The 71831-nt window shown below is 46.1% G+C and overlaps 3 protein-coding genes and 3 pseudogenes across 3 annotated transcripts; 4 read left to right on the forward strand and 2 right to left on the reverse strand.

The window, feature by feature from the left end:
• The first annotated feature begins 7017 nt into the window (after positions 1–7017).
• Positions 7018–7914, forward strand: LOC135974512 (olfactory receptor 14A16-like). The gene has a single exon (XM_065562942.1). It carries the CDS (start codon positions 7018–7020, stop codon positions 7912–7914), a length of 897 nt encoding a protein of 298 aa, XP_065419014.1.
• A 5952-nt stretch (positions 7915–13866) lies between these two features.
• LOC135974513 (olfactory receptor 14A16-like) lies at positions 13867–21856 on the forward strand. The gene is made up of 2 exons (XM_065562943.1): positions 13867–13931; positions 20929–21856. Exons 1-2 carry the CDS (start codon positions 13867–13869, stop codon positions 21854–21856), a joined length of 993 nt encoding a protein of 330 aa, XP_065419015.1.
• A 4711-nt stretch (positions 21857–26567) lies between these two features.
• LOC135974514 (olfactory receptor 14L1-like) lies at positions 26568–27103 on the reverse strand (annotated as a pseudogene).
• Positions 27104–42415: 15312 nt separating this feature from the next.
• On the reverse strand, positions 42416–43336 carry LOC135974600 (olfactory receptor 14A16-like). Its single transcript, XM_065563019.1, has one exon. The coding sequence runs from the start codon at positions 43334–43336 to the stop codon at positions 42416–42418; it is 921 nt and encodes a 306-aa protein (XP_065419091.1).
• A 5931-nt stretch (positions 43337–49267) lies between these two features.
• On the forward strand, positions 49268–56113 carry LOC112061131 (olfactory receptor 14C36-like; annotated as a pseudogene).
• A 13779-nt stretch (positions 56114–69892) lies between these two features.
• Positions 69893–70813, forward strand: LOC135974599 (olfactory receptor 14A16-like; annotated as a pseudogene).
• Positions 70814–71831: the final 1018 nt, after the last annotated feature.

Raw genomic sequence — 71831 nt, forward strand, 5'->3', positions numbered from 1 at the left:
AGAGGAGTTTTGGGGGCAGTGAGAGGAGGGGTGATTATGGAGAGCAGGATAAATGAGGAGGTGGGATAGGAGACAGGTTGGGGGTTAGGAGATTGGGAGAGGTAGGGCACTGGGAAGGGGAACATGAGGGTGAGTGACAGCAGCCTGGGGGAATATTGGGGACAGGGGCACCTGAAAGCCCCACATTCCCCTCCCATGTATGTGCCAATATCTGGAGGTTTCCAATCCATCTATGGGGGTCCAACACTACCTGATCCCCTCACGTGATCTTGAGGGATTTGTCCTTGTCCTTCTGGGGGGCTTAACCTGTCTCCCTTAACACTTTTTCATGTGTGCCAGGTCCAGGGAAGTGTGGCCTCTTGGTGTGTGAAGCTGAGAAGAGTCAGATGGAAAGGGTGCACCAACAACACTGTGAAGACCCGGCTGACCCTGGGGTGACTGGTACGAGTGATACAGTTCACACCTCTCGGAGCTATTGATTCTGGCTGCACCATCTCCTGGAACGGTATTCACTCAGCTCAGAAGAGCTAATTAAGATTAACAGGCCACTTCTCTGAGCATCCAATGTGGCAGATGGATGCATCCGACTTTGTGCTGCACTTATGGAGAGGTTCTGGGGGTCGATGTGAGGGGAACCCAGACAGGCACAGAATAGAGTTCCTGTCCAGAAAAACGTGGTGGTTCTGAAAAGAGCCTTTTGCTTCTCTTGTCCTCCATATCCATTGCTATCTACAGCTGACACAAGGACCACTTACTCCTACTAACATTTTTCTTTCTCTTCAAACAGCTAGAAAATTAAATAGCCAAAAACTTCACTGAAACAGAGTTAAGGTCTTCCAGTGAGAGCTCGTGCCCATCCAGAAGGTCCCGTTTAGCAAAACTCAAGCTTCAGAAAACCATGACATATAGAATTAAGGTAAGATAAGGTAATGGAAATGCCCACATAACCTTAACTCTGCCCCCTTTGGGCGATGCCCCACAACACCCGTAACACCCACACTCAGGCTCTGCCTTGTCACTGCAATGGACAGGCGCTACCTGCGCTTGCCCTATGCTCGAACACTGTGTCTGAACTATCACTGGGCAACCTTAACTCTGTGTTAAAAACGCAAAATCCTTTGGGTTTTTTTTTTGCCATTTATAGTTAGATCGATCAATCGATTCTTATCTGATTTACACTGGTGTAAACCTAGAGTAACTCCACTGACTTCAGTGAATTTAGTCTGGATTATTACCACTGTAAACAAAGCATTTTGTATAAAAAAGATTGGACATCATCTTCCCATTGAGGCAATAATGTCATCATTTGATTATATCAGTAAGGAAACACAGAATGAAACCATGGTGAAGGGAGAAATCTGAAAATTTAATTTTTGATGAATAACCTCCATCCAGTTAGTTTCTTCAGGGCACCTTTGATCTCCTTGTTCCTGGTGCTGTAGATGAGGAAGGCACCATGGAAGAAAGCACACCTACCACAAGATCCAGACCTGATGGAGAGAGGGAAGTGGGCTTCACGTAAGCAATAACAGCAGTGCAAAATAACAAGGAGACCACAGTGAGGTGAGAAAGGTAGGTGGAGAAGGCTATATGCCAACCCTGCTCAGAGTGGATTCTCAGCACTATTTTGAAGATCTGAACATATGACACGAATATAAAACCAAAGCAGCTTAACCCTAAGAATAGGTTAAAGGAAAGAACCACAGTTTCACCAAGGTACAGGTCAGAGCAGGCCAGCTTCAGTATTTGGGGGATTTCACAGTAGAACTGACCCACCATGTTTCCCCCACAGAAGGTTATTGCAAACGTGTTCCCAGTGTGCAGAACAGAAAGAAGAATTCCAGTGATCCAGGCACTGGATGCCATTTGGACACAAGCTCTCCTGTTCATTGTCATCTCACAGTGCAGTGGTTGGCAGATGGCGACGTATGAGTAATAGGCCACGATGGTGAGAATAGCAAAGTCAACCGCAGTGAAGAAGATGAAGAGAAAGACTTGGGTAACACATCCAGCATAAGAAATTGACATGGTGTTTAACAGGGAGTTTGCAACGGACTTGGGAACAGTGAGGGAGATAGATCCAAGGTCTAAGACAGACAGATTTATCAGGAAGAAGTACATGGGGGTGTGAAGGTGATGGTCAAGCAGTGCAAGGACGATAAGAAGGAGATTCCCTGTCAGGGATACCAGGTAAATCCCTAGAAACAGCACAAAGTGTAAAATACGGAGCCACCGAACATCAGAGAATCCCATTATATATATTTGACATGGTTGTGTGAGGTACCATTCAAACAGTATTTTAAATAAATTTTCTTCTATTGTGCTACAGACTGAGGTTGCTGGTCCTCTTTTCAAGTCAAATCACATTCCTCTGCTTTTCACAGTTCCTCATAGGTCAGGTTTTCTAAACCTTTGATCATTTTTGTTGGTCTCTTCTGAACTCTTTCCAATCTGTCCACATCTTTCTTAAAGTGTGGCACCCAGAACCAGACACAGTACTCCAGCTGAGACCTCACCAGTGCCAAGTAGAGTGGGACAATTACCTTCCGTGTCTTACATACAACATTCTTTTTAATACACTCCAAATGGTATTAACCTTTTTCGCAACTACATCACATTGTTTACTCATATTCAATTTGTGAACCATTCTAGCCCCGAGATCCTTTTCAGCAATGCCACCACCTAGCGAGTGATTCCCCATTTTGTAGTTGAACATTTGATTTTTCCTTGGTAAGAGAAGAACTTTGCACTTGTCTTTAATGAATTCCCTCTTGCTGATTTTAGACCAATTCTCCAATTTGTCAAGGTCATTTCGAATTCTGATCCTGTCCTCAAAAGTGTTTGCAATCCTTCCCAGCTTGGTGTCATCTGTAAGTTTTATAAGCATATTATCTCCTCCGTTATCCAAGTCGTTAATAAAAATATTGAATAATAGCCTTAAAAATGCCACCAGAAAAGTGTTGCAGGTTTTGATCGTAAAACTATGAGTGGAGCTTTTCACCTAGGGGCCTGGAATGAACAATTCCCGTTAAAACTAATTGGAATTTTGGTGGCCAAATATCTATAGGCAACCTTGAAAATCCAATCACTGGTTATTTTGGCCCCTCCATGAACACAAAATAGCCTACATCACCATGAGAGAGGTTGAGTTGTGTTACCCTGAGGTGTTGCCTAATTCAGCTAAAATCTCCCGGAATTAATTTGAATAAAACTTGTCAAAAGCAGAAGAGAGGATCAGAATCCTCCTACACCATTATTTAAAGAATTTTTTTTTAATTCATAGACATTTAGAATCTTTTTTAAAAAATCTACCATTTTGTCAATTTTTGGAAAAATGTTGTTCCTATTTTTGGTGGAGATCAAATTAGATTAACAGATTCCATGGCCAGAAGGGACCATAGTGACTGTCTAATCTGACCTCCTGTATAACCCAGCCCACAGAACATCCCCAAAATAATACCTAGAGCAGATCCTTTAGTAAAACATCCAATCTTGATTTGAAAATTGTCAGTGATGGAATCTACAAAATAAGTAATTAATAATAAACTAAGCGAGATATTCAAAGAGGATTAATGGAGCTGGGCACTCCTGTCCTGTCAAAAGACAATGGCATTTAGACACACAAATCCAGTATATTCCTTTGAATATTTCAGCCTATCTGGATAATGAGAGCATGCAGTTACTTTGGAGTAGATAAAACTCTATGAGGGATAGAAACTCACCTTCCTCACACCATAGACCATTCACAAGCTGATGATGAGACTCCGCCATGGGCAGGTAATTCAAGAACTGTCCTCTAAGGGGCCTCTTAAACTTTCCTCTGAATCAGGTGGTACTGGCCACTATCAGGGACAGAATACTGGACTGGATAGTCAAAACCTCTTACCTAGTTAGACAATTCCTATGACAAGCAGATGCTGTCAAATAAAATTGCAATGAATGTTGCACTCACATCAACTCACATGCATTTAATTTACTTTTAATTACTCATTATTAAAGCTGGTCAAAAATGAAAATTATATTTTTATGGGAAATGTCATTGTTTTGTAACATCCCATAATATTGCTTTTGGATGGGGGGTGGGCAAAAAAATGAAACTGGAGTCTGAAAAGTGTTTGTTTTTCAATAAACTTCTCTAGTAAAAATGCCACTATATGGTAAATATTTTCTAGTTTTGGGAAAAGATTTCTGATATTGAAAACTTTCCCCCCCAAACCTGAAAAAATATACAAAAATGTTTTCCGTTTCCAGGTTTTCATAAAACCAAAAACGACTTCCCCCCACCATCACCACTCATTATGAATTATCCTCCAAGTAACTATTATGCCCATTGGACAGATGACAAACTGAGGAATGGAGCAGTGAAGAGACTGAACAAAGTCAGGGGAATAGTTGGGATCAAATCTCAGGACACCTTGACCCTTAGCTTTTTAATAATTAATTTATTATCTGATAGTTGCACCTGATATGAGAAGCCCTTTATATTATGTAAGACACAGTCTCCGCTCCAAAGAGCTTACAGTAGAAAGACAGGCAAAGGGTGGGAGGGGAAAGACCCTGCTGCCTTGTTTTAATTATGATTATTTTAGTTTCTGAAAGCTCTCCAGGGAACTAGAGGACAAGAAAATTAATTCTTGCCTTTGGGCCCTTGAGGGCTCCAGTGAGTGAGTCCGACAAACCCGTAGGAAACAGACATGGATAAATCATCTTCCTGCAGCCCCAACATTTTTGACACACAGCTCATCTGCAGAGAGCACAGATCTCACTGTATTTGCAGCAGCTCAGCTTCAGTATGAGGGGGGAACAGCCTCTCATAATACAGTGATAGGGCATTAGATAGAGAGATAGATCGATAGAGCGGTGTGCATGGGGCAGAGAGAGAGGGGTAACCAATTGCAGTCTGTAGATGGAGGAGAAAAGACATCTCAGTCTGGGAGGATTCCACACACACCGGCACCGTAAGTTTGCTCTTGCTATGAAATATATTTGTGAGTTACAGAGTGGCATTTTAAGGAAGAAATTGTAAGTGCCAATAGATTTTTTTTTTCATATTTATACTCTTACCTCAATTTGGGCAAGGGAAACGGAGGCAGTCCAAAGCATTTACCTTAGGAAAGAGGGGGCAGAATATTCGTGCCTCAGTTTCCTTCTATTGGGAGTGGGGGAATTAATCAATTTGACACACATAGTTTTTAGAATGGATCGAGGGTTTACATTAAAATTGTCCAAAAATTCTGACAATCACTATCAGCTCGTTGTTGCTTTTCTCTCTGTATACATTAGTTTCTTGTTATTTCTGTTTATCTGTCTGTTTATACTTTTCTCTCTATATTAGTTTGTTTATACTTCTCTATCTACCTGTTAGTTTGGGTTCGTTCTGTTTTTCTCTCTCACTCTCTGTATCTTTTCTTACTTGTGTCTCTTTGTTAGTTTGTTGTTAGATCTATCAAACTATCTATCTATCTATCTAGCATCAGTTTGTGTCTAGTTCTCAGATTATTGTTTCATCTGTCTATTAGATTGCTGCAAAGGTAGTTGAGTCAAGTGGGTTAGCAGTAGTGGGGACAAGGAGCCTGGATTCAATCCCCAGCTCTGGAAACGGAGTGGGGTGAAGTGGGTAAGAGTAGCAAGGAATGACAGCCAGGACTCCTGAGTTTTATATGCGGCTCTGGGAGGAAATTCAGTCCAGTGTGTAGAGGAGCCAGAACTGGGGGGTTCTATTTCTGTCTCTCATAAAGACTGTGGGACTGGCACCCCTCATTACTTAAAGCTGAGTGGTTAGGGCTCTCGTCTGGCCAGTGACAAACTCAGACTCCCTCTGACTGATGAAGAGAAGGGATTTGAATTCCCAATTTACAGGAGGGTTCCTGAGCCGCTATGCTATGGGCTGTTCTGAAATGAGACTGTCTCAGTCTCTCCTTTTGAAGCTGCTCCACTTTGTATCAATAATTAAATAGTCATTGGATCAGGGACCAGAACTTGGCTCTACCAGACACCAGGTGAGTGCTCCAAGTACCATGCTGGAGAATCACTCTCACTTGCGTTCACTGGCCCAATGACTCTCCATTGTCACTCGCAGCAATCATTCCTGATGGCAATGGAGAGTCACTGGGATAGGGGCTGAGATGCAGTCTAATGTACACGCTAGAGGAGGAAACTATGAGTCATGACACCTCACTTTGTTCCCAGCTGTGGGAGGGAGTTGAGTCCAGTGAGTAAAGCCAGAACTCTTGGCCTGTATTTCCAGCTCCGGGAGAGGTGTTGGATTTAGTTGGTTAGAGCAGGGAGCGAAATGGGAGTCAGCACTCCTGGGATCCCTTATAAGCTCTGGGAGGGAGTTTAGTTGAGTGGTTAGAGAAGCAGGAGGGGAGCTGGAATATCTGTCTCTTACAGCGAGCATGGAAATCTGTCTAGAAGAAGGGACAGGGCATCAGGACTGCTGAGCTCTATTCATGATTAGAGTTTACCGCGTAATTATGGTTGAGGTTTGGTCACCTCCATGCGAGATACTGCTCCCATTTAGGGCAGTATAAATGGGGAGTAATTCCATGGCATGCTGTGAAATTACCCCACATTCGCAGCAATGCCCCTAACAGCAGAATGTGGCCAGCCAGACACCCGATTCCCCTCAGTAAACTGAGGATAGTAACATTTATACAACATTATACAGAGTTCGCCCACCTTTGGGTGGCAGAGATATACAAATACCTCAAAAGCAATTATTCCTAATTCTCCTCTCCATCACCCTGGTGTAAATTAGTAGTCACTGCACTGGAGTCCATTGAGCTGATTCTACTTTCTCTCACCCCAGTGTAAATCAGGAGTAACTCCATTGGAGTCAGTGGGACTGTTTTCCCCATCCTCATTCCCATATTACATCAATCTTCACAAGCTAAGCGTCTGACTCAAGGAAATTCAGGTGGTTTTCACAAAAGGAGAGTTATTTTACTGATCTAATCCTGGCCCTTGCTCTTGTCCCTCCCTCTGCAACCATCACACGATATCCTGAGAAAGAAAATGTCCAACCGAACCACCGTGACCGAGTTCCTTCTGCTGGGATTCTCTGATGTTCGGGAGCTGCAGATTTGGCACTTTGCGGGGTTTCTAGTGATTTACTTGGCAGCCCTGGTGGGGAATCTTCTTATCTTCATGGCCATCGCCTTCGACCACCACCTTCACAACCCCATGTACTTCTTCCTGATGAATCTGTCCATCCTAGACCTTGCCTCCATCTCTGTTTCCATCCCCAAATCCATGGCCAACTCCCTCATGAACACCAGGTCCATTTCCTATGCTGGATGTGTTGCCCAAGTCTTTTTCTTCCTCTTCTTCGTGACAGCAGATTTTTCCCTTCTCATTGTCATGGCGTATGACCAATATGTTGCCATCTGCCAACCACTGCACTATGACACAATGATGAACAGCAGAGCTTGTGTCCAAATGGCAGCTGGTGCCTGGATCAGTGGAATTCTCCACTCTGTACTACACACCGGGAACACGTTTGCATTGACCTTCTTTGGAGACAACATGGTGGATCAGTTCTTCTGTGAAATCCCCCAGCTGCTGAAGCTCACCTGCTCTGACTCCTATCTGAGTGAAGTTAGGGTTCTTGCATTTAGTGTGTGTTTAGTCTTAGGCTGCTTTGTTTTTATGATTGTGTCATATGTTCAGCTCTTCAAATCAGTGCTCAGAATCCCCTCTGAGCAGGGACGACATAAAGCCTTCTCCACCTGCCTTCCTCACCTCACTGTGGTCTCCTTGTTTGTTTTCACTGGGTCCTTTGACTACCTAAAACCCACCTCCAGCTCCCCATCTGCTCTGGATCTTGTGGTGGCAGTTCTCTATTCCCTATTGCCACCAATCGTGAATCCAATTATCTACAGCATGAGGAAAAAGAGATCAAAGCTGCCCTGAGGAGACTGACTGGGTGTAGGTAATTCACCAAGAATTAATTTTCTGTTTTTCTCTAATTAAAGTGTGCTTATGTAGTATCTTTAGCTATTCATTAAAGTTATTTTCATAACCACACAGATTGCACACAAACACGTCTGATTTTGACCTAGTTGCACCAATGCAAATCTAGATTAACTCCGCTGATGTCACTGCCGCTGGTGTGATTTACACCAGTAGAAAATCTGGTCCAGTTGTGGAGTAAATGGGTGTAAATTGTGTGCATGAGAGCAATCAGACTTTAATTCTGTGCCAAAACAATACACATTACACTGCTTGGCCACTAGCGCCTGTTCCATGGCCACTGAAAAGAATGATGGGAATTGTCTTGCATGTGTGTATAAATCAGGGAGTTGCTTAATTTGGAACCAGAGGAGTCAGACTGGTGTAAGTCTGGGGTAGGTGAGAAGACATTTGGGGTAAATCCTCAACACATCAGTGTAGTTCCATTGACTTTGGTGGCACAAAATCTAATTGCAGCATCTGTGGAGCTGACCCACTGCCTCCAGTGGAGCTGTATATCCATTGCCACCGGCTGGGGACTGGGCCCATTGTCTTATAAACCACCATTCATGGCCTAACCACTAGGAGGGGGAGAAGAGACCAGACTGTGTTAGCTCACATGTACATTCGGGCGTGTGGGAGATGGAGAGACTGGCTAGAAATTACAGGGAAGTTTCTAACCACCAGCGGGGCAAGGTTCTGGAGCAGCCACACAATAGAAGTTCTGGGGGTCCAATGACTGAATTAATTGAAGATAGAGCTGGACACATGTCTGAGTGGGATTGTATGATGGGGTTGCTTGTGATGGTCGGGGGTAGGGCTCATCAGCCCTGGGGCTCAGTTGTGGCCTATGTCTCATGTTCCCAAAAGCTCATGCTTCAGGGTCTCCTCTGGCCACTGGCAGGGATCAGGAAGTGATTCCTCCCCACCCCACCCAGTGTATTCTGGGAGCATTTTTTAAATCTCTGAAGCATCGGGGCGGCCCTAGCTGGAGATGGGCCATTGGGTGGGATGTGGCAGGATCTGAGGTGGCACCAAGCCAGTCTCTCTCTCAGGTGCGTGCCTGGCTGGTTCTTGCCCACATGTTCATGATCTAACTGATCACCATCTGGGAGTCAGGTAGGAATTTCTCCCCCGTTCAGATTGGCAGGGACCTTAGGAGGGTTTCGCTTTCATCTCCAGAGTGTAGTGCAGGTCACTTGCCAGGATTTTCTGGGTGTATCACAATCATTTCCCTCCCTTTGCGGGGACCACAGGCACTGGTGCACCTCAGTCTCTCCTATTCTCTGCCGGTGGCACAGAACTGTCTAGTCTCCTGAGGGCTGTGACATTTTGGTCTAATTTCAGTTGTTGGGTTTGGTGTTGGAGTACAGGAGATCCGACTGGGTGTTCTGGTCGTTCCTTCTGGCCTTGAACTCAATGACTCTGTGTCTTTATGGATGTGCAGGGACGGAGGAGAGGAGAAAGGGCCAGACAGAGAATAAACACTAGTAGAGTCCATGGCATTGCATTAGTACAACTGTCTGTGAGGCCCTGTCCTCCTGGCTGAAGGAGGTGACTCCAGTTCAGATGGAGCCCTTGACCTGTGTAGCTGTGCAGTGTCACTCTATAAACACCACCCATGGGCAGTGTTTGTTATGAGGCCCCTCTGTGCCGCACCTGAGGATCGGAGCCTGTTCCAGTGGCTGTCAGACAGCCTGGTTTTTCAGCTCAAGCTGTAAAAGCTCGTACTTTGGGCCTTAGATGTCTCTGTTTGAGTCCCCCAGGTGCCAGCCTAGATTAGATGGTGACCCTCGCATACACGCAAGTGGCCTGAGAACTTCAGGGGACCTTATTCCTGCACTAATCAGAGGCTGATGTTGCCTACCAAGCTACTGCAGAACAGCAGTGGGAGTGAGACCTAAGGGGGGAGGGGCTCCCTAGCAAGAAGAGGGGCAGGTTTATTCCCGGATCATCTCTGACATGCCCATTCCTAGTCCCTCTGTACCCTGCAGACCAAAATACATGACATGGGCAGGGGTGTGTGTGTTACTCTCAGCTCAGGTTGTTAGAGCTGGTCAAAGTAACTTGTCATTGGGAAATGGTTTCCTCAACATGTTCATGACAGATGCTGCTATGTCTTTAGCTGAGTTAAACAATCTGCCAAAGGCTTGGAAAAATGTTACCCATTTCTGCCCTCAATTAGGTTGGCTACTGATGCATTGCTAGAATACCGGACATTCTTGTATTTGTGGGAAAGCTGTGGCCACACCCCGGCCTGCGTGGCCCTGCAGCCAGTGTGACCTTGATTGAGTCCCTCATCCATGATAGTGAATAAAAACATGACTGCAGACAATGCACAAAAGAAGAGGATTATCTGGCTTAAAACCAAATAAATAGCCAGCTACCTCGACCCACCATGCTCACCTCTCCCGAACACCTTCTGCACGGCTTCCTAGATACCTCCTCTGCCAGGAATATGTTCCAACAAACTGGATCTCCTGCATTATGTCCCAGAGGCACTGGTGGCGGGCATATTGTCTAACAGGGAATATTGTGGCTCCCTTCTGGAGTAGGGCCTAATGGAGTTAAAGGAGTCCTTGGGAACTTGCGTTTAACTCCTCAGGACTTTTAGAAAATCCCATCTCTGCTCTTAGAATAACCTCCTGTCTTCTCCCTAGACATGATGTCTCTGGGTTAGGTGTCAGACACACGGCCCTGGGCACGTGAACTTGCTTTATAGGTGAAAAGAAGGATTTAGTTCTTCGGGGCTCTCAGTTAAGGACCAAACTATAATTCTAAAGCCTGTTTTCAGTCTCTTTTTAAAGGTCTCTAGGGTATTTGGACCCTAGGTCCCATCAATAGAAATTTTTGTGGAATATTCATAGTAATTAAATCCAGAAAAGACCATTATATCACCCAGTCTGAGCCGTCTGACCTCCTATAGATCAAAGGGTATTTTCCCCTATCTTGAGCCCAATAAGTTATGTTTGACGAATGCATGTTCCAGAAGGGCATTCAGTCTCCATCTAAAGACATCAAGAGATGGAGAATCCACGACTAGCCTTGGTAAAAGCTACCAAGGTGAATTGGACGTGCAGTCCCGATTGAAGGGAATTTTCAAAGCTAATTAGGTAATTTGATAGATTTGAAGTTCTGAGCCCTATTGTATTTGTTGTCCCAGCATATGGTTTAGCATATGGCACAAGGGATTTTGCTGCTCTTTGATCATTTCCTCAATGGTAGTTGCCGTACTGGGAAGAGAAAAGAAGGCTGAGTGGGGACCTGATAACAGTCTTCAAATATGTTATGGGCAGTTATAAAGAGGATGGTGATCTATTATCCTCCATGTCCATTGAAGATAGGACAAGAAGTAATGGGCTGCATCTGCAGCAAGGGAGATTTAGGTTACAGATTAAGAAAAGTTTTCTAACTCTAAGGACAGTTAAACTCTGAAACAGGCTGCCAAGGCAGGTTGTGGAAGCCCCATCACCGGAGGTTTTTAAGAACAGGTTGGACAAGCACCTGTCAGGGCTGGTCCAGTGTTCCTAGGTCCTGCCTCAGCTTCTCGAGGTCCTTTTCAGCCCCACATTTTTATGGTTCTGTGATTCTTTAACATACCTACAAAAGACAGGAGTTCACTTTTTTCTATTAGTTGAGCTGGCGCCAGCCGTGGAATTAGCAGAGATATGGGCATGTTCTTCAAAGGGGTGGGCTATTTTTTCCAGGAATTTAAGATGGGATTTCAAAGAGCCAGGCACCCGATTCCCCTTGGCTTTCCGTCCCTCCCAGCCCGGCATTTCTGTGATTCTATGATCTCTGGTGGATTTCAAAGATCATGAGTCAATGGACCCACAGCTGCACACCAGGGTATCATTGCCCAGTATAGATACCTGCACTTCATCACCTAAGGCCTGGTTTTCAAAGGTGTTTAGGTGCCCGGTAGGCTTTTGTAAAGCATCTAGGTTTCCAAAACTCATTGATTTCAATGGGATTTAGATGCCTAGTTGCTTTTGAAAAACACATTGGTGCCTGGATCCATAAACAGACCCAGGCGTGGTGACCTGCAGTGCGGCAGCACCTAATTTTAGGCACCAAGGAAATCACTGGGAGAAAAATGAGCCCCCAAGCTGCCTATACGACAAATAGGGTGAGACAGCCAGCCACAAAACCCAGTATGCTCTTAGGGGAGGCGCCTGAGCTAGCCGATGGGAGATGCTGAGGAGAGGAGTGTATGCTAGCTCAGACAGATGACTAAGTCCAGTCAGGGAGGCCTCTGTATCTGCTAGAGAACCTCAAACCAGGGGAAGATAGGCACATGGTCCATCTGGGGCCTGATCTGGTTGTATCCACTACTTGATGACATCAAATGGATCCTCCCATCTAATCAAACATACCTCACCCTACCTAAACACCATTCACCAAAAACATCCGCAACATAGAAACTAATGAACCAACCAACCAACCAACAAAATACTGTACATCCTCACTATAATGAATCCCTGGGGATCAAAGCCATTTGTTCGTTAAAGCCAGGGGGTCATTACAGCAAAAGAGCCCTGCTGACGGGGGCAGAGGCTGACATTTTGAACCCCATGGCCATAGTGGAGGCTGACAGCTCTTCTGGCCCTGAGTTGCTAGTGGGGGCAGAGAGCTACTCTGGCCTTGAGGCCGGAGCAGGTGCAGAATTTTTACTCCCCACCCTGAAAAAAGGAGAAGAGCCAGAGACCCCATGTGTAACTTTGATATGGTAACTGATTATATGTGGAAAGTGCTCTGATACCATAGCGATGGATGACAGTAAAAAAGCCTCAGATGGATCAACAGATCAAAGATAGAGGGGTATGTATGGAGATGGATGGATAGCTAGACATGATAAGTTCATGGAGCATAGGTCCATCAATGGCTATTAACCAAGAGGGTCAGGTATGCAACCCTGTGCTCTGGGTGTCCCTAATCCTCTGACTGCCAGATGCTAGAATTGGACAACACATGAGGGGTCACTCAATAATTGTCCTGTTCTGTTCATTCTGTCTGAATCATCTGATATTGGCCACTGTGTGAAGACAGGGTATTTATATAGGTGTAAATTTATAGTAACTCCATTGACCTGAGTGCAGTTTTTCTAGATATTTACCAGTGTAAATACCTCAGTGTGCATAACGGATTGCACGTTATGTTCTCATGGAGACAATAATGTCAAGAGTTGATTATGTTTATAAAGAAACACAGACTGAGACGATGGTCGTGGGAGAAAGATGGCCATCTTATTTTTTTGGAGAATAGCCTTGACTCAATCATTTTCCACAGGGCAGCTTCCATATACTTTTTCCTCGTGCTATAAATGATTGGATTCATCATGGGAGGCACAACAGAATAAAAAGAGTCACCATGAGATCCAGACCTGAGATTGAGCTGGAGGTGGGTGTAATATAGGCAAATCTAGCAGTGCAAACAAACACGGAGACCACAATGATGTGAGGGAGGCAGTTGGAGAAGGCTTTACGCTGGCCCCGCTCAGAGGGGATTCTCAGCACTTTTTTGAAGATCAGAACATAAGACACAATTATAAAAACAAAGTAGCTTAAGGCAAAGTACACACTAAAGGCAATAGTTCCAGTTTCACTGAGATATGAGTTATAGCAAGCAAGTTTGAGGAGCTGGGGGATTTCACAGAAGAACTGCTCCATCTCATTGTCTCCACAGAAGATTATTGCAAATGTGTTCCCAGTGTGCAGTGCAGAGTTGAGAACCCCACTGATCGAGATACTGACTGCCATTTGGTCACAAGCTCTCATGTTCATCATTGACTTGTAGTGCAGTGGTTGGCACATGGCGATGTACCGTTAGTACGCCATGATGGTCAGTAAGCGAAGCTCAGCTGTAGTGAAGAAAAGGAAGAGAAAGACTTGGGCGATGCATCCGTAATACGAAATGGCCCTGGTGCTGATGAGGGAATTGGCCATGGACTTTGGGATGATGATGGAGATGGAGCTAAGGTCTAGAACGGACAGATTCATTAGGAAGAAATACATGAGTGTGTGAAGATGGTGGTCGAGGGTATGGCTGTGATTATGAGAAATTTCCTGTCAAGGCAGCAAGGTAAAGCACTAGAAACACCATGAAATGAAAATTCTGCAGCTCCCGAATGTCAGAGAATTCCAGGAGAAGGAACTCAGTCACAGTTATTTGGTTGGACATATTCTTCCTCAGTACATCATGTGATGGCTGTGGAGGGAAGTACAAGGGCAATGGCCAGGGTTCAGCTGCAGTCACTATAGACCTTGCTGGAGCCCTAGGCATAACTAACAGTATGAACCAAAGACTGCAAACCAAACTAGGCCTGACCTTGGCAGAATAGTAACCCGCCAGGTATTGACTAACCAAGTAAGCACATTCCTGATTGGAGAGGATGGTACAAGAACACCCAGAGTTCTCAAATAACTTTGTAAACAAATTCCCAAGAGGTGATACAGGAGCACACCGACCCCTCGAAAAATAAGGAGGGGAGGACAGGATAATGGGTGAGGAAGTTTTTTTTGACCCAGCAGGTACAAGGTGTAGGGCTGGTAAGTAACAATGTCTGGAGTGTAATATGTAATTTGAATCTATGAATGTATAAAAGTCATGGTGGGGGCATCTTTGTATCGGCCGAGGGCACAGGATCCTATTTTGTTGACTGAGCCTTTACCTTGTCATGGGCATACATGTGTTAGTGCCCCTGTGACCTGTTGAACAGGGCGCTAGTACCGTGCTTTGCTGACAATAAACCTGGCTGAGCACCTTTGCCACTGAACTGAGCCTGTGATCTCTCTTTATGAACAACATTGACATCTGCTGAATCTGCCAGCATTATTGCACACCAAATATGGTGCTAGAGTAGGAGGTCTGGGTTGTGGTCCTCTTGATCTCCTCCAAGTCCACCTGTCCTCCATATCAGGATAGATAGGCAAAACTCACAGTGGAGGAAATTCTGATCTCAAGATGAATCCAAAGACTTCATCTTTACTCTGGTGCTACTCAGATCCATGTCTGACCCAACCAGAGTCTTGCTTGATTAAATACTGATAAGTAACTCAAAATTTGGCTCCTAAATAGGCTTGTTCAGCAATTTATAACCATAGATCAATACATCAGCTGCAGATATTCCAAACCCAATTGTCTTCTGTGACGTACCTTAGAGAAAGGCAAAAATGCTACCCAGAAATAAGGACCTGGAGCCAATACAAGGTATGAATATTCCTATCATTCACAACATGCATCTGACCCCAAAACATCTCTACGGTGGTAAGAAAAATAAGCCACCACACTGCTTTGGCTTCACTCTAAGAGAAGGCAGGCCCTGTGCAGATGTTGCAAAGCTGCTACTTTTCCACCAAAGATAGGTAATAATAATATTGGGTGTGTTCCGAGGGCAATATAAATAAAAACTCTCATGTAGGAGAAATGAAAGCATCCCTAAACATTCCTCAAATGTCACAGTGATGGATATAATTCAGACCTCTGTCCATTTTGCTGAATATGTAATTGTTGTGTTAATTTTTCCATAACCAACCTCCCATATTGTTTTGAAGCATTCCTCCATGGTTGGACTATATTTCTTTTCCCATTGAGGGGTTACTAATAGCTGAGCAGTTACTAGCAGATCAGAGGTTAATTTTTCATTTCCTTTTGTGTGACCATTTCCACCAGGAAGCCCCCAGAGGATCACCAAAAGGTTATTAGATAATAAATATCCATAATTGGGTCATTTTGCTACAGATTGCTTCCAATACTCTCTAATGACGGGACATGCCCAATGCATCAAATCTCCTCCTTCACCACAATTATTCTAATATTTATCCCCATTTAGTCTGTATATATATATATATTTTAACCTGGCTGTGTGAGGTACCATTGAAACAGTATTTTTAATAAAAAACTCTTGTATTATGCTACAGACTGAGGTTGCTGGTCCTCTTTTCCAGATCAAACCCCATTCCTCAGCATTCCTGTTTTTTTAACTGTTCCTCATAGGTAAGGTTATCTAAACCTTTGATTATTTTTGTTGGTCTCCTGTGAACTGTCTCCAATCTGTCCACATCTACCTTAAGGTGTGGCACCCGAAGCCGGAAACAATACTCCAGCTGAGGCCTCACCAGTGCCAAGTAGAGCGGGACAATTACATCCCGTGTCTTACATACGACACTCTTTTTAATACACCCCAAATGATATCAACCTTTTTTGCAACTACATCACATTGTTGACTCATATTCAATTTGTGATCCACTCTAGCCCCGAGATCCTTTTCAGCAATGCCACCACCTAGCTAGTGATTCCCCAGTTTGTAGTTGTACATTTGATTTTTCCTTGGTAAGAGAAGAACTTTGCACTTATCTTTATTGAATTTCCTCTTGTTGATTTTAGACCAATTCTCCAATTTGTCAAGGTCATTTTGAATTCTCATCCTGTCCTCCAAAGTGTTTGCAACCCCTCCCAGCTTGGTGTCATCTGCAAGTTTTATAAGCATATTCTCTCCTCCATTATACAAGCCATTAATAAAAATATTGAATAATGGCCTTAAAAATACTACCAGAAAAGAGTTGCAGGTTTTGATCATAAAACTATGCGTGGAGATTTTCACCTAGGGGACTGGGATGCCCAATTCCCATTAAAATTAATTGGAATTTTGGTGGCCAAATATCTATGGGCAATCTTGAAAATCCCATCACTGATCATGTTGGCCCCACCATGAACACAAAATATCCTACATCACCAAGAGAGAGGTGGTGTTGTATTACTCTGAGGTGTTGCCTATTTCAGCATTCTACCATTTTGTGAGGTTTTTGGAGAAACTTTATTCCCAATTTTGGGGGAGTTCAAATTCGATTTACAGAGTCCAAGGCCAGAAGGGACCATAGTGACTGTCTAGTCTGACCTCCTGTATAACCCAGCCCAGAGAACATCCCCAAGATAATACCTAGAGAAGATCCTTTAGAAAAACATCCAATCCTGATTTGAAAGTTGTCAATGATGGAATCTACAAAATAATCAATTAATAACAAACTAAGCGAGATATTCAAAGTGGATTAATGGAGCTGGGCACTGTATGAAACTCACATTCCTCACGCCATAGAGCATTCACTAGCTGATGATGATGAGACTCCGCCATGGGCAGGTTATTTGAGAATTGTCCTCTATAGGGCCTCTTAGACTTTCCTCTGAATCAGGTGGTACTGGCCACTGTCAGGGACAGAATACAGGACTGGATGATCCATATGTCTTACCCAGTTAGACAGTTCCTATGACAAGCAGAATATTGCACCCAGGTCAACTCAAATGCATTTAATTTAGTTTAATTACTCATTATTAAAGCTGGTCAACAATAAAAAATATATTTTTGTGGGAAATGTCATTTTTTTGTTTTCATAGAAACATCCCATAATATTGCTTTTGGATGAGGGGTGGGCAAAAAAATAAAACTTGACCCTGAAAAGTGTTTGGTTTTCAATAACCTTCTCTAGTAAAAATGCAAGTTTATGGTAAATATTTTCTAGATTTGAAAAAAGATTTCTGATATTAAAAACTTTTCCCCAAAAATTACTCTGAAATGTTGCCTAATTCAGCTAAAATCTTACAGAATTAATTTTAATAGATCTGGTCGAAAACCGGGGGAGAGGATCAGAATCCTCTTACTCCCTTAAAACATGTCAAACTTTCTTTAAATAATTCATAGAAATTGAGATTTTTTTTAAATCAACCATTTTGTAAGGTTTTTAGAGAATTTTTTCTCCAATTTTGGTGGAGTTGGAATTAGATTAATAGATTCCAAGGCCAGAAGGGGCCATAGTGACGGTCTAGTCTGGCTTCCTGTATAACCCAGCCCAGAGAACATCCCCTAGAGCAGATCCTTTAGAAAAACATCCAATCTTGATTTGAAAGTTGTCAGTGATGGAATCTACAAAATAAGTAATTAATAATAAACTAAGTGAGACATTCAAAGGGGATTAATGGAGCTGGGTACTCCTCTCCTGTTGAAAGCCAATGGGATTTAGACACACAAATCCAGTAGGTTCCTTTGAATATTCCAGTTTATCTGGATAATGAGAGCATACAGTTACTTTGTAATAGATAAAACAATATGAATGGTAGAAACTCACCTTCCTCACGCCATAGACCATTCACTAGCTGATGATGATGAGACTCCACCAAGGGCAGGTTATTCGAGAATTGTCCTCTATAGCACCTTGTAGACTTTCCTCTGAATCAGGTGGTACTGGCCACTGTCAGGGACAGAATACTGGACTGGATGGTCCAAATGTCTGACCCAGTTAGACAGTTCCTATGATAAGCAGATGTTGTCAAATAAAATTGCGGTGAATGTTGCACCCACATCAACTCATGTGCATTTAATTTAGTTTTAATTACTCAGTATTAAAACTGGTCAAAAATGAAAATTATATTTTTGTGGGAAATGTCATTGTTTTGTTTTCATACAAACATACTATAATATTGATTTTGGATGGGGGGTGGGCAAAAAAATGAAACTGGAAACTGAAAAGTGTTTGGATTTCAATAACTTTCTCTAGTACCATGCCACTTTATCATAAATATGTTCTAGTTTTGGGAAAAGATTTCTGATTTTGAAAACTTTTCCACAATAACCTGAATAAATATACAAAAAAGTTTTCCATCTCCAGGTTTTTATAAAAACAGAACCAAAAACAGCTTCCCCCCACGAACAAACAAAAACCTATAGAAAAATGAGTTCTAAATATTTTTTTTCCACACCAAAATTATTTTCAAGAACAAGCAATTTTTCTTAAAAAAGCTGTTTTGACAGGAAGATATTTTTGAGCATCTCCACTAATTATGAATTATCCTCCAAGTTGTAATTATTACCGCTTGAAGTGGAACCAGAGCTGTACCGGTACCGCAGGTGAGGGTGCCGGGCGTCTGCCCGCCACCCGCTGACTCTGGGCTGCCTCCCTTTGGAGGGACCTTTTGCTGGACCCGCGGGCGAACGCTCTCACATCAAAGGGGGCAGGTTCTGTGTGCTCTGGATTGCAGGGGCATTCCCTGCCGGCGGGCCCCCGGCGCGCTCTGTATATTGCTTTGTGTCACCTTAGGAAAGAGGGAGCAGAATATTCGTGCCTCAGTTTCATTCTATTGGGAGTGGGGGAATTGATCAAATTGACACACGTATATTTGAGAATGGATGGAGGGTTTACATTAAAATTGTCCAAAAATTGTAACAAACACTATTGACTTGTTGTTGCTTTTCTCTCTGTATACATTAGTTTCTTGTTATTTCTGTCTATCTGTCTGTTTATACTTTTCTCTCTATATTAGTTTGTTTATAATTTTCTATATACCTGTTAGTTTGGGTTCATTCTGTTTTTCTCTCTCACTCTCTGTATCTTTTCTTACTTGTGTCTCTGTTAGTTTGTTGTTAGATCTATCAAACTATCTATCTATCTATCTAGCATCAGTTTGTGTCTAGTTCTCAGTTTATTGTTTCATTTGTCTATTAGATTGCTGCAAAGGTAGTTGAGTCAAGTGGGTTAGCAGTAGTGAGGACGAGGACCCTGGATTCAATCCCCAGCTCTGGAAAGGGAGTGGGGTCAAGAGGGTAAGAGTAGCAAGGACTGAGAGCCAGAACTCCTGAGATTTAAATGTGGCTCTGGGAGGAAATTCAGCCCAGTGTGTAGAGGAGCCAGAACTGGGGGGTTCTATTTCTGTCTCTCATAAAGACTGTGGGACTGGCACCCCTCATAACTTAAAGCTGAGTGGTTAGGGCACTCGTATGGCCTGTGACAAACTCAGATTTAATCCCTCCCTCTGACTGATGAAGAGAAGGGATTTGAATTCCCAATTTACAGGAGGGTGCCTGAGCCGCTAGGCTATGGGCTGTTCTGAAATGAGACTGTCTCAGTCTCGCCTGTTGAAGCTGCTCCACTTTGTATCAATAATTAAATAGTCATTGGGGCAGGGACTTGAACTTGGCTCTACCAGACAGCAAGTACCACGCTGGAGAATCACTCTCACTTGCGTTCGCTGTCCCAATGACTCTCCATTGTCACTCGCAGCAATCATTCCTGTTGGCAATGGAGAGTCACTGGGACAGAGGCTGAGGGCAGTCTAATGTACATGCTAGAGGAGGGAACTATGAGTCATGACACCTCACTTTGTTCCCAGCTCTGGGAGGGAGCTGAGTCCAGTGAGTAAAGCCAGAACTCTTGGCCTGTATTTCCAGCTCCGGGAGGGGTGTTGGATTTAGTGGGTTAGAGCAGGGAGCGAAATGGGAGTCAGCACTCCTGGTTTCTCTTCCAAGCTCTGGGAGGGAGTTTAGCTGAGTGGATAGAGAAGCAGGAGGGGAGCCGGAACATTTGTCTCTTGCAATGAGGGTGGAAATTCAGCTAGAAGGGGGGCGAGACATCAGGACTCCTGAACTGTATTCCTAACTCGAGTTTAATGTATAATTATGCCTCGGTTTGGTCACCTCCATGCAAAATGCTGCTCCCATTTAGAGCAGTATAAATGGGGAATAATTCCATGGCATGCAGTGAAATTACCCCACATTCACAGCAGTGCACCACACACCAAAATCAGGCCAGCCGGACACCTGATTCCCCTCGGTAAACTGAGGATAGTAACATTTATACAATGTTATACAGAGTTCGCCCACCTCTGGGTGACAGAGATATACAAATACTTCAAAAGCAATTATTCCTAATTCTTCTCTCCATCACCCAGGTGTAAATTAGGAGTAACTGCACTGAATTCCATTGAGCTGAGTCTACTTTCTCTCACCACGGTGTAAATCAGGAGTAAAGCCACTGGAGTCAATGAGACTGTTTTCTCGCTCCTCATTCCCATATTATACCAATCTTCACAAGCTAAGGGTCTGACTCAAGGAAATTCAGGTGGTTTTCACAAAAGGAGAGTTCTTTTACTGATCTAATCCTCGCCCTTGCTCTTGTCCCTCCCTCTGCAACCATCATATGATGTCCTGAGAAAGAAAATATCCAACCGAACCACCGTGACCGAATTCCTTCTCCTGGGATTCTCTGATGTTCGGGAGCTGCAGATTTGGCACTTTGTGGGGTTTCTAGTGATATACTTGGCAGCCCTGGTGGGGAATCTTCTTATCTTCATGGCCATTGCCTTCGACCACCACCTTCACACCCCCATGTACTTCTTCCTGATGAATCTGTCCATCCTAGACCTTGGCTCCATCTCTGTCACTGTCCCCAAATCCATGGCCAACTCCCTCATGAACACCAGGTCCATTTCCTATGCTGGATGTGTTGCCCAAGTCTTTTTCCTCACCTTCTTCGTGACAGCAGATTTTTCCCTTCTCATTGTCATGGCGTATGACCGATATGTTGCCATCTGCCAACCACTGCACTATGACACAATGATGAACAGCAGAGCTTGTGTCCAAATGGCAGCTGGTGCCTGGATCAGTGGGATTCTCAACTCTGTACTACACACCGGGAACACATTTGCATTGACCTTCTGTGGAGGCAATATGGTGGATCAGTTCTTCTGTGAAATCCCCCATCTACTCAAGCTCACGTGCTCTGACTCCTACCTGAGTGAAGTTAGGGTTCTTGCATTTAGTGTGTGTTTAGTCTTATGCTGCTTTGTTTTTATGATTGTATCATATGTTCAGCTCTTTAAATCAGTGCTCAGAATTCCCTCTGAGCAGGGACGACATAAAGCCTTCTCCACCTGCCTTGCTCACCTCACTGTGGTCTCCTTGTTTGTTTGCACTGTGGCCTTTGCCTACCTGAAACCCACCTCCAGCTCCCCATCTGCTCTGGATCTTGTGGCAGCTGTTCTTTATTCCGTATTGCCACCAATCGTGAATCCAATTATCTACAGCATAAGGAACAAAGAGATCAAAGCTGCCCTGAGGAGACTGACTGGGTGTAGGTAATTCATCAAGAATTAATTTTCTGTCTTTCTCTAATTAAAGTTTGCTTATGTAGTATCTTTAGCTATTCATTAATGTCAGTTATTTTCATAACCACACAGATTGCACACAAACACGTCTGATTTTGACCTAGTTGTACCAATGCAAATCTAGATTAACTCCGTTGATGTTACTGCCGCTGGTTTGATTTACACCAGTAGAAAATCTGGTTCAGTTGTGGAGTAAATGGGTGTAAATTGTGTGCATGAGAGGAATCAGACTTTCATTCTGTGCCAAAACAATACCCGTTACACTGCTTGGCCACTAGCGCCTGTTCCATGGCCACTGAAAAGAATGATGGGAGTTTTCTTGCTTGTGTGTCTAAGTCAGGGAGTGGCTTCATTGGAACCACAGGAGTCAGACTGGTGTAAGAATGGGGTAGGTGAGAAGACATTTGGGGTAGATCCTCAACACATCAGTGTAGTTCCATTGACTTTGGTGGCACAAAATCAAATTGCAGCATCTGTGGAGCTGACCTACTGCCTCCAATGGAGCTGTATATCCATTGCCACCGGCTGGGGACTGGGCCCATTGTCTTATAAACCACCATTCATGGCCTAACCACTAGGCGTGGGACAAGAGGCCAGACTGTGTTAGCTCACATGTACATTCGGGCATGTGGGAGATGGAGAGACTGGCTAGAAATTACAGGGACGTTTCTAACCACCAGCAGGGCGAGGTTCTGGAGCATCCTCCCAATAGCAGTTGTGGGGGGAAAAATGACTGAATTAGTTTGAAGAGAGATGGACAAATGTCTCAGTGGGACTGTATAACAAGGCTGCTTGTGCTGGTGGCGGGAAGGGCTCAGGAGCCCTGGGGCTCACTTGCATCGTATGTCTTATGTTCCTAAAAGCTCATGCTTCAGGGTTTCATCTGGCCCCTGGCAGGGGTCAGGAAGGGATTCCTCCCATTGACCCAGTGTATTCTGGGAGGGTTTTTTTAAAATCTCTGAAGCATTGGGCAACCCGGGCTGGAGATGGGACATTGGGCGGGATGTGCCAGGGCTCTGAGATTACACCAAGCCATTCTCTGTCTCTGGTTATTTGCTGGCTGGTTCTTGCCCACATGCTTAGGGTCATCATGTGGGGGTCAGGAAGGAATTTCCCCCCTGGTCAGATTGACAGGGACATTGTGGGTGGTCACTTTCCTCAGAAGCGGATTTTCTGGGTGTATCTCAATAATTTCCTTGTCATTAAGGGGGCCTCAGGACTGGTGCCCCTCGGTCTCTCCTATTATCAGGTTTATTCCTGGATCATCTCAGACATGCCCATTCCTAGTCCCTCTGCACCCTGGAGACCAAAGATGCATGGCATGGGCAGGGGTGTGTATGTTGCTCTCAGCTCAGGTTGGTAGAGCTGGTCAAAGTAACTTGTCATTGGGAAATGGTTTCCACAACTTGTTCGTTACAAATGCTGCTATGTTTTTAGATGAGTTAAATAGTCTGACAATATCTTAGAAAAATGTTTGCCAGCTCTTCCCTCAACTAGGTTGACCACTGAGGCATTCCCAGAATACTGGATCTGACGGGTTCGATCACAGAAAGCCCCTTGGGAACTGCCACCTGTTGTGCCTGGACTACTTTTGAGCCTGTCAGCTTGGGACTTTAGTGCCTTGCCTGGTTTGAGCCCGACATGCTAGCCTGGTACAAACACAGACCCAGGTCTGAACCACATTCGCCAAAAGCTGCAGACTTATCTGAAAACAGCTTAAGAAGTGTTCCTGTCTCCAACACTCAGGTACCCTACTCCGAATGGAGTCCAAACCCCAAATAAATCAGTTTTACCCTTGTACAAGGGTTAACCGGCGCTCGACCCTCTCCGGGGCAGCGGGGAGCCACACCGGCTCACTACAGACAGTTATTGTTCGGGGAATTAGTCTGTCCACGGGGGTCTTGCTCGGCAGCCCTTGCGGTAACTGAAATAAACAATGTAAGCCCAGGCCCGAGTCAGGGCGGGCAACAATGAGTCAGGGGCTCAGACCGTCAGGCAGGGCTGAGCAGGAGCAGTACAATCAATAGTAGGCCCAGGCCCTAGGTCAGGGCAGGGCAATGCAGAGTCAGAGCTCAGGCCCTTAGGCAGGGCTGAGCAACAACAGTACAAATAATAGGAGGCCCAGGCTCTAGGTCAGGGCTGGGCAATAATGCTGAGTTAGGAGCTCAGGCCCTGAAGCAGGGCTGAGCAGTACCAGTACAAACAATAGCACTAGGCCCAAGCCTCCTCAGGCCTGGGAGAGGGGGAGACTGCCACCCACGAGTTGGGTGGCAGGGGTGATGCAGGCCCTCCCACTCCACTGCGTCCCAGCCCAGGGCCCTAGCAGTGGCAGAAGACCCGCTGCATGATCAGTGGGGATCCTGGCCGCAATACACTGACATGGGCTCTGGCACTGCTGCAGCCAGACTAGGGTCGGCTGCCCCTGGGCTACTTCCAGACTCCCCCTCGGGTAGTACCTTGGTCAGAGTGTTGTCCTCTGCGGGGTCCAGCACCATAGGTTCCTCTGGATAGGGAGCGTAGGGCAGGTCCAGCAACTCCTCCGGATAGCAGGCGCAGTGCAGGTCCCGCCAGTCCTGTTGGCTTCCTTGGGCCGCATAGTTTTCCCAGTCACGAGCTGGGCTGGAGGTATCTGGCCCCTCCGATGGCTCGGGCCTTACTGAGCTCTGAGAGCGAACCTTTATACTTCCGGGTTGCCACCTGACCCTCTGAGGTGTGGGCTCTGTGCTCCCTAGCTACGCCTACTCTGGCCTCCGGATGGGCTCTTCCCTCTCTGGAGTGGCAGGGAGCCACACCGCCTGACTACAACCCTATATAAAGTTTATAAAGGATAAACTCATAAATTGTTCACCCTCTATAACGTTGATAGATAGATATGCACAGCTGTTTGCCCCTCCCCCCAGGTATTAATACATTCTCTGGGATAATTAATAAGTCAAAAGTGATTTTATTAAATACAAAGAGTAGGATTTAAGTGGTTCCAAGTAATAACAGACACAACAAAATGAATTACCAAGAATAATAAAATAAAACACGCAAGCTTATGCCTAATACAGCAAGAAAGTGATTCCAGATGAAATCTCACCCTCAGAGATGTTCCAGTAAGCTTCTTTTACAGACTAGCCTCCTTCTAGTCTGGCTCCAGCAATTACTCACACCCCTGTGGTTACTGTCCTTTGGTCCAGTTTCTTTCAGGTATCATAACTTCAAATAAAAAAAGATATATGCATGTAAATAGGATGAATATATCCAGTAGATCTCAACCCTTGCAGAGATATGTTAAATGGCACCTCTATCATAAAACATATTCCAGTCATGTCATATTTAAACTCATAAGCATATTTCCATAAAGCATTATGGGGTTTATTATTTCTAGAAAGCAATGCCACACTGGACATTGTGGTGTCCAAAACTTATTGGTTTCAGTGGGAATTAGCTGCCTAGTTGCTTTTGAAAAACCCTCTAGGTGCCTAAATACCCCATGGGGCCTGGATCCATAAAGAGGCCCAGACATGGTTACTCACAGTGAGGCAACAACTAACAGTTAGGCACCTAGAAAATCACTGGGGCAACAACAGAATCACACACAGCCTGAGTCAGGACCCGGGCTCCTATATGACGGATAGGGAGAGACAGACACCTAAGAATGGGAGTCACAAATCCAGCATGCTAGGAGTGGAGGCACCTAAGCTAGCCGATGGGAGATACCGAGGAGAGGAGTGTGTGCCAGCTCAGAGAGATATGCCTAAGTCCAGTCAGGGAGGCCCTTGTCTCTGCTAGCGAACCACGAACTAAGGGAAGATAGGTGCATGCTCGGTCCGGGGCCTGATCTGGTAGTACCCGGAACTTGATGACATCAAATGGATACTCCAATCTAATCAAACATACCTCGCCCTCCCAAACCCCCACTCACCAAAAATATCTGGAACAAAGAAACAAATCAATCAACCAACAAAATACAGTACATCCTTTCTATAACGAACCCCTGGGGATCCAAGCCATTTGTTCATTAAACCCAGGGGTTCATTATAGAAAAAGAGCCCTGCCACCAGGGCAGCAGCTGACACCTTGAACCCCATGGCCATGGCGGAGGCTGACAGGTCTTCCGGCCCTGGGTCAATACTAGGGGCAGAGAGGTCCTCTGGCCTCACGGCTGCAGCAGGGGCAGAATTTTTACTCCCCACTCTGGAAAAAGGAGAAGAGACAGAGACAGAGACCCCATGTGTGAATTTGATATGGTAACTGATTTTATGTGGAAAGTGCTCTGATACCATGGTGATGGGTGACAGTACAAAAGCCTCAGACGAATCAATCGATCAATAGATGGAGGGGTATGTATGGGGATGGAGGGATAGATAGACATGTAAGTTCATGGAGGATAGATCCATCAATGGCTATTAACCAAGAGGGTCAGGGATGCAACCCTATGCTCTGGGTGTCCCTAAGCCTCTGACTGCCAGATGCTGGAATTGAACAACACAGGATGGGTCACTCAATAATTGTCCTGTTCTGTTCATTCTCTCAGAGGTATGTGATATTGGCCACTGTGTGAATACAGGATATTTATATAGGTGTAAATTTATAATAACTCCATTGACTTGAGTGGAGTTTTTCTAGATATTTACCAGTGTAAATACCTCAATGTGGATAAACAGATTGAACGTTAAGTTTTCATGGAGAAAATAATGTCAAGAGGTGATTATTTCCCACATGGCAGCACTGATATCCTTGTTCTTCATGCAAAAAATTATCGGATTCATCATGGGAGGCACCACGGAATACGAAACAGCCACCATGAGATCTAGAGTTGTGATTTAGCTCGAGGTGGGTTTAATATAGGCAATACTAGCAGTGCAAACAAACACGGAGACCACAATGAGGTGAAGGATGCAGGTGGAGAAGGTTTTATGCCGGCCCTGCTCAGTGGGGATTCTCAACAGTATTTTGAAGATCAGAACATAAGACATAATTATAAAATAAAGCAGTTTAAGGCAAAGTACATGCTAAAGGCAATAGCCCCAGTTTCACTGAGATATGAGTCATACCAAGCAAGTTTGAGGAGCTGGGGGATTTCACAGAAGAACTTATTCATCTCATTGTCTCCACAGAAGATTATTACAAATGTGTTCCAAGTGTGCAGTGCAGAATTGAGAACCCCACTGATCCAGATACTGGCTGCCATTTTGACACAAGCTCTCCTGTTCATTATTGACTCGTAGTGCAGTGGTTGGCAGATGGAAATGTATACCAGTCATACGCCATGATGATTATTAAGGAAAGCTCAGCTGTAGCGAAAAAAAGGAAGGGAAAGACTTGGATGACGCAATCCGTATAATGAAATGGCTCTGGTGTTCACGAGGGAATTGGCCATGGACTGGGGTCAACAATAGAGATGGAGCCAAGGTCTAGGATGGATAGATTCATTAGGAAGAAATACGTGGGTTTGTGAGGATGATGGTCAAGGGCTATGGCTGTGATGATGAGAAGATTCCCAGTCAGGGCTGCCAGGTAAATCCCTAGAAACACTATGAAATGCAAAATCTGCAGCTCCCGAATGTCAGAAGAGAAGGAACTCAGTCACGGTGATTTGGTTGGACATTTTCTTCCTCTGTACATCATGTGATGGCTGTGAAGGGAAGGACAAGGGCAATGACCAGGGTTCGGTTGCAATCACTAAAGCATAGGCCTTGCAGAAGCCCTAGGCATAACTAACAGTATGAACCAAAGGCTGCAAATAAGAAGAGATGTAATAGAATGTATGGGTTTGAAATTATCGTATTATTGGACAATATTTGCATTCCCCAGTCTTTCTTAAAGCTCAGTTTCCAATTAAGCGTGGTCAGAAATTTCCTACTTACATTGTTTTCAAAGGAAAATTGTGTTTTCAATTAATCAAATTTTCATAGAAACTCTCAGGTATCCTCAAATATATTTCACGGATACTTCATATATATATACACAGGGGAACTGAAAACTCATGTTTTTGGGGTTGATCTAGGGAGAAAAAAATCAGTTTTCTGCAATTTTTTGCTGAAAATGTTTGTTTCTCACTTGCCAAAACATGAAAAAATTGAGATTTTTGGGAAGTCTATGAAAAACCTATTTTTTTTACAAACAAAATTCTGATAGGCTCTAGATGGTTGATTGACTTGATAGCAAAAGTCTTAAAGAGTTCCAACCTTAATTCAAGTTTATGTTCTTAAATTTGCCCTGTATATTAATACTCTAACATATTTAATTGAAATGGCAAACTTACTGTGCTGGTCTTTGTGGAATTTTTCCCAGCTTGCAATGAATTCAAGCCTCCAGTGTTAGGAATCATTGGTCATATCTATGGGTGATGATAACAAAGAGATTCCCTGTCAGGGATTCCAGGTAAATCCCTAGAAACAGGATAAAGTGTAAAATACGCAGCCCCCAAAAATCGGAGAATCCAAGAAGAAGAAAGAACTCAGTCACGGTGGTTCGGTTGGACATTTTCTTTCTCAGTACATCATGTGCTGCCTTGGGAGGGGTAAGGACAAGGGAAATGTCAGGAGAGACCATTCCTCAACTGTAACAATCTCACCAGTAGTGAACTGCATTGTGACACCTGTGTAAATTGCCACAGCTCCCTTACAGTCGAGCAGTGTCCATTTCCACCATCTGAGGATCTGGTCCCAGATGAGGCTTGATAAAATGCCATGTAAATATGGAACCAATTACAATCCAAACCCTACAACCTTAGGAACGACGGTCCTACTATTGCTAAAAAGGAGAGCTATTTTACGAGAGGAGAGTGAGGCTACTTCTACACTATGAACCAGCTCAGGTCCATGTCCTTGAGATGGCCCGATGAGAGCTAGCACAAGTATAAATCCTGTATAGCCATGCTAGCATGGGCAGCCACGCTGAGTAGGTGGCCCCGAGGTTCAGACAAGCTTGTACGTGGAATGACGAAGCTATGGTGCCGCCCATGCTACTGCAGCTGCACTGTGATATATACTCATCCATTTAGCACAAGCGCATGCACGTGAGCTGGGGAATCACAGCCCTAGCTTGTAATGTAGATGTAGCCTAAAAGAATTTGTCTTGTTTAGCCGAGCAAAAAGTCGGCTGAGAGGGGATGTGGTTGCTCTCTTTAAATAGATCAGGGGGATAAACACCAGGGAGAGAGAAGAGCTATTGATGCTAAAGGAGAATACTGGCACAGGAACTAATGCGGATAAGCTGGCCATGAGTAAATTTAGGCTGGAGATGAGAAGAAAGTTTTTCCCCAGCAGAAGAGGGCTGAGCTAGGGCTTACATTTATTCCTTAAAAAACAACAACTTTAGATACTACTTTTCAAAAGAAAATGCAAATAGGACTCCTGACCATAGACAATACTATTTTATACTTAGGCTTAGCAGTATTTAATTTATATATACATAATTTTGACTGATAATATTGATGTTTATAATTAAACATTTTTTTATTTTTATCAGTTTAAATTTTCACATTTGCAGGAAATTATGGAGGGATCAGACAATAGTTATTTAATGACAGTACATGTTGAGTTTCAAAAAATTAAAACTTGAGAACTGTGAAAGCACAATGTTTCCACATGACGTGAAGATATAGAAAGTCAATAACCTTAAATCAAACACTCATAAGTTCTCAAGCAGCATTTTTCTTACTTTGTCTCACTGAAAATGTTGATTGTTGAAGGAAATATTTTTTCGCTGGCTTTGTGTGTGTATGGTGAAATCAACATTAGCCAATATTTACTGATAAAAATCTAATCCTTCCAAGACTACTTATAGAGGTAGCAATGGAAAGAGGATTGCATAGGCAAGACAAGACCATAACAATGAACTATTAGTTTAGTTTTCCTAAAAGATTAAAGCAGCGGTCTGCATTGTGCATAATTCTCATTCAAATGGTGCACGTGAACAAGAAATAATAAACAGAGTGTTTTTAAAAAAAAATCTTGAAGTCCTTGAGCTATATTGTCCTCTCCATTATACCAGATTTATGCCACCATAACTCCACTGATTTCAGAGGGGTTACATCACTGCAAAACTGGTACAATTGGGTGGACAGTTTTTATTCTGTCTTTATTCAGGCAAAACTCATAGTGGAGGAAATTCTGATCTCAGGGGTGAAGCCAAAATAACACCAATGACTTCAGCTTTATTCTGGTGTTACTGAGATGCCAGTCTGGCCCAACCAGAGTCTTGCTTGATTAAACACTTATAAGCAACTCAAAATTTGGCTCCTAAATAGACTTGTTCAGCAATTTATAACCATAGATCAATACATCAGCTGCAGATATTCCAAACCCAATTGTCTTCTCTCACGTACCTTGGAGAAAGGCAAAAATGATACCCAGAAATACAGACCTGGAGCCAATACAAGGTGTGACTATTCCTCTCATTCACAAAAGCACCTCAAAGGTGGTAAGAAAAATAAGCCACCACACTGCTTTGGCCTCACTCTAGGAGAAGCAGACCCTGTGCAGATTTTGCAGAGCTGCCACTTTTTCACCAAAGATAGGTAATAATAATACTGGGTGTGTTCTGGGGGCAATATAAATAAATACTCTCATGTGGGAGAATTGGCAGCAGCCCTACACATTCCTCAAATGTTACAGTGATGGATATAGTTCAGAGAGAAGATTCAAGACAGAGGGGCAACAGATTATTTATGGGAATAAAGAGATAGATCATGCAAGTGCCTCAGCACCAAGAAGCCAGCAGATTTCTGATGGGTTCCCATGTTTCCATTTCAGTGCTAGGAACTGGTTGTGGGAGGGGTTTGTAGACACCCCCTCCACTATGTGCATTGCCAATTCCGAGCTCATATTCCTAAATGTGGGAACTGATGTCTTGGCCCACAAAGTGTTTTGTTCTCATTGCCAAACTCAGATCTGGTTCCTTGTTTCGTAACACCACTATATAGAGTATACCATCTAAACTGGGACCAGTGAAATATATGGGACATAACTGTGTTGTGTTTGTGTGTGAGAGCCAGTGAGTGTGTGTCTATGATTGTTTTTGTGCTGGGGGAAAGAGTGTGTTTGGTGCATTTAGGCTGCTGTGTTACAGTGAGTGTTTGCATGTTGGATAGTGTACGTGTGTCTGCTTGTGTGAAGTGTGAGTGAGCATCATGGTGTGTGTGTGCATCAGTCTATGGAAGATACTGCATGGGTGTTTGTGTGAGTGTTTGCCTGTGTGTTTAAATAGCAACAATTGAACCCAATAAAAGTTACCAGGTGAATCAACAAGTCAAACACAATTTTGTATCAGGTTCCATTTTAAACAAAATCTAAACATTTTGTTTCAATGTTGACCATGTTTTAAAGTAAAATTAAGAAAAAAGTGAAATGAAAAGTTTTTTGTACTGGAAAATCAAAACGTTTCATTCCAAAAAGGTCATTTATTTTACACTTCAACTGACAATGCCACTTTTTTAACCTCTGACCAGCGCAAATTTTGTGGTCCATTTTAAGAATGGGCTTAATTCTTCTCACACACTCATATAAATCCTGATTATTTCCACTGAATCTACTCTAGTGTCAGTGGATTTAATGTAATTTATATCAGTCTAAACTAGGAGCTGAACTTTTCTCTGGCAGCTTGATCAATATGCCCAGTTTTTTTTAACTGTTTATTTAGGAAGTTTTAACAAGTTTACAAATCCTTGCCATGTAAATATCAGAAACAAAACAATCATTACAATAGTGAACTTTGGTTTAAAGAGACATCATATGGGAATATAGTCACCAAATTTTTCTATTTAACAGGTTGTTACCAAAGTACAGAGTGAGGATCATTAGAACTCCTTCGTCATTTCTGGTGATTTTATTAAATTGAGTGAAATTTCTGTATTCACATATTTAACAGAACAGGTTTTGTCTATCAAATGTTCATATGCAAAGCAATTGGACAGGTGACCTGGGATTTTTTTGCAGGTGAATATAATTTGAGCACTGAATAAGAGGTGGGTAGAGCCAGAACTCCTGGACTGTATTTCCAGCTCCGGGACAGGTGTTGATTTTAGTGGGTTACAGCAGGGGTGAACTGAGAATCAGGATTCCTGTGTTTTCTTCGAAGCTCTGGGGGGAAGTTTAGTTGAGTAGTTAGAAAAGCAGGAAGGGATCCAGAACGTCTTTCTCTCGCAGCAAGCGTGCAAATCTGGCTAGAACAGGGGACGAAGCATCAGGAGTCCTGAGCTGTATTCATCACTCAAGTTTACTGTGTAATTATGGTTGAGGTTTGGTCACCGCCAGGCGAAATGCTGCTCCCATTTAGAGCAGTATAAATGGGGAGTAATTCCATGGCATGCAGTGAAATTAACCCACATTCACAGCAGTGCCCCTGACAGCAGAATCTGGCCAGCCAGACCCCTGATTCCCCTTGGTAAACTGAGTATAGTAACATTTATGCAATATTATACAGAGTTCGCCCACCTCTGGGTGACAGAGGTATACAAATTCTTCAAAAGCAATTATTCCAAATTCTTCTCTCCATCACCCTGGTACAAATTAGGAGTAACTGCACTGAAGTCCACTGAGCTGATTCTACTTTCTCTCACCCCAGTGTAAATCAGGAGTAAAGCCATTCAAGTCAATGAGACTGTTTTCCCCCTCCTCATTCCCATATTACACCAATCTTCACATGCTAAGGGTCTGACCCCAGGAAATTAACGTGGTTTTCACAAAAGGAAAGTTATTTTACTGATCTAATCCTGGCCCTTGCTCTTGTCCCTCTCTCTGCAACCATCACACAAAGTCATGAGAAAGAAGATGTCCAACCGAACCACCGTGACTGAGTTCCTTCTGCTGGGATTCTCTGATGTTCGGGAGCTGCAGATTTTGCACTTTGTGGTGTTTCTAGTGATTTATCTGGCAGCCCTGATGGGGAATCTTCTTATCTTCATGGCCATAGCCTTCAACCACCAGCTTCACACCCACATGTACTTCTTCCTGATGAATCTCTCCATCATAGATCTTTGTTCCATCTCTGTCATTGTCCCCAAGTCCATGGCCAACTCCCTCATGAACCCCAGGGCCATTTCCTATGCTGGATGTGTTCATATGCAAAGCAATTGGACACGTGTGCTGGGATATTTTTGCAGGAGAATATACTTTGAGCACTGAATAAGAGGTAACCAAATATCTAAGTATCTATTTGTCCTCTGTCTATTTTTCTATTACATAATTTTTGTGTTAATTTTTTCCATAACCAACCTCCCATATTGTTTTGAACTATTCCTCAACGTTTAGACTATGTTTCATTTCCAATTGAGAGGTTACTAATAACTGAGCAGTTACTAGCAGATCAGAGGTTAATTTTTCATTTCCTGTTGTGTGACCATTTCCACAAGTAAGCCCCAGGAGGATCACCAGAAGGTTATTAGATAATAAATAGCCAAGAATTGGGTCATTTAGTTACAGACTGCTTCCAATATTCTAACATGCATCAAATCTCCTCTTTCACCACAATTTCTCTAACATTTAGTCTGCATATATATATACATATATATTTAACCTGCCTGTGCGAGGTATCATTCAAACAGTATTTTAAAGAAATTTTCTTGTATTGTGCTACAGATTTGAGTTGCTGGTCCTCTTTTCCAGATCAAACCCCATTCCTCTGCATGCTGTTTTTTTTTCACTGTTCCTTACAGGTCAGGTTTTCTAAACCTTTGATCATTTTTGTTGGTCTCCTCTGAACTCTCGCCAATCTGTCCACATCTTTCTTAAAGAGTGGCACCCAGAACAGGACACAATACTCCAGCTGAGGCCTCAACAGTGCCAAGTAGAGCTGGACAATTACCTCCTGTGTCTTACATATGACATTCCAGTGCTTCAGCAACCCATTCCATTGCTTCACCAACCTCCTAGAGAAAAAGGTTTTCCTAATATCCAACCTAACCTCCCCCACTGCAACTTGAGACCATCACTCCTTCTTCTGTCATCTGTTACCACTGAGAACAGATTTCAGTGGGATGTAGATGCCTAGTTGCTTTTGAAAACCCTACTAGGTGCTAAAATACCCCTGGGGCCTGGATCCATAAAGAGGCCCAGGTGTCGTGACTCGCAGTGCGGCAACACCTAAAGTTTAGGCACCTAGAAAATCACTGGGACAACAATAGGGTCAGAAACAGCCTAAGTCAGGCCCCCGGGTTCCCTAAACAACAGATAGGGAGAGACAGACACCTAAGAATGTGAGTCACAAATTCCAGCACACTAGGAGGGGAGGCGCCTGAGCTAGCCACTGGGAGATGCCGAGGAGAGGAGTGTGTGCTAGCTCAGAGAGAGATGCCTAAGTCCAGTCAGGGAGGCCCCTGTCTCTGCTAGGGAACCATGAACCAGGGAAAGATAGGCACATGCTCCGTCCGGGGCCTGATCTGGTAGTACCCACTACTTGATGACATCAAATGGATACTCCCATCTAATCAACCATACCTAGCCCTCCCAAACATCCACCCACCAAAAACATCTAGAACAAAGAAACAAATCAACCAACCGACAAAATACAGTACATCCTCATCAGAATGAACCCCTGGGGATCCAAGCCATTTATTTGTTAAAGCCAGGGGTTCATTATAGCAAAAGAGCCCTGACACTGGGGGCAGCGGTTGACACCTTGAGCCCATGGCCATGGCGGAGGCTCACAGCTCTTCCGGCCTTGGTTCGGTAGTGGGAGCAGAGAGCTCCTCTGGCCTCGGGGCCGTGGAGGGGGCAGAATTTTTACTCCCCATCCTGAAATAAGGAGAAGAGCCAGAGACGCAATATGTGACTTTGATATGGTAACTGATTTTATATGGAAAGTGCTCTGATACCATGGTGATGGGTGGCAGTACATAAGCCTCAGACAGATCAATCGATCAATAGATAGAGGGGTATAGATGGGTATGGATGGATAGCTAGACATGATAAGTTCATGGAGGATAGGTCCATTAATGGCTATTAACCAACAGAGTCAGGGATGCAACCCTATGCCCTGGATGTCCCTAAGCCTCTGATTGCCAGATGCTGGAATTGGACAACACAGGATGGGTCACTCAATAATTGCCCTGTTCTGTTCATTCTCTGTGAAGCATATGACATTGGCCACTGTGTGAAGACAGGATATTTATATTGGTGTAAATCTGTAATTACTCCATTGATCTGAGTGGAGTTTTTTCTAGATATTTACCAGTGTAAATACCTCAGTGTGCCAAAACAGATTGCACGTTATGTTCTCCTGGAGAAAATAATGTCAAGAGTTGATTATATTTATAAAGAAACACAGAATGAGACGATGGTAATGGGAGAAAGTTGGCCATTTTATTTTTTGGAGAATAGCCGTAACCCAATCATTTTCCACAGGTCAGATTTGATATCCTTGTTCCTCATGCTATAAATGATCAGATTGATCATGGGAGGCACCAGGGCATAAAAAACTGGCACCACGAGATCCAGACATGAGATTGAGCTGGAGGTGGGTTTAATATAGGCAAAACTAGCAGTGCAAACAAACACAGAGACCACAATGAGGTGAGAAAGGCAGGTGGAGAAGGCTTTATGCCAGACCTGCTCAGAGGGGACTCTCAGCACTGTTTTGAAGATCAAAACATATGACACAATTTTAAAGACAAAGCAGTTTAAGGCAAAGTACAAGCTAAAGGCAATAGCCCCAGTTTCACTGAGATATGAGTCATAAGAAGCAAGTTTGAGGAGCTGGGGGATTTCACAGAAGAACTGCTCCATCTCATTGTCTCCACGGAAGATTATTGTAAATGTGTTTCCAGTGTGCAGTGCAGAATTGGGAACCCCACTGATCCAGATACTGGCTGTCATTTGGACACAAGCTCTCCTGTTCAATATTGACTCATAGTGCAGTGGTTGGCAGATGGTGAAGTACCGGTCGTATGCCATGATGGTCAGTAAGAGAAGCTCAGCTACAGCGAAGAAAAGGAAGAGAAAGTATTGGGCGGCACATCCATAATATGTAATGGCCCTGGTGCTCATGAGGGAATTGGCAATGGACTTGGGGACGACAGTGGAGATTGAGCTAAGGTCTAGGACGGACAGATTCTTCAGGAAGAAATACATGGGTGTGTGAAGACGGTGGTTGAGAGCTATGCCTGTGACGATGAGAAGATTCCCAGTCAGGGCTGCCAGGTAAATCCCTAGAAACAGCATGAAATGCAAAATTTGCAGCTCCCAAATGTCAGAGAATCCCAGGAGAAGGAACTCAGTCATGGTGATTTGGTTGGACATTTTCTTCCTGAGTACATCATGTTATGCCTGTGAAGGGAAAGAAAAGGGCAATGGCCAGGGTTCAGCTGCCGTAAGTAGAGGCCTTGCTGGAGCCCTAGACAGGGCCGGCTCCAGCATTTTTGCCGCCCCAAGCAGCAAAATAAAAAAAAAATTAAAAAAAGTTGCAATCGCAAGCGGCGGCAGCTCTACCACCGCTTCATTCTACGGCGGCAATTCGGCGGCAGGTCCTTTGCTCCGAGAGGCAGTGACGCCCTTGCTGCTGAATTGCCGCTGAACAACCGGACGTGCCGCCTTCTCTTCATTGGCCGCCCCAGGCACCTGCTTGCTATGCCTGGAGCTGGCCCTGGCCCTAGGCATAACTAACAGTGTGAACCAAAGGCTGCAAACCAAAGTAGGCCTGACCTTGGCAGAATAGTAACACACCAGGTATTGACTAACCAAGTAAGCACATTCCTGATCGGAGAGGATGGAACAAAACCACCCAGATTTCTCAAATAACTTTGTAAACAAATTCCGAAAAGATGATACAGGAGCACACTGACCCCTCGTAAGATAAGGAGGGGAGGACAGGATAATGGATGAGGATGTTTTGTTTGATCCAGCAGGTACTAGGTGTAGGACTGGTAACTAACAACATCTAGAATGTAATATGAAATTTGTTTCTATCAATGTATTAAAGGAGAAGTCATGGTGGGGGCATCTTTGAATCGGCCAAGGGCACAGGATCCTGTTATGTTGACTGAGCCTTTACCTTGTCATGGGCATACCTGTGTTTGTGCCCCTGTGACCTGTTGGACAGGGCGCTAGTACCGTACTTTGCTGACAATAAACCTGGCTGAGCACCTCTGCAACTGAACCAAGCCTCTCTTTATGAACAACATCAAGGTCTACTGAATCTGGCAGCAGTGTTGCACACCAGATATGGTGCTAGACCAAGATGTCTGGGTTCTGGTCCTCTCGATCTCCCCAAATCCAACTGTCCTCCATGTCAGGATAGATTGGTTTTGGCTGCTTGGTTCAACTCTCATCCTGAATTTAAAGGCACTAGTTGGTACAAAACAAATTCTGTGGGCTATCAGCTTTGTTGCTTACTCAGTTTTACCATCTGGCAGCTACCCCTTTGAAACAGAAATAAGAAGAGATTCAAGAGAGTGTACGGGTTTGAAATTATTGTATTATTGGACAATATTTGCATTCCCCAGTCTTTGTTAAAAGCTCAGTTTACAATTAAGGGTGGTCAGAAAATTTCTGCTTAAATTGTTTTCAAAGGAGAATTGTGTTATCAATTAATCAAATTTTCATAGAAAGTCTCAGGTATCCTCAAATATATTTAATGGATTCTTCATATGGGTGGATCTAGTCAGAAAAATATCAATTTTCTGCAATTTTTAACTGAAAATGTTTTTTCTCAGTTGTCCAAACATGAATAATTGGAGATTTTATTTTTTTATGAAAGAAATTCTGATAGGCTCTAGATGATTGATTAACTTGATAGCAAAAGTCTTAAAGAGTTCCAAACCAAATTCAAATGTATGTTCTTAAATTAGCCTTGTATATTAATACTCTAACATATTTAATTAAATGGCAAACTTACTGTGCTGGTCTTTGTGGAATTTTTCCCAGTCTGTGATGCATTCGAGCCTCCAGTGTTAGGGATCATTGGTCATATCTATCTATCTATCTATCTATCTATCTATCCACTGCCAGGATTGTTTGGTTCTCTCTCTCTCTCTCATGCCCCCTTCACCGTATTATACAGCAGCCATTGCGGTGTCCCTTCGCTGGATGTCCTGAGTTGATGGGTCTCTCTGCAGTTCCTAGCAGACAGGGATCTACTCCACAGATGGGCGCTCTCTGCTCCCCTCCTTGGGCAGGCTTGGCTGAGAGTTGATGGACTAAATGGGATGAGGGACTGAAAGCCTCTCCCAGCTCTAGAAAGGGCCAGGCACAGGAAGGAGGAGAGTGGTGTGGGAAGGAAATGGTGGCCAGGGCTGGCCAAAGGACAGAATCAGGAGAGAATGTCTGGTGTTTGGAACTTTGACAGGAGGAAGCAGAGGTCGTGAGCTGATCCCTGGGGCTGGGGCCATATCAGGGGAGTGGAGCTGAGGAGAAGAGGGGACTGGTGGGCAAAGGGGTTCAACAGGAATCTCTGAGGAAGCTGAGTCAGGAACTCTGAGTGGAGAATTGGCTCTGGGCCATGGAGGGGACTCTCAAAAAACAGGGACCGAGAGTGTCTGTGAGGTGGAGGGTTGTGAGAGGGAAGGAAGGGGATTAAGGGCTGGGGGGCTGGGGGATGTTTGCAGGTCTGGGCTGTGTGTGGCAGAGGGAAGGAGACACCCAGGGACTAGAGTAAGAGCGTTCAGGGGGTGGAGGATGCATCAGAGGCTGGAGTCAAAGGGCCTGAATCTCTTCTCCCTGAAACCAGACATACTCAAGTGTAACACTATGGAATTACCCCGAGATAAGTGATGGGGGAATCAGCCCCATTGACTTCAGTGTGGTTACTCCTGTTTTACAGCAGGGTTAGTGAGAGGGAAATCAGTTGACTGCAGTGGAGTATTTGTAACTTTTCATACATTTGGTGCATTTTGGTGACGATACATTGTGCATAGCTAGAGATCAAACCGGGGCTCAGATCCTCATGCAGGGTCTCCAAAGCTCAAGGGCCAACTCAGCAGAGTGCAGTCCACCCACTGACCCTGAGGGGGAAATAAAGTGACAGCGTTATTAGCCACAGTGTTTAATTCTCAGTTAGGCGTGTCAGCCTTTGAAGTGGTTGGAGTCACAACAAATGGATTGCACTGTGCATGTGCCTGGCGAGAGGAGGAGATGGTTGAAAACTGTTTCTGACTTGCAGCCCCATAGCTGCTGAAAGGAGAATGTTCTGGCCAACAAACCTAGGTCCTGTGAGGCAAAATCTAACCCTGGGCAGAAATCTGTGCCTAAAAACAGGAGGCATCTGCCTCTGTTGAAGGGTTTCTAATCTTGAGGAAATATCCCTTGAGCACAGCCGAATATTGAGAAGGTGCTGAAACTATTTTTGAAATGAAAATAAATAACCCATGCACACGCTCACTGGGAAGTGGGGGGGGGATAATGGGGGTGGAAGAGTTTGTGGAAAAGGAACACTACCTGCTCCTCTCTTAAAGTATAAACTTTATACAGGGTTGTAGTGAGGCCCTATTGGTATCAACTGGGAGGTGGGCGGGCTTACCCGCCCACTTCTAAAGGCCCCTCCCCGAGCCTAGCGGGAGGGACCACTGGACCCAGAAACCAAGTAATTTCTTGGGACAACTAATGAGAAAACAGGGAGTGAGGTGACGGTTAAAGGTTCAAAATCAGGGTACCAGATGCGGACACCGATCAGAGAACCCCGGACAGCGCCCACTGCTCTTCAAAGGTCGCAAAGGAGCCAGTGGTCGCTGCCCAGTGAAACTCTGCCCGGAGATGTGAGACTAGGGAGGTACGGAAATAGGCCCCACAGTCGCAGAGCACCTCTTCGTCCAACATCCTCTCCCTGGTATTATAGATGGTGAGTTTGGCTAAAGCCAGGAAGAGGTTGACGAGGAGGTCTCGGATAGGGTGTGCATAAATGAACAGGTGTGGGGAAAAGTGCAGCCAGAACTTCAACAAGAGGTTCTGGAGGAGCCGGAACAGGGGCTGCAACCTGGCGCACTCGAGGTAGGCATGCATCAGGGTCTCCCTCATGCCGCAGAATGGGCAGGCCTCGGGAATAGGGGTGAACCACGCCAGGTAAACACCCGTGCTCAGGGCTCCGTGAAGGAGCCGCCAACCAATGTCCCCGGGACGCGAGGGTGAGGAGATGCAACGTGTGGAGCACAAGCGTGTACAGGTGGTCTCTGGGCGCGGTTCGAAACCGGACCGGCTGCAGAGCATGCAGCTGGCTCGGATTATGGGAGCGGGGTAGCCGGGGGGGGCTCGCGGAACAGGGCCCCGATAAAAAGGTCCGGAGGGCCCGGGGTGAGGGGTGGGTGGGGAGCGCCCTCTCGCAGGGCCCGCCACAGGAAGCTGAGAGAAGGGGGCGACAAGGCAGCGCCCACCTCCTGAAGTACATGCAGAGGGGTCACAAGGGTGGAGAGCCCCATGTGCCGGCCAAGCGCACGGGGATCCACCCAGTCCCCCCTGGCGTAGTCCAGGAGGTGTCCGACCTTGGTGGTTTCTGCCAGGACCAACCTCCGGCTCACCGAGGGCGACTCCGCCACCTGCACATGGAGATCGGGGTTGTGCAGCAGGGGCTCCATGAGGAGGTCCGCCCCCTCGGTGGCCACAATGGACCTGGTCACTGAAAAAAGCTTCCAGGTCCGGAGGTGGTCCTGGTAGAAGACCAGCAGCTCCGAGAGGTCTCGTGGAATACGTCTCGGGTGAAGAAAAAGGAACTGCCGGTCGTATCGGAGCCCTCGGAGGCGGCGGAGGAAGGTGTGCGCTAACGTGCTCCACGCCGGACTACCTGCACCATAAAGGAGCCTCTGCAGGGCCTGGAGGCGGAAGACGTGGACCTGGCTACGAAGGCAGACCAGGCCCTGTCCTCCCTCCTCCAGGGGAAGACTCAGAACCCCTGCAAAGACCCAGTGCAGTTCCAGCCAGAAAAACTCCAGGGCCGTCCTCTGGAGCCTGGCCAGGAGCCCCGTGGCCGGGCTCAGGGTGTTGAGCCGGTGCCAGAGCATGGACAGGACGAGCTGATTCAGCACCAGTGCCCTCCCTCGCAGGGAGACACACCGGAGCAGTCCTGTCCATCTCTGCAGCCGCTCACCCACCCTGACCTCCAAATCCTGCCAGTTCTCTGGTGGAGAAGGATGCGTGGTGGAAAGGTAAACGCCGAGATAGAGCAGCGGACCCGCGCTCCACCGAATGGCTTCAAGCGCGGGTGGGAGGGAGCTCGCCTGCCACCTGTCCCTGACCACCAGGCCAGAGCTATTGACCCAGTTGACCCGGGTGAAGGAGGCCGCTGAGTAAACGGCCTGGCAGGCCTCCACCCACACCAGGTCCCCCGGGTCCTGAACCACGAGGAGCACGTCGTTGGCGTACGCCGACAGGACCAGCCGCAGCTCCGGCTCCCGAAGTGCCAACCCCGCCAACCTCTGATGGAGGAGGAAGAGGAAGGGCTCGATCGCCAGAGTGTACAGCTGGCCCAAGAGGAAGCACCCCTGCCGTACTCCCGCCCAAAGCTGACTGGCTCGGTCAGGGTCCAGTTGAGCCTGACCAGACACTCTGCCTCAGCGTACAGCACTTGGAGAAAACCCACAAACTGGGGCCCGAAGCCAAATGCCTGCAGAGTGCCCAGGAGATACCCGTGGTCCATCCTGTCAAATGCCTTCTCCTGGTCCAGGGACAGGAGGGCGAACGACAGACCACCCCTAAGCCCCAGCTCTAATAGGTCCCGGACCAAGTACAGGTTATTAAAGATGCTCCGGCCCGGGACGGTGTAAGTGAGCCCCATTGCTGCTGAGCTCTTCCCGCTACCAGCACAAGCAGCCCTGTCATACAGTCCCACTCAGACATTTGTCCAGCTATCTTCAAACTAATTCAGTCATTTTCCTCCCACAACTCCTATTGGGAGGATGCTCGAGAACCTCGCCCTGCTGGTGGTTAGAAACCTCCCTGTAATTTCTAGCCAGTCTCTCCATCTCCCACATGCCCGAATGTACATGTGAGCTAACACAGTCTGGCCTCGTGTCCCCCGCCTAGTGGTTAGGCCATGAATGGTGGTTTATAACACAATGGGCCCAGAACCCAGCCGGTGCCAATGGTTATACAGCTCCATTGGAGGCAGTAGGTCAGCTCCACAGATGCTGCAATTTGATTATGTGCCACCATAGTCAATGGAACTACACTGATGTGTTGAGGATCTACCCCAAATGTCTTCGCACCTACCCCATTCTTACACCAGTCTGACTCCTGTGGTTCCAATGAAGCCACTCCCTGATTTAGACACACAAGCAAGACAACTCCCATCATTCTTTCAGTGGCCATGGAACAGGCGCTAGTGGCCAAGCAGTGTAACGGGTATTGTTTTGGCACAGAATGAAAGTCTGATTCTTCTTGTGCACACAATTTACACCCATTTACTCCACAACTGGACCAGAATTTTTACTGGTGTAAATCACCCCAGCGGCAGTGACATCAGCGGAGTTAATTTAGATTTGCATTGGTGCAACTAGGTCAAAATTAGACGTGTTTGTGTGCAATCTGTGTGGTTATGAAAATAACTGACATTAATGAATAGCTAAAGATACTACATGAGCAAACTTTAATTAGAGAAAGACAGAAAATTAATTCTTGGTGAATTACCTACACCCAGTCAGTCTCCTCAGGGCAGCTTTGATCTCTTTGTTCCTCATGCTGTAGATAATTGGATTCACGATTGGTGGCAATACGGAATAAAGAACAGCCGCCACAAGATCCAGAGAAGATGGGGAGCTGGAGGTGGGTTTCAGGTAGGCAAGGGCCCCAGTGCAAACAAACAAGGAGACCACAGTGAGGTGAGGAAGGCAGGTGGAGAAGGCTTTATGTCGTCCCTGCTCAGAGGGGATTCTGAGCACTGATTTGAAGATCTGAACATATGACACAATCATAAAAACAAAGCAGACTAAGAGTAAACACACACTAAATGCAAGAACCCTAACTTCACTAAGATAGGAGTCAGAGCAGGCGAGCTTCAGCAGCTGGGGGATTTCACAGAAGAATTGATCCACCATGTTGCCTCCACAGAAGGTCAATGCAAATGTGTTCCCGGTTTGTAGTATAGAGTTGAGAATCCCACTGATCCAGGCACCAGCTGCCATTTGGACACAAGCTCTGCTGTTCATGATTGTGTCATAGTGCAGTGGTTGGCATATGGCAATATATCGGTCATACGCCATGACAATGAGAAGGGAAAAATCCGCTGGGATGAAGAAGGTGAGGAAAAAGACTTGGGCAACACATCCAGCATAGGAAATGGACCTGGTGTTCATGAGGGAGTTGGCCATGGATTTGGGGACGGTGACAGAGATGGAGCCAACGTCTAGGATGGACAGATTCATCAGGAAGAAGTACATGGGGGTGTGAAGGTGATGGTCGAAGGCAATGGCCATGAAGATAAGAAGATTCCCCACCAGGGCTGCCAAGTACATCACTAGAAACCCCACAAAGTGCCAAATCTGCAGCTCCCGAACATCAGAGAATCCCAGGAGAAGGAACTCGGTCACGGTGGTTCGGTTGGACATTTTCTTTCTCAGGATATCGTGTGATGGTTGCAGAGGGAGGGACAAGAGCAAGGGCCAGGATTAGATCAGTAAAATAACTCTCCTTTTGTGAAAACCACCTGAATTTCCTTGAGTCAGACCCTCAGCTCAATGGACTCCAGTGCAGTGACTACTAATTTACACCAGGGTGATGGAGAGGAGAATTAGGAATAATTGCTTTTGAGGTATTTGTATATCTCTGTCACCCAAAGGTGGGCGAACTATGTATAATCTTGTATAAATGTTTCTATCCATAGTTTACTGAGGGGAATCGGGTGTCTGGCTGGCCAGATTCTGCTGTCAGGGGCATTGCTGCGAATGTGGGGTAATTTCACAGCATGCCATGGAATTACTCCCCATATATACTGCCCTAAATGGGAGCAGCATCTCGCATGGAGGTGACCAAACCCAGCCATAATTACGCGGTAAACTCTAATCATGAATACAGCTCAGGAGTCCTGATGCCCCGTCCCCAGTTCTAGCCATTTTCCATGCTCGCTGCGAGAGACAGACATTCCAGCTCCCCTCCTGCTTCTCTAACCACTCAACTAAACTACCTTCCAGAGCTTGGAAGGGAACCCAGGAGTCCTGACTCCCAGTTTGCCCCCTGCTCTAACCCACTAAATGCAACACGCCTTCCGGAGCTGGAAATACAGGACAGGAGTTCTTGCTCTACCCGGTGGACTCAACTCTTCCCAGAGCTGGGAACACAAGTGAGGTGTCATGACTCCCAGTCACCTCCTCTAATGACTACATCAGACTGCATCTCAGCCTCTGTCCCAGGGACTCTCCACTGCCATCAGGAATGACTGCTGTGAGTGATAATGGAGAGTCATTGGGCCAGGGTAGGGGCGTGAGAGTGATTCGCCAGCGTGGTACTTGGGACACTCACCTGGTGTCTGGTAGAGCCAAGTTCATGTCCCTGCTCCAATGACTATTTAATTATTGATACAAAGTGGAGCAGCTTCAACAGGAGAGACTGAGACAGTCTCATTTCAGAGCAGCAAGGCCCAGGATTAGATCAGTAAAATAACTCTCCTTTTGTGAAAACCACCTTAATTTCCTTGAGTCAGACCCTTAGCTTCTGAAGATTGATGTAATATGGGAATGAGAATGGGGGAAACAGTCCCGCTGATTCCAATGGAGTTACTCCTGATTTACACTGGGGTGAGAGAAAGTAGAATCAGCTCAATGGGCTCCAGTGCAGTTACTCCTAATTTACACGAGGGTGATGGAGAGGAGAATTAGGAACAATTACTTTTCAGGTATTTGTATAACTCTGTTACCCAGAGGTGGGCGAACTCTGGATAATGGTGTATAAATGTTAATATTCTCAGTTTACTGAGATTAATCGGGGGTCTGGCTGGCCTTATTTTGGTGTCAGGGGCACTGCTGTGAATGTGGGGTAATTTCACTGCATGCCATGGAATTACTCCCCATTTATACTGCTCTAAATGGGAGCAGCATTTTGCATGGAGGTGACCAAACCCAGCCATAATTACACATTAAACTCGAGTCAGGAATACAGTTCAGGAGTCCTGATGCCTCGTCCCCCCTTCTAGCCGAATATCCTTGCTCATAGCGAGAAACAAATGTTCTGGCTCCCCTCCTGCTTCTCTACCCACTCATCTAAACTCCCTCCCAGAGCTTGGAAGAGAAACTAGGAGTGCTGACTCCCATCTCGCTCCCTGCTCTAACCCACTAAATCCAACACCCCTCCCGGAGCTGGAAATACAGGCCAAGAGTTCTGGCTTTACTCACTAGACTCAACTCCCTCCCACAGCTGGGAACAAAGTGAGGTGTCATGACTCATAGTTCCCTCCTCTAGCGTATACATTAGACTGCATCTCAGCCTCTGACCCAGTGACTCTCCATTGCCAAAAGGAATGATTGCTGCGAGTGACAATCTAGAGTCATTGGGCCAGGGTAGGGGCATGAGAGTGATTCTCCAGCGTGGTACTTGGGGCACTGACCTGGTGTCTGGTAGGGACAAGTTCTAGTCCCTGCTCCAATGATTATTTAATTATTGATACAAAGTGGAGCAGCTTCAAAAGGAGAGACTAAGACAGTCTCACTTCAGAACAGCCCAAAACCTAGCAGCTCAGGCACCCTCCTGTAAATTGGGAATTCAAATCCCTTCTCTTCATCAGTCAGAGGGAGTCTGAGTTTGTCACTGGCCAGACGAGTGCCCACAGTCTTTATGAGAGACAGAAATAGAACCCCCCAGTTCTGGCTCCTCTACACACTGGACTGAATTTCCTCCCAGAGCCACATATAAAACTCAGGAGTCCTGGCTCTCAGTCCTTGCTACTCTTACCCACTTCACCCCACTCCGTTTCCAGAGCTGGGGATTGAATCCAGGCTCCTCGTCCCCACTACTGCAAACCCACTTGACTCAACTACCTTTGCAGCAATCTAATAGACAGATGAAACAATAAACTGAGAACTAGACAAAAACTAACGCTAGATAGACAGATAGATAGTTTGATAGATCTAACAACAAACTAACAGAGAGACACAAGTAAGAAAAGAACCGATACAGAGAGTGAGAGAGAAAAAGAGAACGAACCCAAACTAACAGGTAGATAGAGAAGTATAAACAAACTAATATAGAGAGAAAAGTATAAACAGACAGATAGACAGAAAGAACAAGAAACTAATGTATACAGAGAGAAAAGCAACAATGAGACGATAGTGTTTGTCACAATTTTTGGAGAATTTTAATCTAAACCCTTGATCCATTCTAAAAAATATGTGTCAATTTCCTCAATTCCCCCACTCCCTATAGAATGAAAAGGAGGCACGAATATTCTGCCCCCTCTTTCCTAAGGTAAATGCTTTGGACTGCCTCAGTTTCCCATGCCCAAATTGAGGTAAGAGTAAAAATATGAAAAAAAATCTATTGGCACTTACAATTTCTTCCTTAAAATGCCACTCTGTAACTCACCAATATATTTCATTGCAAGAGCAAACTTACGGTGCCGGTCTGTGTGGAATCCTCCCAGACTGAGATGTCTTTTCTCCTCCAGCTACAGACTGCAATTGGTTACCCCTCTCTCTCTAGCCCCATGCACACCGCTCTATCGATCTATCTCTCTAACTAATGCCCCTGTCACTGTATTATGAGAGGCTGTTCCCCCCTCATACTGAGGCTGAGCTGCTGCAAATACAGTGAGATCTGTGCTCTCTGCAGATCAGCTGTGTGTCAAAAACTTTGTTGCTGTGGGAAGGTGATTTATCCATGTCTGTTTACAACGGGTTTGTCGGACTCACACCCTGGAGCCCTCAAGGGCTCAGAGGCAAGATTTAATTTTCTTGCCCTCTAGTTCCCCGGAGAGTTTGCAGAAACTAAAATAATCACAATTAAAACAAGGCAGCAGGGTCTAGAGGAAAGATTGTGAGGCAAACACTAAGGACACACAGGGCTGTACTCCAGACATCTGGCAACAATTCCTAGCCCTGCCGCTGACCTGAGTGTTACCTTGGGAAAGTCATTCCATAGGGCTGTCTTTCTCCTCCCACCCTTTGCCTTTCTTTTCTACTGGAAGTTCTTTGGGGCGGAGACTGTGTCTTACATAATATAATGGGCCTCTCATATCAGGTGCAACTATCAGATAATTAATTCATTATTAAAAAGCTAAGGGGCAAGCTGTCCTGAGATCTGATCCCAACTATTCCCCTGACTTTGTTCAGTCTCTTCACCGCGCCATTCCTCAGTTTGTCATCTGTCCAATGGGCATAATAGTTACTTGGAGGATAATTCATAATGAGTGGTGATGGTGGGGGGAAGTTGTTTTTGGTATTATGAAAACCTGGAAATGGAAAACATTTTTGTATATTTTTTCAGGTTTGGGGGGGAAAGTTTTCAATATCAGAAATCTTTTCCCAAAACTATAAAATGTTTACCATAAACTTGCATTTTTACTAGAGAAGTTTATTGAAAACCAAACACTTTTCAGAGTCCAGTTTCATTTTTTTGCCCACCCCCCATCCAAAAGCAATATTATGGGATGTTACTGAACAATGACAATTCCCATAAAAATATAACTTTCATTTTTGACCAGCTTTAATAATGAGTAACTAAAACTAAATTAAATGCTTTTGAGTTGATGTGGGTGCAACATTCATTGCAATTTTATTTGACAGCATCTGCTTGTCATAGGAACTGTCTAACTAGGTAAGATGTTTTGACCATCCAGTCCAGTATTCTGTCCCTGATAGTGGCCAGTACCACCAGATTCAGAGGAAAGTTTAAGAGGCCCCTTAGAGGACAGTTCTTGAATAACCTGCCCATGGCGGAGTCTCATCATCAGCTTGTGAATGGTCTATGGCGTGAGGAGTTTTATCATAGAGTTTTATCTACTCCAAAGTAACTGCATGCTCTCATTATCCAGATAGGCTGAAATATTCAGAGGAATATACTGGATTTGTGTGTCTAAATGCCATTGGCTTTTGACAGGAGAGGAGTGCCCAGTTCCATTAATCCTCTTTGAATATCTCGCTTAGTTTATTATTAATTACTTATTTTGTAGATTCCATCACTGATAATTTTCAAATCAAGATTGGATGTTTTACTAAAGGATCTGCTCTAGGTATTATTTTGGGGATGTTCTGTGGACTGGGTTATACAGGAGGTCAGACTAGACAGTCACTATGGTCCCTTCTGGCCATGGAATCTATTAATCTAATTTGATCTCCACCAAAAATAGGAACAACATTTTTTCAAAAATTGACAAAATGGTAGATTTTTTAAAAAAGATTCTAAATTTCTATGAATTAAAAAAAAAAAATTCTTTAAATAATGGTGTAGGAGGATTCTGATCCTCTCTCCTGTTTTTGACCAGATTTATTCAAATTAATTCTGGTAGATTTTAGCTGAATTAGGCAACACATCAGGGTAACACAACTCCACCTCTCTCATGGTGATGTCGGCTATTTTGTGTTCCTGGAGGGGCCAACATGACCGGTGATGGGATTTTCAAGGTAGCCTATAGATATTTGGACACCATATATCAAAATATCAAAAATTCCAATTAGTTTTAATGGGAATTGGTCATCCCAGGCCCCTAGGTGAAAATCTTCACCCATAGTTTTACGATCAAAACCTGCAACACTTTTCTGGTGGCATTTTTAAGGCTATTATTCAATATTTTTTTAACGACTTGGATAATGGAGGAGAGAATATGCTTATAAAACTTGCATGTGACACCAAGCTGGGAAGGGTTGCAAACACTTTTGAGGACAGGATTAGAATTCGAAATGACCTTGACAAATTGGAGAATTGGTCTAAAATCAGCAAGAGGAAATTCAATAAAGACAAGTGCAAAGTTCTTCTCTTACCAAGGAAAAATCAAATGTACAACTCCAAAATGGGGAATCACTGGCTAGAGTGGATCACAAATTGAATGAGTCAACAATGTGATGTAGTTGCGAAAAAGGTTAATATCATTTGGACTGTATTAAAAAGAATGTCGTATGTAAGACACGGGAGGTAATTGTCCCACTCTACTTGGCACTGGTGAGGCCTCAGCTGGAGTACTGTGTCTGGTTCTGAGTGACACACTTTAAGTAAGATGTGGACAGATTGGAAAGAGTTCAGAGGAGACCAACAAAAATGATCAAAGGTTTAGAAAACCTGACCTATGAGGAACAGTGAAAAGCAGAAGAATGGGGTTTAACTTGAAAAGAAGACCAGCAACCTCAGTCTGTAGCAGAATACAAGAAAATTTATTTAAAATACTGTTTGAATGGTACCTCACACAGCCAGGTTAAATATATATAATGGGATTCTCTGATGTTCGGTGGCTGCGTATTTTACTCTTTGTACTGTTTCTAGGGATTTACTTGGTATCCCTGACAGGGAATCTCCTTGTTATCATCCTTGCACTGCTTGACCATCACATTCACACCCCCATGTACTTCTTCCTGATAAATCTGTCTGTCTTAGACGTTGGATCTATCTCCCTCACTGTTCCCAAGTCCGTGGCCAACTCCCTGTTAAACACCATGTTAATTTCTTATGCTGGATGTGTTACCCAAGTCTTTCTCTTCATCTTCTTCACTGCAGTTGACTTTGCTTTTCTCACCATCATGGCGTATGACTCATACGTCGCCATCTGCCAACCACTGCACTATGAGATTTTAGTGAACAGGAGAGCTTGTGTCCAAATGGCATCCAGTGCCTGGATCACTGGAAAAGACGGTTACTCACCGTTGTAACTGTTGTTCTTCGAGATGTGTTGCTCATATCCATTCCATTAGGTGTGTGCGCGCCGCGTGCACGATCGTCGGAAGATTTTTCCCTAGCAACACCGGCGGGTCGGCTGTGGAGCCCCCTAGAGTGGCGCCTTCATGGCGCTGAATATATACCCCAGCCGACCCGGCGCCCCCTCAGTTCCTTCTTGCCGGCTACTCCGACAGTGGGGACGGGGGGCGGGTTTGGAATGGATATGAGCAACACATCTCGAAGAACAACAGTTACAACGGTGAGTAACCGTCTTTTCTTCTTCGAGTGCTTGCTCATATCCATTCCATTAGGTGACTCCCAAGCCCAACTTAGGTGGTGGGGTCGGAGTGAGACATTGCTGTGTGCAAAACCGCTGATCCGAAGGCAGCATCGTCCCTGGACTGCTGCACTAGTGCATAGTGAGCTGTAAACGTGTGGACTGATGACCAAACCGCAGCTCTACAAATGACCTGGATCGGAACTTGCGCCAGGAAAGCAGTCGAGGAAGCTTGGGCCCTCGTGGAATGAGCGGTGAGGTGCGGTGCTGAGACACCTGCCAGGTCATAGCAAGTCCGGATGCAAGACGTAATCCAAGAGGATAGGCGTTGTGAGGAGACCGGTGAGCCTTTCATTCGGTCGGCCACTGCAACGAAGAGTTGCGTCGTCTTTCTAAAGTGCCTTGTGCGGTCAATATAGAAGGCCAGGGCCCTGCGTACGTCCAGAGAATGCAAACGTTGATCCTGGCGAGTAGCATGTGGTTTAGGATGAAAGACCGGGAGAAATATATCCTGGTTGATATGAAATGGAGAAACCACCTTAGGGAGAAAGGCAGGATGTGGGCGGAGCTGCACTTTATCCTTATGGAAAACTGTGTAAGGGGGCTCGGATGTAAGCGCCCTGAGTTCAGAAACGCGCCTTGCTGAGGTGATGGCTACGAGGAAGGCTGTCTTCCAGGATAGGTACAAAAGTGAACAGGTGGCCAGTGGCTCGAATGGAGGACCTGTGAGCTTGGAGAGAACCAGGTTGAGGTCCCACGTCGGAACGGGCTGACGTTGTTGTGGGTACATGCGGCCTAAGCCCTTGAGGAATCTAACGACCATCGGGTTAGAGAATACCGAGGACGCGAGTTCCCCTGGGTGAAAGGCCGATATAGCGGCCAGGTGAACTCTAATTGAAGATATCGCCAACCCTTGCTGTTTTAGGGAGAGGAGATATTCCAAAATGAGAGGGATAGGTGCCTGTAACGGGGACGTGGCTCGTTGTTCGCACCAACAGGAGAACCGCTTCCACTTGGCCAAGTATGTGGTCCGTGTTGAGGGCTTCCTACTGCTCAGCAGAATCTGTTGGACAGAGTGCGAGCACTGCTGCTCTGCCTGGGTGAACCATGGAGCAGCCACGCCGTGAGGTGGAGTGATTGCAGGTCGGGGTGACGCAGGCGGCCGTGGTCCTGAGAGATGAGGTCCGGGCATAATGGAAGCGGGATCGGTGTCTGAACCGAGAGCTCCAACAGCGTGGTGTACCAATGTTGTCTCGGCCACGCTGGGGCGATCAGAATCACCTGTGCCTGGTCTCTGCGCAATTTGAGCAGTACCTTGTGGACCAGAGGAAACGGAGGGAAGGCATAAAACAGGTGGTCTTTCCAGGGAAGGAGAAACGCGTCCGAGAGGGAGCCCGGAGCTCGACCTTGCAGGGAGCAGAACACGTGGCACTTCCTGTTGTCTCGAGATGCAAACAGGTCTATCTGGGGAAACCCCCACTTCTGGAAAACGGAATGTATGATGTCCGGACGGATAGACCACTCGTGTGTTTGAAAGGACCTGCTGAGTCGGTCCGCCAGAGTGTTCTGGACTCCAGGGAGGAACGATGCCGTGAGATGGATTGAGTGGGCGATGCAGAAGTCCCACAGGCGAATGGCCTCTTGGCATAGAATTGACGAACGTGCTCCTCCTTGCTTGTTGATGTAAAACATGGCAGTGGTGTTGTCGATGAGAACTAACACACAACGGCCACGTAGGAGATTGAGAAATGCCTGGCACGCCAGGCGCACCGCCATCAGTTCCCGAACATTGATGTGCAGGGCTATCTGGGGTGCAGTCCACAGGCCCTGGGTATGGTGTTCGTTGAGATGGGCGCCCCAACCCAGGGATGAAGCGTCTGTGACCAGGTGCAGAGAGGGTTGTGGGGCGTGAAACGGCATCCCCTCGCAAACCACCTTGTGGTCTAGCCACCATGTGAGGGAGGTCAGGACCGAGTTCGGGACCGTGACCACCATGTTCAGGCTGTCCCGATGTGGGCGGTATCTTGATGACACCCAGGTCTGGAGTGGGCGAAGCCGAAGTCTGGCATGCCTGGTTACGTACGTGCAGGAAGCCATGTGACCCAGCAGGGTAAGGCACGACCTCACCGTGGTAGTTGGGAAGGCCTTGAGTCCTTGAATGAGGCTCGTGATGGTGCAAAAGCGATTGTCTGGCAGGATGGCTTGTGCACGTCTGGAGTCTAGAACCGCGCCGATGAATTCTATTCTCTGGGTAGGTTCTAGAGCGGATTTGTCCTTGTTGAGTAGGATACCCAACTTGTTGAATGTGTGCACTATTATGTGGACGTGATCTCGAACTTGTTCTTTGGTGCGACCGCGTACCAGCCAGTCGTCTAGGTACGGGAACACCTGTATCCCTTGCCGACGAAGGTACGCTGCCACGACAGCCATACATTTCGTGAACACCCTTGGGGCCGAGGATAGGCCGAAGGGAAGGACTGCAAATTGGTAGTGCACCTTGCTTACCACGAACCGCAGGAAGCGTCTGTGAGGCGGGTAAATTGCTATGTGAAAGTATGCATCTTTCATGTCGAGGGCGGCGAACCAGTCTCCAGGATCGAGGGAAGGGATAATGGCCCCCAAAGAGACCATGCGGAACTTCAACTTTACTACGAATTTGTTGAGTCCGCGCAAGTCCAAGATGGGTCGCAGACCTCCTTTGGACTTGGGAATGAGGAAGTAACGGGAATAGAATCCCCTGCCCCTTAACTCCACTGGAACCTCCTCTATGGCCCCCATAGCAAGGAGCGTGGAAACTTCCTGTATAAGAAGTTGCTCGTGAGAAGGGTCCCTGAAGAGGGACGGGGAAGGGGTGGAGGAGGGGGGAATTGAGGAAAGCTGGATAGCATATCCCCTGTCCACCGTGCGAAGGACCCAACGGTCCGAGGTTATAAGGGACCAGGCATGGTGGAAATGGGAAAGGCGATCCCGAAAGGATGGGGCTGGATCCTGTGGGATGACTGGGGCGCCGTCCTCGACCGCACCTTCAAAAGTTCTGCCTGGGGCCCGAAGGTGGTCTAGGTGGCCCCTGGTTCTGACCAGGTTGAGGGCCGGTCCACCTTCTTCTACCACCTCGTCCTCGCCTCCGGGTCGAGTCCTGTCTCTGACGAGGCGGGGGGGGGGGTAGAAGCGCTGAGGCTGCGGTCTAAATGGCCTGCGCTGAGGGCCCACAACATGCATCCCCAAGGAACGCATGATCGTCCTGGAGTCCTTGAGGCTCTGCAGGCGAGAGTCCGTCTTTTCTGAAAACAACCCTTGTCCTTCAAAGGGCAGATCCTGCAGGGTTTGCTGCAGTTCCTGAGGCAGACCCGAAACCTGGAGCCAGGAGATCCTCCGCATAGCGATACCTGAGGCCAGGGTTCTCGCAGCAGAGTCCGCTATGTCTAAGGAGGCCTGTAAGGAGGTCCGAGCCACCTTCTTACCCTCCTCCACCAGGGCTCCAAACTCCTCCCTGGACTCTTGGGGAACCAACTCCTTGAACTTCCCCATAGAGTTCCAGGAGTTAAAGCTATAGCGGCTCAAGAGCGCCTGTTGATTAGCCGCTCTAAGTTGCAGCCCTCCGGCTGAGTAAACTTTACGGCCGAATAAATCGAGGCGCTTAGCCTCCTTCGATTTGGGCGCTGCGGCCTGCTGACCGTGGCGCTCCCTTGCGTTCACTGATGCCACCACCAGTGAACACGGCTGGGGGTGGGTATACAAGTACCCGTAGTCTTTAGACGGGACAAAGTATTTCCTTTCCACCCCTCTCGCTGTGGGTGGGATAGAGGCAGGAGTCTGCCATATCGTAGATACATTGGCTTGTATCGTGCGGATCAGGGGTAACGCCACCCTCGATGGGGCATCCGCTCCGAGGATATTCACGATGGGGTCGTGCACCTCCACTATCTCCTCCGCCTGCAGGTCCATATTACGGGCCATCCTACGCAGAAGATCTTGGTGAGCCCGAAGATCTATTGGAGGTGGACCTGTGCACGATGTGCCCGCCACTGCCTCATCCGGAGAGGAAGAGGAAGATGCCTCCGGTGGAACAGGATCCAAGGGAGGGTCCTGGTCTCCCTGCTCCTGGGCCGGAGCATCACCTGCGCTTGAGTCCAGGGCGTCAGGTGGTGCGGACACGGAAGCCTCCATGCCCCCTGGCGGAGGCCGAGAGATGGTGGACTCCGGGGCCCTTCTAACAGAGTGACCGGAGCGAGAGGTCGAAGCAACTGGAGCCCCTTGCGCCTGATGGTACGCCCACGGGGTCCAAAACGACCAGTGAGATGGGCCATGAGAATGGTCCTCTGTTATGTTCTGCCAATGGCCCAAGTCCTGTTCCTCGGCTTGCCCCTGAGGGGGGTATGCCGATCTCGAGAGGTCCTCCGAGGAGCGAGACCCCGATCTCGATGGCCATGGCGGTGCCGAGAGCGTCGAGACGATTCCCGTGGGCTGCGGTGCCGCACGGTGCCGGTCTGGAGATGATCTATCTCCACGCGGTGCCGGCGATCGGTGCCGGGACCGCGACCGGTGCCGATGACCTCGTCGGTGCCGGGAGTCGGATCTGGACCTCGACGAGGACCTGGAGTATGCCCGGTACCGGGAGCGGCCTCTCGACGTCGAGCGGCGACCGTAGCGGTGCCGAGAACTACGTCTCGACGTTGATCGGTGCCGACGATCATAGCGGTGCCGAGACGTAGAGCGGTGCCGCGAAGAAGATCTTGGCCGCGAGTACGACCGGTGCCGAGGTGATATTCGGTGCCGGGACTGCGAGCGGCGTGGGGACCTGCTTCGGGACCTGGATCGGTGCCGAGGTTCCAGCCCTTGCGATGGAGGGCGCATCAAGGCAGGTTTCCCCCTCGACTGGACCGGGCGAGGCAACGGTGCCGTCGGTGCCGGTGGTTGAGGCGGTGCCGGCTCCGTGAGAGCTATTAAGTCTCTCGCCGCCGCGAAGGTCTCTGGCGTCGACGGGAGGCACTGTATCACCGCCGGCCTCGGTGGAGACGCCGTCTGCACCGGACTCAACGGCCTCGGCGCCGGAGTCGACGGTGCTGGAGGCACCTGTTTCCGGTGCTCCACCGGCGTACGCGGCTCTACCCCCGGCACTGGGGGAGCCAGCGTCTTCGGCACGGAGGTCCCCGTCTTATGGGCTTTCTTATGCCCTGGGGATAATGACCGGCGCCGAGGCACTTGCTGTGCTTGCGGTGCCGACGAGGTCCGGTGCCGGGAAGGCTCATCTGACGCCACTCGCGTGGTCGTCATGGCCGGTGCCGCCGGGGCACTGCGCACTGAGGCGCTAGGTGCCGGGGCCTGACTTGTAGATGGAGCGTCCGGACTAAGTGCCGCCTCCATCAGGAGTTGCCGGAGCCGAAAGTCCCGCTCCTTCTTGGTCCTTGGTCTGAAGGCCTTACAGATCTTGCACTTATCTGTTTGATGGGACTCTCCCAGGCACTTCAGACAGGAGTCGTGCGGGTCGCTCGTGGGCATAGGCTTAGCGCAGGAGGCGCACAGCTTGAAGCCGGGAGCGTTGGGCATGAGCCCGGCCCCGCGGCCGGGGGAGAAAGGGGGAGACGACCCCCTTAATCCCCTGAACTATTATAACAACTAGACAACTTTTAAAACTATTGAACTATTTAACTATAAACACTAGGACTATAACTATAACTATAACTGCGAATGACTAACTAAGCTAGGGAGAGTGGAGAACAGCTAAGCAGCGCTCCACAGTTCCAACGACCGTCAGGGGCGGTAAGAAGGAACTGAGGGGGCGCCGGGTCGGCTGGGGTATATATTCAGCGCCATGAAGGCGCCACTCTAGGGGGCTCCACAGCCGACCCGCCGGTGTTGCTAGGGAAAAATCTTCCGACGATCGTGCACGCGGCGCGCACACACCTAATGGAATGGATATGAGCAAGCACTCGAAGAAGAATTCTCCTTTCTATACTGCACTCTGGGGTCACATTTTCAATAATCTTCTGTGGAGGCAACATGGTGGGTCAGTTCTACTGTGAAATCCCCCAAATACTGAAGCTGTCCTGCTCTGACCTGTACCTTGGTGAAACTGTGGTTCTTTCCTTTAACATATTCTTAGGCTTAAGCTGCTTTTACAATTGTGTCATATATTCAGATCTTCAAAACAGTGCTGAAAATTCCCTCTGAGCAGGGTTGCCATAAAGCCTTCTCCACTTGCCTTTCTCACCTCATTGTGGTCTCCTTGTTATTTTGCACTGCTGTTTTTGCTTAGGTGAAGCCCACTTCCCGCTCTCCATCAGGTCTGGATCGTGTGGTAGGTGTGCTTTCTTCCATGGTGCCTCCTCTGATGAATCCAATCATCTACAGCATGAGGAACAAGGAGATCAAAGGTGCCCTGAAGAAACTAACTGGATGGAGGTTATTCATCAAAAATTAAATTTTCAGATTTCTCCCTTCACCATGGTTTCATTCTGTGTTTCCTTACTGATATAATCAAATGATGACATTATTGCCTCAATGGGAAGATGATGTCCAATCTTTTTTATACAAAATGCTTTGTTTACAGTGGTAATAATCCAGACTAAATTCACTGAAGTCAGTGGAGTTACTCTAGGTTTACACCAGTGTAAATCAGATAAGAATCGATTGATCGATCTAACTATAAATGGCAAAAAAAAAACCCAAAGGATTTTGCGTTTTTAACACAGAGTTAAGGTTGCCCAGTGATAGTTCAGACACAGTGTTCGAGCATAGGGCAAGCGCAGGTAGCGCCTGTCCATTGCAGTGACAAGGCAGAGCCTGAGTGTGGGTGTTACGGGTGTTGTGGGGCATCGCCCAAAGGGGGCAGAGTTAAGGTTATGTGGGCATTTCCATTACCTTATCTTACCTTAATTCTATATGTCATGGTTTTCTGAAGCTTGAGTTTTGCTAAACGGGACCTTCTGGATGGGCACGAGCTCTCACTGGAAGACCTTAACTCTGTTTCAGTGAAGTTTTTGGCTATTTAATTTTCTAGCTGTTTGAAGAGAAAGAAAAATGTTAGTAGGAGTAAGTGGTCCTTGTGTCAGCTGTAGATAGCAATGGATATGGAGGACAAGAGAAGCAAAAGGCTCTTTTCAGAACCACCACGTTTTTCTGGACAGGAACTCTATTCTGTGCCTGTCTGGGTTCCCCTCACATCGACCCCCAGAACCTCTCCATAAGTGCAGCACAAAGTGGGATGCATCCATCTGCCACATTGGATGCTCAGAGAAGTGGCCTGTTAACCTTAATTAGCTCTTCTGAGCTGAGTGAATACCGTTCCAGGAGATGGTGCAGCCAGAATCAATAGCTCCGAGAGGTGTGAACTGTATCACTCGTACCAGTCACCCCAGGGCCAGCCGGGTCTTCATGGTGTTGTTGGTGCACCCTTTCCATGTGACTCTTCTCAGCTTCACACACCAAGAGGCCACGCTTCCCTAGACCCGGCACACATGAAAAAGCGTTAAGGGAGACAGGTTAAGCCCCCGAGAAGGACAAGGACAAATCCCTCAAGATCACGTGAGGGGAGCAGGTAGTGTTGGACCCCCATAGATGGATTGGAAACCTCCAGATATTGGCACATACATGGGAGGGGAATGTGGGGCTTTCAGGTGCCCCTGTCCCCAATATTCCCCCAGGCTGCTGTCACTCACCCTCATGTTCCCCTTCCCAGTACCCTACCCCTCCCAATCTCCTAACCCCCAACCTGTCTCCTATCCCACCTCCTCATTTATCCTCCTCTCCATAATCACCCCTCCTCTCACTGCCCCCAAAACTCCTCTCTTCCTTTCCCACCAACTCTTCCGCCCCCAATCATCCCCCCTCCCAGTGAGCGTGTGTATGGGTTATTTATTTTCATTTCAAAAATAGTTTCGGCACCTTCTCAATATTCAGCTGTGCTCAAGAGATAGTTTCCCAAGATTAGATACCCTTCAACAGAGGCAGATCCCTCCTGTTTTTAGGCACAGATTTCTGCCCAGGGTTAGATTTTGACTCACAGGACCTAGGTTTCTTGGCCAGAACATTCTCCTTTCAGCAGCTATGGGGCTGCAAGTCAGAAACAGTTTCCAACCATCTCCTCCTCTCGCCAGGCACATGCACAGTGCAATCCATTTGGCGTGACTCCAAGCACTTCAAAGGCTGACACGCCTAACTGAGAATTAAACACTGTGGCTAATAACGCTGTCACTTTATTTCCCCCTGAGTGTCAGTGGGTGGACTGCACTCTGCTGAGTTGGCCCTTGAGCTTTGGAGACCCTGCATGAGGATCTGAGCTCCGGTTTGATCTCTCGCAATGTACAATGAATCAGCACCAAAATGCACCAACTGTATGAAAAGTTAGAAATACTCCACTGCAGTCAATTGATTTCCCTCTCAGTCACCCTGGTGTAAATCAGGAGTAACCCCACTGGAGACAATGGGGCTGATTCCCCCATCACTCATCTCAGGGGTAGTCCATGGTGTTACACTGGAGTATGTCTGGTTTCAGGGAGAAGAGATTCAGGCCCTTTGACTCCAGCCTCTGATGCATCCTCCACCCCCTGAACGCTCTTACTCTAGTCCCCGGGTGTCTCCTTCCCTCTGCTACACACAATCCAGACCTGCAAACAACCCCCCTAGCACCTAATCCCCTTCCTCCCCTCTCACAACCCTCCACCTCACGGACGCTCTTGGTCCCTGTTTTTTGAGAGTCCCCCTCTGTGGCCCAGAGCCTATTCTCCACTCAGAGTTCCTGACTCAGCTTCCTCAGAGATTCCTGTTGAACCCCTTTTCCCACCAGTGCCCTCTTCTGCTCAGCTCCACTCCCCTGATATGGCCCCAGCCCCAGGGATCAGCTCACGACCTCTGCTTCCTCCTGTCAGAGTTCCAAACACCAGACATTCTCTCCTGATTCTGTCCTTTGGCCAGCCCTGGCCACCATTTCCTTCCCACATCACTCTCCTCCTTCCTGTGCCTGGCCCTCTCTAGAGCTGGGAGAGGCTTTCAGTCCCTCATCCCATTTAGTCCATCACCTCTCAGCCAAGCCTGCCTAAGGAGGGGAGCAGAGAGCGCCCATCTATGGAGTAGATCCCTGTGTGCTAGGAACTGCAGAGAGACCCAGCAACTCAGGACATCCAGCGAAGGCACACCGCAGTGGCTGCTGAATAATACGGTGATGGGGGTATGAGAGAGAGAGAGAGAACCAAACAATCCCGGCAGTGAATAGATAGATAGATAGATAGATAGATAGATAGATAGATAGATAGATAGATAGATAGATAGATAGATAGATAGGACCAATGACTCCTAAGACAGCAATGCCATCACTTCTTCTCGGAGCGAAGGACCTGCTGCTGAATTGCCACAGTTGAATTAAGCGGAGGTAGAGCTGCCGCCGCTTGCCATGGCGCCTTTTTTTTTTTTTTTTTTTTTTTTTTTTGCTGCTTGGGGCGGCAAAAACCCTGGAGCCGGCCCTGTCTAGGGCTCCAGGAAGGCCTCTACTTACGGCAGCCGAACCCTGGCCATTGCCCTTGTCTTTCCCTTCACAGCCATCACATAATGTACTGAGGAAGAAAATGACCAACCAAATCACTGCGACTGAGTTCCTCCTCCTGGGATTCTCTGACACTCGGGAGCTGCCAATTTTGCATTTCTTGCTTTTTCTAGGGATTTACCCGGCAGCCCTGACTGGGAATCGTCTCATCATCACAGGCATAGCTCTCAACCACCATCTTCACACACCCATGTATTTCTTCCTGAAGAATCTGTCCATCCTAAACCTTAGCTCAATCTCCATTGTCGTCCCCAAGTCCATTGCCAATTCCCTCATGAGCTCTAGGGCCATTTCCTATTATGAATGTGCCGCCCAATACTTTCTCTTCCTATTCTTTGCTGCAGCTGAGCTTCTCTATTGAACATCATGGCATACAACCGGTACTTCACCATCTGCCAACCACTGCACTACGAGTCAATGATGAACAGGAGAGCTTGTGTCCAAATGGCAGCCAGTATTTGGATCAGCGGGGTTCTCAATTCTGCACTGCACACTGGAAACATGTTTGCAATAATCTTCTGTGAAGACAATGAGGTGGAGCAGTTCTTCTGTGAAATCCCCCAGCAATTTCTTTGCACTGATAGTTTTTCCTATATTAAATGCACCTCCAGCTCAATCTCATGTCTGGATCTCTTGGTCCCAGTTTTTTATGCCCTGATGCCTCCCATGATGAATCTGATCATTTATAGCATGAGGAACAAGGATATCAAATCTTCCCTGTGGAAAATGATTGGTTACGGCTATTCTCCAAAAAATAAAATGGCCAACTTTCTCCCATGATCATCGTCTCATTCTGTGTTTCTTTATGAATATAATCAACTCTTGACATTATTGTCTCCATGAGAACATAACGTGCACTCCGTTTATGCACACTGAAGTATTTACACTGGTAAATATCTAGAAAAACTCCACTCATGTCAACGGAGTTATTATAAAATTACACCTATATAAATATCCTGTATTCACACAGTGGCCAATGTCTGATGCCTCAGAGAGAATGAACAGAACAGGACAATTATTGAGTGACCCATCCTGTGTTGTTCAATTCCAGCATTTGGCAGTCAGAGGCTTAGGGACACCCAGAGCATAGGGTTGCATCCCTGACCCTCTTGGTTAATAGCCATTGATGGATCTATCCTCCATGAACTTATCATGTCTATCTATCTCTCCATCCCCATACATACCCCTCCATCTATTGATCGATCGATTCGTCTGAGGCTTTTGTACTGCCACCCATCACCATGGTGTCAGAGCACTTTCCACGTAAAATCACTTACCATATCAAATTCACACATGGGGTCTCTGTCTCTTCTCCTTTTTCCAGAGTGGGGAGTAAAAATTTTGCCCCTGCTGCGGCCGCGAGGCCAGAGGACCTCTCTGCCCCTAGTATTGACCCAGGGCTGGAAGACCTGTCAGCCTCCGCCATGGCCATGGGGTTCATGGTGTCAGCCATTGCCCTGGCGGCAGGGATCTTTTCCTATAATGAACCCCTGGCTTTAAAGAACAAATGGCTTGGATCCCAAGGGGTTCGTTATAGCGAGGATGTACTATATTTTGTTGGTTGATTGATTTGTTTCTTTGTTCCAGATGTTTTTGGTGAGTGGGGGTTTGGGAGGGCGAGGTATATTTGATTAGATCGAAGTATCCATTTGATGTCATCAAGTATTGGGTACTAACAGATCAGGCCTCGGACCGAGCATGCACCTATCTTCCCCCGGTTCGTGGTTCTCTAGCAGAGACAAGGGCCTCCCTGACTGGCCTTAAGCATCTCTCTCTAAGCAAGCACACACTCCTCTCCTAGGCATCTCCCATCAGCTAGCTCAGGTGCTTCCACTCCTAGCATGCTGGATTTTGTGACTCCCATTCTTAGGTGTCTGTCTCTCCCTATCCGTCATATAGGAGCCCGGGTCCTGACTCAGGCTGTGTGTGATTCTGTTGTTGCCCCAGTGATTTTCTAGGTGCCTAACAGTTAGTTGTTGCCACACTGTGGGTCACCATGTCTGGGCCTCTTTAAGGATCCAGGCCCCAGGGGGTATTTACGCACCTAGTGGGTTTTTCAAAAGCAACTAGGCAGCTAATTCCCACTGAAACCAATAAGTTTTGGACACCAAGAGGCTTTATGAAAACCTCCCAGGCAGCTAAACATCTTTGAATACCAGGCCTTAGGTGATGAAGTGCAGGTGTTTATATTGGGCAATGATACCGTGGTGTGCAGCTATGGGTCCATTGACTTATGATCTTCGATATCCACCAGAGATCCTAGAATCACAGAAATACTGTTCTGGGAGGGACTGGAAGCAAAGGGAAATTGGGTGGCTGGCTCTTATCATCTGGCTCTAAAATCCCATCCTAAATTCCTGGAAAGAATAGTCCTCCCCTTTGAAGAACATTCCCATATCTCTGCTAATTCTGCAGCTGGCGCCAGCCCACCTAATTAAAAAAAAATGTCTTTTGTAGGTATATTATAGAATCACAGAACCATAGAAATGTTAGGCTGAAAAGGACCTTGAGAAGCTGAGGTAGGACCTAGTAAATCTAGACCAGCACTGACAGTTGCTTGTCCAACCTGTTTTTCAAAAAATCGCCAATGATGGGGATTCCACAAGCTCCCTTGACAGCCTATTCTATTGATGGAACCTATGGTCCAAACCCCCTAGGGACCTTTAAAATTCTAAACTAAAGCCTGTTTTCAGTTTCTTGTTTCTTTGTTCCTTAATTGAGAACCCTGGAGAACTAAATCCTTCTTTTCACCTACAAAGCAAGTGAAATTCTCCAAGGCAGTGTGCCTGACACCTAACCAAGAGGTGTTATGTCTAGGGAGAAGACAGGAGGTTGGTCTAAGACCAGAACTGTGATTTTCTAAGAGGCCTAAGGAGTTAAACACAAGTTCCCAAGGACTCCTTTAAGTCCATTAGGCCCTACTCCAGATGCTGGAATTGGACAACACAGGATGGGTCACTCAATAATTGTCCTGTTCTGTTCATTCTCTCTGAAGGATCTGACTTTGACCACTGTGTGAAGACAGGATATTTATATAGGTGTAAATTTATAGTAACTCCATTGACCTGAGTGCAGTTTTTCTAGATATTTACCAGTGTAAATACCTCATTGTGCATAAACGGATTGCACGTTATGTTCTCATGGAGACAATAATGTCAAGAGTTGATTATGTTTATAAAGAAACACAGAATGAGATGATGGTCATGGGAGAAAGATGGCCCTTTTATTTTTTTGGAGAATAGCCTTGACCCCATCATATCTACTCAGTGCCTTTGGGACAGAATACAGGAGATCCAGTTTGTTGGAACTTGTTCCTGGTAAAGGAGATTTCTAGAAAGCCACGCAGAAGCTCTTTGGGAGTGGTGAGCATGGTGGGTAGCTGGACATTCATTTTGTTTTAAGCTGGATAATCCCCTTTCTGTGTGGTTTGTCCCCTGTCTGGTACTGAGACAAAACCAGATATGGTTTTGTCCAGTATCACGGATGAGGGACGCATGCAGTTAGGACCATGAGGTAGGGGCGGGGCCACAGCTTTCCCAGAAGTACCAGAATGTCCGGTGTGGCATTGCTTTCTAGAAATAATAAACCCCATCATGCTTTATGGAAATATGCTTATGAGTGTAAATATGACATGACTGGAATAGGTTTTATGTTAGAGGTGCCATTTAACATATCTCTGCAAAGGTTATGATCTACTGGATATATTCATCCTATTTACATGCATATATCTTTTTGTATTCGAAGTTATGATACCTGAAAGAAACTGGACCAAAGGACAGTAACCGCAGGGGTGTGAGTAATTGCTGGACCTAGACTAGAAGGAGGCTAGTCTGTAAAAGAAGCTTCCTGGAACATCTCTGATTGTGAGATTTCATCTGGAATCACTTCCTTGCTGTATTAGGCATAGACTTGCGTGTTTTATTTTATTGTGTCTGTTATTACTTGGAACCACTAGGCAAAATAACAAGGAGACCACAATGAGGTGAGAAAGGCAAGTGGAGAAGGCTTTATGGCAACCCTGCTCAGAGGGAATTTTCAGCACTGTTTTGAAGATCTGAATATATGACACAATTGTAAAAGCAGCTTAAGCCTAAGAATATGTTAAAGGAAAGAACCACAGTTTCACCAAGGTACAGGTCAGAGCAGGACAGCTTCAGTATTTGGGGGATTTCACAGTAGAACTGACCCACCATGTTGCCTCCACAGAAGATTATTGAAAATGTGACCCCAGAGTGCAGTATAGAAAGGAGAATTCCAGTGATCCAGGCACTGGATGCCATTTGGACACAAGCTCTCCTGTTCACTAAAATCTCATAGTGCAGTGGTTGGCAGATGGCGACGTATGAGTCATACGCCATGATGGTGAGAAAAGCAAAGTCAACTGCAGTGAAGAAGATGAAGAGAAAGACTTGGGTAACACATCCAGCATAAGAAATTAACATGGTGTTTAACAGGGAGTTGGCCACGGACTTGGGAACAGTGAGGGAGATAGATCCAAGGTCTGAGACAGACAGATTTATCAGGAAGAAGTACATGGGGGTGTGAATGTGATGGTCAAGCAGTGCAAGGATGATAACAAGGAGATTCCCTGTCAGGGATACCAAGTAAATCCCTAGAAACAGTACAAAGAGTAAAATACGCAGCCACCGAACGTCAGAGAATCCCATTATATATATTTAACCTGGCTGTGTGAGGTACCATTCAAACAGTATTTTAAATAAATTTTCTTGTATTCTGCTACAGACTGAGGTTGCTGGTCTTCTTTTCAAGTTAAACCCCATTCTTCTGCTTTTCACTGTTCCTCATAGGTCAGGTTTTCTAAACCTTTGATCATTTTTGTTGGTCTCCTCTGAACTCTTTCCAATCTGTCCACATATTACTTAAAGTGTGTCACTCAGAACCAGACACAGTACTCCAGCTGAGGCCTCACCAGTGCCAAGTAGAGTGGGACAATTACCTCCCGTGTCTTACATACGACATTCTTTTTAATACAGTCCAAATGATATTAACCTTTTTCGCAACTACATCACATTGTTGACTCATTCAATTTGTGATCCACTCTAGCCAGTGATTCCCCATTTTGGAGTTGTACATTTGATTTTTCCTTGGTAAGAGAAGAACTTTGCACTTGTCTTTATTGAATTTCCTCTTGCTGATTTTGGACCAATTCTCCAATTTGTCAAGGTCATTTCGAATTCTAATCCTGTCCTCAAAAGTGTTTGCAACCCTTCCCAGCTTGGTGTCACATGCAAGTTTTATAAGCATATTCTCTCCTCCATTATCCAAGTCGTTAAAAAAATATTGAATAATAGCCTTAAAAATGCCACCAGAAAAGTGTTGCAGGTTTTGATCGTAAAACTATGGGTGGAGATTTTCACCTAGGGGCCTGGGATGACCAATTCCCATTAAAACTAATTGGAATTTTTGATATTTTGATATATGGTGTCCAAATATCTATAGGCTACCTTGAAAATCCCATCACCGGTCATGTTGGCCCCTCCAGGAACACAAAATAGCCGACATCACCATGAGAGAGGTGGAGTTGTGTTACCCTGATGTGTTGCCTAATTCAGCTAAAATCTCCCAGAATTAATTTGAATAAATCTGGTCAAAAACAGGAGAGAGGATCAGAATCCTCCTACACCATTATTTAAATAATTTTTTTTTAATTCATAGAAATTTAGAATCTTTTTTAAAAAATCTACCATTTTGTCAATTTTTGAAAAAATGTTGTTCCTATTTTTGGTGGAGATCAAATTAGATTAATAGATTCCATGGCCAGAAGGGACCATAGTGACTGTCTAGTCTGACCTCCTGTATAACCCAGTCCACAGAACATCCCCAAAATAATACCTAGAGCAGATCCTTTAGTAAAACATCCAATCTTGATTTGAAAATTATCAGTGATGGAATCTACAAAATAAGTAATTAATAATAAACTAAGCGAGATATTCAAAGAGGATTAATGGAACTGGGCACTCCTCTCCTGTCAAAAGCCAATGGCATTTAGACACACAAATCCAGTATATTCCTCTGAATATTTCAGCCTATCTGGATAATGAGAGCATGCAGTTACTTTGGAGTAGATAAAACTCTATGATAAAACTCCTCACGCCATAGACCATTCACAAGCTGATGATGAGACTCCGCCATGGGCAGGTTATTCAAGAACTGTCCTCTAAGGGGCCTCTTAAACTTTCCTCTGAATCTGGTGGTACTGGCCACTATCAGGGACAGAATACTGGACTGGATGGTCAAAACATCTTACCTAGTTAGACAGTTCCTATGACAAGCAGATGCTGTCAAATAAAATTGCAATGAATGTTGCACCCACATCAACTCAAAAGCATTTAATTTAGTTTTAATTACTCATTATTAAAGCTGGTCAAAAATGAAAGTTATATTTTTATGGGAATTGTCATTGTTCAGTAACATCCCATAATATTGCTTTTGGATGGGGGGTGGACAAAAAAAATGAAACTGGACTCTGAAAAGTGTTTGGTTTTCAATAAACTTCTCTAGTAAAAATGCAAGTTTATGGTAAACATTTTATAGTTTTGGGAAAAGATTTCTGATATTGAAAACTTTCCCCCCCAAACCTGAAAAAATATACAAAAATGTTTTCCATTTCCAGGTTTTCATAATACCAAAAATGACTTCCTCCCACCATCACCACTCATTATGAATTATCCTCCAAGTAACTATTATGCCCATTGGACAGATGACAAACTGAGGAATGGAGCGGTGAAGAGACTGAACAAAGTCAGGGGAATAGTTGGGATCAGATCTCAGGACACCTTGACCCTTAGCTTTTTAATAATGAATTAATTATCTGATAGTTGCACCTGATATGAGAGGCCCATTATATTATGTAAGACACAGTCTCCGCCCCAAAGAACTTCCAGTAGAAAAGACAGGCAAAGGGTGGGAGGAGAAAGACAGCCCTAGGGAATAACTTTCCCAAGGTAACACAGCAGGTCAGCAGCAGGGCTAGGAATTGTTGCCAGATGTCTGGAGTACAGTCCTGTGTGCCCTTAGTGTTTGCTTCACAATCTTTCCTCAAGACCCTGCTGCCTTGTTTTAATTGTGATTATTTTAGTTTCTGCAAACTCTCCAGGGAACTAGAGGGCAAGAAAATTAATTCTTGCCTCTGAGCCCTTGAGGGCTCCAGGGTGTGAGTCCGACAAACCCGTAGTAAACAGACATGGATAAATCACCTTCCCACAGCACCAACGTTTTTGACACACAGCTGATCTGCAGAGAGCACAGATCTCACTGTATTTGCAGCAGCTCAGCCTCAGTATGAGGGGGGAACAGCCTCTCATAATACAGTGACAGGGGCATTAGTTAGAGAGATAGATCGATAGAGCGGTGGGCATGGGGCTAGAGAGAGAGGGGTAACTAATTGCAGTCTGTAGATGGAGGAGAAAAGACATCTCAGTCTGGGAGGATTCCACACAGACCGGCACCGTAAGTTTGCTCTTGCAATGAAATATATTGGTGAGTTACAGAGTGGCATTTTAAGGAAGAAATTGTAAGTGCCAATAGATTTTTTTTTCATATTTTTACTCTTACCTCAATTTGGGCATGGGAAATTGAGGCAGTCCAAAACATTTACCTTAGGAAAGAGGGGGCAGAATATTCGTGCCTCAGTTTCATTCTATAGGGAGTGGGGGAATTGATCAAATTGACACATTTTTTAGAATGGATCGAGGGTTTAGATTAAAATTCTCCAAAAATTGTGACAAACACTATCGGCTCGTTGTTGCTTTTCTCTCTGTATACATTAGTTTCTTGTTCTTTCTGTCTATCTGTCTGTTTATACTTTTCTCTCTATATTAGTTTGTTTATACTTCTCTATCTACCTGTTAGTTTGGGTTCGTTCTGTTTTTCTCTCTCACTCTCTGTATCTTTTCTTACTTGTGTCTCTTTGTTAGTTTGTTGTTAGATCTATCAAACTATCTATCTCTCTATCTAGCATCAGTTTGTGTCTAGTTCTCAGTTTATTGTTTCATCTGTCTATTAGATTGCTGCAAAGGTAGTTGAGTCAAGTGGGTTAGCAGTAGTGGGGACTAGGAGCCTGGATTCAATCCCCAGCTCTGGAAACGGAGTGGGGTGAAGTGGGTAAGAGTAGCAAGGACTGAGAGCCAGGACTCCTGAGTTTTATATGTGGCTCTGGGAGGAAATTCAGTCCAGTGTGTAGAGGAGCCAGAACTGGGGGGTTCTATTTCTGTCTCTCATAAAGACTGTGGGACTGGCACCCCTCATAACTTAAAGCTGAGTGGTTAGGGCACTCGTCTGGCCTGTGACAAACTCAGACTCCCTCTGACTGATGAAGAGAAGGGATTTGAATTCCCAATTTACAGGAGGGTGCCTGAGCCGCTAGGCTATGGGCTGTTCTGAAATGAGACTGTCTCGGTCTCTCCTTTTGAAGCTGCTCCACTTTGTATTAATAATTAAATTGTCATTGGAGCAGGGACTAGAACTTGTCTCTACCAGACACCAGGTGAGTGCCCCAAGTACCACGCTGGAGAATCACTCTCATGCCCCTACCCTGGCCCAATGACTCTAGATTGTCACTCGCAGCAATCATTCCTTTTGGCAATGGAGAGTCACTGGGTCAGAGGCTGAGATGCAGTCTAATGTACACGCTAGAGGAGGGAACTATGAGTCATGACACCTCACTTTGTTCCCAGCTGTGGGAGGGAGTTGAGTCCAGTGAGTAAAGCCAGAACTCTTGGCCTGTATTTCCAGCTCCGGGAGGGCTGTTGGATTTAGTGGGTTAGAGCAGGGAGCGAAATGGGAGTCAGCACTCCTAGTTTCTCTTCCAAGCTCTGGGAGGGAGTTTAGCTGAGTGGGTAGAGAAACAGGAGGGGAGCCAGAACATTTGTTTCTCGCTATGAGCATGGAAATTCGGCTAGAAGGGGGGACGAGGCATCAGGACTCCTGAACTGTATTCCTGACTCGAGTTTAATGTGTAATTATGCCTGGGTATGGTCACCTCCATGCAAAATGCTGCTCCCATTTAGAGCAGTATAAATGGGGAATAATTCCATGGCATGCAGTGAAATTACCCCACATTCACAGCAGTGCCCCTGACACCAAAATCAGGCCAGCCAGACCCCCGATTAACCTCAGTAAACTGAGAATATTAACATTGATATACCATTATCCAAAGTTCGCCCACCTCTGGGTAACAGAGGTATACAAATACCTGAAAAGTAATTGTTCCTAATTCTCCTCTCCATCACCCTGGTGTAAATTAGGAGTAACTGCACTGGAGCCCATTGAGCTGATTCTACTTTCTCTCACCCCAGTGTAAATCAGGAGTAACTCCATTGGAATCAGCGGGACTGTTTCCCCCATTCTCATTCCCATATTACATCAATCTTCAGAAGCTAAGGGTCTGACTCAAGGAAATTAAGGTGGTTTTCACAAAAGGAGAGTTATTTTACTGATCTAATCCTGGCCCTTGCTGTTCTGAAATGAGACGGTCTCAGTCTCTCCTGTTGAAGCTGCTCCACTTTGTATCAATAATTAAATAGTCATTGGAGCAGGGACATGAACTTGGCTCTACCAGACACCAGGTGAGTGTCCCAAGTACCACGCTGGCGAATCACTCTCACGCCCCTACCCTGGCCCAATGACTCTCCATTATCACTCACAGCAGTCATTCCTGATGGCAGTGGAGAGTCCCTGGGACAGAGGCTGAGATGCAGTCTGATGTAGTCATTAGAGGAGGGGACTGGGAGTCATGACACCTCACTTGTGTTCCCAGCTCTGGGAAGAGTTGAGTCCACTGGGTAGAGCAAGAACCCCTGTCCTGTATTTCCAGCTCCGGAAGGCGTGTTGCATTTAGTGGGTTAGAGCAGGGGGCAAACTGGGAGTCAGGACTCCTGGGTTCCCTTTCAAGCTCTGGAAGGTAGTTTAGTTGAGTGGTTAGAGAAGCAGGAGGGGAGCTGGAATGTCTGTCTCTCGCAGCGAGCATGGAAAATGGCTAGAACTGGGGACGGGGCATCAGGACTCCTGAGCTGTATTCATGATTAGAGTTTACCGCGTAATTATGGCTGGGTTTGGTCACCTCCATGCGAGATGCTGCTCCCATTTAGAGCAGTATAAATGGGGAGTAATTCCATGGCATGCTGTGAAATTACCCCACATTCGCAGCAATGCCCCTGACAGCAGAATCTGGCCAGCCAGACACCCGATTCCCCTCAGTAAACTATGGATAGAAACATTTATACAAGATTATCCATAGTTCGCCCACCTTTGGGTGACAGAGATATACAAATACCTCAAAAGCAATTATTCCTAATTCTCCTCTCCATCACCCTGGTGTAAATTAGTAGTCACTGCACTGGAGTCCATTGAGCTGAGGGTCTGACTCAAGGAAATTCAGGTGGTTTTCACAAAAGGAGAGTTATTTTACTGATTTAATCCTGGCCCTTGCTCTTGTTCCTCCCTCTGCAACCATCACAGGATGTCCTAAGGAAGAAAATGTCCAACTGAACCACCGTGACCGAGTTCCTTCTCCTGGGATTCTCTGATGTTCGGGAGCTGCAGATTTGGCACTTTGTGGGGTTTCTAGTGATGTACTTGGCAGCCCTGGTGGGGAATCTTCTCATCTTCATGGCCATCGCCTTCGACCATCACCTTCACACCCCCATGTACTTCTTCCTGATGAATCTGTCCATCCTAGACGTTGGCTCCATCTCTGTCACCGTCCCCAAATCCATGGCCAACTCCCTCATGATCACCAGGTTCATTTCCTATGCTGGATATGTTGCCCAAGTCTTTTTCCTAGTCTTCTTTGTGACAGCGGATTTTTCCCTTCTCATTGTCATGGCGTATGACCGATATGTTGCCATATGCCAACCACTGCACTATGACACAATGATGAACAGCAGAGCTTGTGTCCAAATGGCAGCTGGTGCCTGGATCAGTGGGATTCTCAACTCTGTACTACACACTGGGAACACGTTTGCATTGACCTTCTGTGGAGGCAACATGGTGGATCAGTTCTTCTGTGAAATCCCCCATCTACTCAAGCTCGCCTGCTCTGACTCCTATCTTAGTGAAGTTGGGGTACTTGCATTTAGTGTGTGTTCAGTCTTAGTCTGCTTTGTTTTTATGATTGTGTCATATGTTCAGCTCTTCAAATCAGTGCTCAGAATCCCCTCTGAGCAGGGACGACATAAAGCCTTCTCCACCTGCCTTCCTCACCTCACTGTGGTCTCCTTGTTTGTTTGCACTGTGGCCTTTGCCTACCTGAAACCCACCTCCAGCTCCCCATCTGCTCTGGATCTTGTGGCGTCTGTTCTTTATTCCGTATTGCCACCAATCGTGAATCCAATTATCTACAGCATGAGGAACAAAGAGATCAAAGCTGCCCTGGGGAGACTGACTGGGTGTAGGTAATTCACCAAGAATTAATTTTCTGTCTTTCTCTAATTAAAGTTTGCTTGTGTAGTATCTTTAGCTATTCATTAATGTCAGTTATTTTCATAACCACACAGATTGCACACAAACACGTCTGATTTTGACCTAGTTGCACCAATGCAAATCTAGATTAACTCCGCTGATGTCAGTGCCGCTGGGGTGATTTGGCGGCCCTAGCTGGAGATGGCCCATTGGGTGGGATGTGGCAGGGATCTGAGGTGGCACCAAGCCAGTCTCTCTCTCAGGTGCGTGCCTGGCTGGTTCTTGCCCACATTTTCATGATCTAACTGATCACCATCTGGGGGTCAGGTAGGAATTTCTCCCCCGTTCAGATTGGCAGGGACCTTAGGAGGGTTTCGCTTTCATCTCCAGAGTGTAGTGCAGGTCACTTGCCAGGATTTTCTGGGTGTATCACAATCATTTCCCTCCCTTTGCGGGGACCACAGGCACTGGTGCACCTCAGTCTCTCCTATTCTCTGCCGGTGGCACAGAACTGTCTAGTCTCCTGAGGGCTGTGACACTTTGGTCTAATTTCAGTTGTTGGGTTTGGTGTTGGAGTACAGGAGATCCGACTGGGTGTACTGGTCGTTCCTTCTGGCCTTGAACTCTATGACTCTGTGTCTTTATGTATGTGCAGGGACGGGGGAGAGGAGAAGGGGCCACACAGAGAATAAACACTAGTAGAGTCCATGGCATTGCATTAGTACAACTGTCTGTGAGGCCCTGTCTTCCTGGCTGAGGGAGGTGACTCCAGTTCAGATGGAGCCCTTGACCTGTGTAGCTGTGCAGTGTCACTCTATAAACACCACCCATGGGCAATGCATGTTATGAGGCCCCTCTGTGCCGCACCTGAGGATCGGAGCCTGTTCCAGTGGCTGTCAGACAGCCTGGTTCTTCAGCTCAAGCTGTAAAAGCTCGTACTTTGGGCCTTAGATGTCTCTGTTTGAGTCCCCCAGGTGCCAGCCTAGATTAGATGGTGACCCTCGCATACACGTAA

The sequence above is a fragment of the Chrysemys picta genome, chromosome 12 (genome assembly GCF_011386835.1).
Source record: "Chrysemys picta bellii isolate R12L10 chromosome 12, ASM1138683v2, whole genome shotgun sequence".
In the NCBI taxonomy this organism is placed as follows: domain Eukaryota; kingdom Metazoa; phylum Chordata; order Testudines; family Emydidae; genus Chrysemys; species Chrysemys picta.

Excerpts from the sequence above, each read along its gene's own strand:
- LOC135974513 (XM_065562943.1), top strand. The coding sequence starts at position 13,867 with ATGGCCCTGGTGCTGATGAGGGAATTGGCCATGGACTTTGGGATGATG. Across the intron at positions 13,932-20,928 it reads ATGATGGAGATGGAGCTAAG|AAAGAAAATATCCAACCGAA; the intron begins GTCTAGAACGGA and ends TGATGTCCTGAG.
- LOC135974512 (XM_065562942.1), top strand. The coding sequence starts at position 7,018 with ATGTCCAACCGAACCACCGTGACCGAGTTCCTTCTGCTGGGATTCTCT.
- LOC135974600 (XM_065563019.1), bottom strand. The coding sequence starts at position 43,336 with ATGTCCAACCGAACCACCGTGACCGAGTTCCTTCTCCTGGGATTCTCT.